Source organism: Cupressus sempervirens, chromosome 6 (assembly GCF_028749045.1).
Source record: "Cupressus sempervirens isolate cs-2001-9-10 chromosome 6, ASM2874904v1, whole genome shotgun sequence".
Lineage (NCBI taxonomy): Eukaryota > Viridiplantae > Streptophyta > Pinopsida > Cupressales > Cupressaceae > Cupressus > Cupressus sempervirens.
The window spans coordinates 6,517,246-6,585,000 of NC_143123.1; the positions used below are offsets into that span (position 1 = coordinate 6,517,246).

At 34.1% G+C, this 67,755-nt stretch overlaps 1 protein-coding gene across 1 annotated transcript; it reads right to left on the bottom strand.

The window, feature by feature from the left end:
- Positions 1-26,472: 26,472 nt before the first annotated feature.
- LOC149550717 (uncharacterized) lies at positions 26,473-53,865 on the bottom strand. The gene is made up of 2 exons (XM_089786280.1): positions 51,541-53,865; positions 26,473-26,737 (listed from the first exon to the last, which is right to left on the bottom strand). Exons 1-2 carry the CDS (start codon positions 53,791-53,793, stop codon positions 26,702-26,704), a joined length of 2,289 nt encoding a protein of 762 aa, XP_089642406.1. The 5' UTR covers positions 53,794-53,865; the 3' UTR covers positions 26,473-26,701.
- Positions 53,866-67,755: the final 13,890 nt, after the last annotated feature.

A 67,755-nucleotide genomic window follows, 5' to 3' on the forward strand; every position in this document is an offset into this window, starting at 1 on the left:
CATCAAGTACATAAATGACTTTAGTAATCAATAGTTTCTTGAAGGTAACCACCAAGAATTAGTTAAAGTATTAATATAATAAAAACTTAAAAATAATAAAAATATTAAGAAACTAATCCGCTACCATTTATTTCTTCTTGATCCTTTGTGTTTCATTTACATGGTTCATATCTACCAAATATTTTTGTATATTTATTCCTTGAGTTTGAGCCTCTTGTTCTCATACTTTCATTTGATGAAGCTTGTACTTAGAAAAACCTCAAGCAATATCCTAGATTGGGGTTTACCCTTTAATCTAACTTTTTGTTCTACCCCAATAATTTTGGGATGAATTCTTGTGCTTCTTTATTAAAGCTAAGAATATTATTTTCTAAGCGCCACACATTATCTATTGCATCATCACTTATCCTTTCTTTTGAAAGTATTTCATGTATCTTATCTTTAAGCTCATAGATTACTATAGAACTACTTCTCAATTTTACATCTCTCTCTTCAAATATTTCAATCATCTCTAATTATGTACAATGAGATACTAAAATTTGAGTGTATGTTGTAATTGATCTAAGGATAGCCTTGCATATTTCTCTAATTATTTGTGAAGGAAAGCTTTATATTTGAATGTGGTAATATATATCATGAACTTAGATTAAATAGGTATTCTTAGTATTCCTTACCCTACTATAGCTACAAGGGACATATTGATGATTCCCTAAAACTTAGATAAATGTATTGGTAGATGGACTTGCTCCCTTTTCAAGGCTTGTAGACCATTCCTCCTATTACCACGTATATTTTTCTCATGTCCTACGAAGGTTCAGTCATGAGTCTTTTCTTAATCATGAAGTCAAACTTGAAGTTTCAATTAACTTCAAGTTCAAATTTGAGCTCCCATCTATCTCCCATGTGTTGAACTCCACTTTCTTTCCTCGAGCTAGCCTTGGTAAAGTCTAAGTCAAAGTTGAAGCCTAATCAATTTCCAAACTTCAACTTTAGCTTCGATGTTGATTTTGTATACTAACACTATGTTTTCATGCAGGCTTTCAATCTTTGAGTTAAAAATTGAGATGGATCCCAACAAGACACTTCCCAAGGCATACAAGATAATAAATGAGAATTTTAAGGTGGCATGTGTTCTGATACAAAAAGATTTGGCAAAAACGCAAATTTTTCATTTCATGATGACATGGAGTATTAATAGGCGTGCGAATTTGATGGGCATTTATAGCAAATTACTCAGAGGGTCTTTTCCAATGCGCAACACATGAATTGTAATTATTACATTTACTTGCCAAATATGTACTGTAATTTCCTTTGTAATCCCTTACATGCATTCTTTTTGCCTTTTCATTATTCATATCAACATTTGCAAAAGAAATTCTAGTGCCATCTAGTAGAGAGAACAAATTGTAGGCCATAGCTCTATCAAACTATAAGTGTGTTTCCATAACCCTCTATAATTTTATTTTTGCTTGCTTTGTTTTGAAGTATTTCCATTTTATCTTTTCAACCCTGTTATTCCATAGTGAGCCATGATGTTATTTTGTCCCAAGACGCCCAAGTTTGAAAAGCCATGTTTGCTTAGCTCTTTGCCTGAAATTTGTGACAAATTTATGGTTAATAAAAATTTAACTGATGTCATTGAAAGATCCAAAAACACCTAGTCATGCCCCATTTATCAAAGGCTAGCTAATAGTGTGTTGCTTGAAGCCGCCACCTTTCCCACAGCAGTCACATGCCCAGAGCTAGTTATTGAGTGTGCAAACCATTATGACCCTAGCACAAGGTGTATCAAGAAAATTTTTGGGGAAGTAATAGTTAAGATTAATAGAACCAGTGTTTATTCAGCCCTTAGGATTCCTCACAAAGAACCCTATCAACCATGGACATTTGAGGAAGCAGAATGCATATATGTTGAAAGAAAAAGCAGTTGTGATAATACTGTAGCTCAGTCTTGGCTTCTAAAACCAGCTTCTTCATCCAAAAGATTGTTGAAGGGAATAAGTTCATTGATTGGGCTGACCTAATTGCTAAGAATGTGCACAAGGGTTTAGTAACTATCAACAACTTTTGTCCATTTTTCTTGTCCTCCTACTTGATTTATATCCTAGCAGCATCTAAAGAATGGGAAAACCTCCCACATTTACCTTGGACCGATGAAATGCCCATTTACGAGTATTACAGTGGTCTTCAGGAGGTTTCTTTGTGTAAGGAGTTCAGAAGGGTAAATGATGTCTTTTTGAGAAGGCTGGTCTTTGAACTTTAAGGTCATGAAAATGATAAGATGTCTGAAGAAGCTATGCAAACTATACAATTCTATGGCTACTTTTACATCCAATTTCCTAGGTTCACATATATCAAGATGGATGGTTTTTCTAGTGAACCATTGAAGTTACCTTGTTACTATTTAGACTCTATAGTTCTATCTAAAATGTGTAGACAATTTGTCTCTGTGGTAGAGTCTTTTGAGGTTTCTAAGAGGTCTTCTTTTGTGTTCTTTCCTATTGAAATTGGGCATTATAGATGTCCTAGCCTAAAGCAAGCTATGTTAACCAAAGAATCATTGACTCATCTATGCTTTAAACCCTTCTCGCCTCAGGAAGATTTTAATGATATAGGTTTTGTCAGTAATAATGTTAAGAATGCAGTCTCTCTTGTTCATACTCCACAATTAGAAGACTACTGGGCAAATTGTCCTAATGAATTTGAAGTGAGAAAAAGACTATGATCATGACTAACTATTAAACAAATCAATATGTTTAATGTGGATCTTGATACATGTAAGCTAAAAGAAGAGGATTCTGAAGAGGTGCTTGACCCATTTTACATTGACCAGATTGAGTGAATGCCTATTCTCAAAATTGATTGGGGAAGGAGATAAAAAAATGATGTATTCTCTTGTGCTAAGGATGTACTGGCTAGGACTGCAAGCTGGATAAAATTAAAAAAATTTGCCACACCTGACCCAACTGGGAAGTCTTCACTAATCAAGATATTCATGATCCTATTGCATGTCTAGTTGAAGTTGAAGCTGAAGTAGTTCTAGAACTAGTTCAACTTCAAGTTCAAGAAGGGACTCCTCAAACTAAAAGGGTGACCCGTTAAAGCACAAATAAGGCATCGACAACCAAAAGCAAGGGTACAGTAATAGTTGATCTTGAGGTTGCAAAAGAACTACATATGGTAGATAGTGTACCTGAACCTCAAAAGTTGCCAGTAAATACTAAAGGGCAAGAGAATAATCTCTCCTTGGCCAAATTCTCCCCTACCACTAATAAAGAGCTAGCCACACCTAAATGGTTAGAGACTTATGTTGAGAAGAAGCAGAGCATGGTTCCTCTTTCCATGTCAATTGATGATTTAATCAGTGAATGTCTGGGAAAAACACCTAAAGTGAAGAAAGCAAGGACTGAATCAAGGATCAAGTTTGATAAGAATTTAGGGCATTGGTTGGCTAAAATAACCATGCCACTATATGGGAGTTCACACGAATCCTTGGCTCCACAAGACTACCAGATAATAAAAGTTGATCTGGGAAAAGGTAACTGTGAGGTGGGTATGGAATTCTTCAAAGCCTCTAATAAGAAGATTACACACAGGGTATGGAAGGATGGATAGGACAAACAAGAGATAAAGGAGACAATTAAGAGTATGGCATAGTATATCAACACCATCCTTCATCCTGAGGCAAAACCAATCAATGAGATGTTAGCAATTGTTGATGTGTCCTCTACAACCAACCAGTAATCTCTTGAGAACCTACACAAATGCAAAGCAGTGTGAAGACGGTAGGGGAATGGGTGCAAGGCATCCTAGATGGCATCGTGAAACATATAGGTCTCCTAGATAAGGCTTCGAAAGAAATATCAACCATCACTAAAAAGGTGGAACTGAGTAATGAAGGATATGAGAAGGAGAGGAAAAATTGGGCGAAGGTAGTAATATGTTTGAAAGATATCCAAGAATTTGGATTACAAAAATTCCAGGCCAAATGTCCTGTAGCAGGTTTAGATAAAAAATCCTTGCACGTGATCAAAGACTGTATCGAATGGAGGAACGAAGCATTAATAAAAGGCATGACTAAAATCAAGGAAACACTACAAGAATTGAAGGTCATACACCAAAAAATTCAAGGAGACCTTAAGTGGTTTGTCAAGTAGTTTATAGGTAAAGAAGAGGACTCTGTTGCCTAATCTGAGGAAGTGATCAAGAAAGTTCAGAAGATGTTCTAGGAACTTCAAGACAAGAAAGCACCAACTAAGCAAGACTTTTCAAATGTAGCATACACTAAAGCCATGCTAATAATTAATTTGAAGCACTTGGAGATGCATGAAGAAAAGACATCGAAATTGAAGAAAGAAAAGGAAATCTAGAAGCAGTGGCTTGCCTACATTGGTCTGCCACATCAGTCTATTATTTCAGCATTCTCAACTGCCTACAAAGCGTGGAAAGCAGCAAGAAACATGGCCAGCGGGGATAGTGCTACCTGATTAAAAGAATTAGTTACACAAAGTTTCTTAGTTGTTCTTTTTTTTTTTTTTAACTTTTCTTGCATTTCGATTAGCACAATTATGTTAACCAAAAGACTATTTTACTCCTAGCAGGGTAATTTTGGCAATTGTCCAGCCCCATGCCTTATAATTATGTAATAACTAGTATGGTGTAGGCTTAATCTCCAGCAGACCGATAGACAAAACTATTTTTGTTTGTGGTTTAATCTTAAGTTTTAGAAGTAGCATTTCAGAACTCTGCAAATACAAAGAAAACTCTACAATTTGATTTTGTTAAGAGCTTTGTAAGTAGATACTACTATCTGCTTGTTTGAATCAGTACTTCTAAAGATACTATTTATATAAAAGCTCTTTGTTGTGTTTGTTATCGATTTTGAAGTTGTCAATTCAAAATTTGGGATGCTGTGAGAAGTAAGTTTTATTGAATCTGCCTGCTCGATTACTTAATTTTCAGTTAGGTGGATAATATTGATAATTAAAATCGAGTGGTTCTTCAACATAAAAATCTATTTTGTATTGATGAGATAGAATAAGTTGATTCAATATTGTTAGCAAATTTTATTTTAAAAAGATCTTTATGTTGAGTTAGAAGATCAAAAAATCTTTATTTGCAATAAAGGTAGTTGCGCCTATTTTATTGAAGAAACTTTAAGCAAAGAATTCCTTAGTCTTGTATAGGAATTCATTTGTTGGTATACATTTTTCTCTGTTTTGCATATAAAATAATTTGAGAAAAATTGTTTACTAACACCTCCATTTCTCAATTATCATCTAGTGCATGTTTGTGCCTTCTTGGATAAATAATATGAGATCCATCAGTTTTTTCCCACCCATTTATCCTTTTGCTAAAGTAGCACTCTAGGATCTTTTGATTTACTTCAAGTTACTAAAATCTACCCCATCAATGTAACTTAGCATGCTTCACTCAAACATCACATCTTCCTAGTTTAAAATAGATCAAATAAATATGTCTAGAGAGTTTACCTATATTAATAGCTCCAAGTTCTTATTTTCTTCCATTTCTACATTTTGAGACAACACTTCAATAAAAGTGGTGGCATGATTAATGTCTCCTTCTAAGGTGGGTAAATACATGTCAATGTTTCTCAAAATCTCTATCTAGGATGCTATATTCAATTTTTAAACCAATAAGATCTACAATCTTTAGGAAAACCTATTCGATCATTGGATCTACTACACTAGACATTTTTTTGGTAATTTTTGGTTTATAAGTCCCTTGCAATAGATTAGTAATAGGATCTACTAAAACCTCAATCATAGACACATGAACCTCTTTTTCTTTAACAACTTCCTTGACCCAAGATGAAGAGGTAGATGTTGTGGAATTAGGACCATTGATAATGACATTTCTTGGTGGGGGAGTACTAAACTAATTGAGGTGGGGGCCACCAAGAACATCATTATCAACATTATCAAAAATAGAATTGGAAATATCATCTCCACCAGTTTAGTGGAATGAGAGTATGGATTTATTAGACACCACTATTAGAATTGGGGAAAATAGTAAAGGAAGGCAAGGATGGAGAAAATAATTTTTCATAAGTACGTTACTTCAAGGAGGATGAGGTTCATTTTTCACATTTTGATTTCAATTTTACCTACCTCTCTAGTTCTTCACCATCATTGCCTAACTAGGAAGCACCTCCTAAGGGTGCAATTATGGGTAAAAGTACAACATTGTGTCACCTTTCAGGCTAACTTGTCAAAATGACTAAATTTGAGTATTTCTATCTAAAATTCAATTTTTTTAAGACATATGATCTAGATAAATTCATTCTAGCTAAGTTATATATGATATCACACTTTTCCAATTGAAAATGCTTATTAAATGCATGTTTTATACTAGTTTATATCCAATTACTAAATAAATAAAATTATTTCAGAAAAGTGGCGTTTCAATAACTCTTACTATTTTTTATGATATTTTTTTAATAACATATAAACACCATTTTATAGAGTTTAGAGTCAAGAATATTCTCGTGTAGATTTTACAGTGTTTTAATTAGATATAGTATATTGAAATTAAAAAATTCCACAACCACATATTTTAACACTCAAAAAGATATTGGTTTTGAAAAAGAAAAATATATTAAATCATATCAAAAAAAACTAAAAATTATATGACATTCTAGAGGAGAGAGTCCTCTTCTAGAATGTATAATTTTTCTCCTAGTTAGAATTGTTTTGTTTTGAAAAATGTGGTGGGAGATGAAAACTATCAATTTTAGGTGAGTTGAAATTTCAATCCTTATAAATGAGAAAATGTAGCTCTAAAGCTAATTTTTAATTTTGATTTTTCTAGATATATATGTTATCTATATCATAGTCTAAGATCAAAGGAAAATAAGTTTATTTGCATATAGTTTTGTGGTGGGAACTAGACCCTTAATTTTCAGCATTTTTCAGCACCTAAAAAATTATCTATAAAAATTAGAAAAATATATACATTCTTATTCCAAATAATTATTAAAAATTATAATCCTAAAATTCATCCATTTCTACATATTTCATTAGTTTACTTCATTTCCAAATTTAAAATGATAATATGAATTTTATGTCATTGAAGGTGAACAGTTATACTTTTATTAGCCTTTTCCTTTACAAAAGGGTGACACAGGTTTGTGCTTTTATAGTAGAGTGGTAGAAGTATTGGTAGGAGTGAGATTTTTTGATGAACTTTATTATCTCTTCTAGAACCCTTGTAAGCTGAAGATCTAGCACATTTTCTGGATTTCTTCTCAATTAATTTTCTTCTTCACATACATATCGTCTCTATTATGACAAGTTAGAAACTATGTGGTAGAGATGGGGAAAAAATTTCTACTATCATGTTCTATGAATCAAATATGAACCATTTTTGTTAGAGAAAATTAATAAATTCTTTGTATTTATTCATCATAGCATTGAATATATTTATACAATATATCAGTTATACAATTGGTTATAGCCACCAACTAATAGTTGGAAAGTTACCAAGGGTAATTGTAAGACTAAGACAATACAATATTGTATGTACAATTATGCAAATATTCTACCACCCTGCCCCACAATTATATAGATACTAAAAATTTAAAAAATACCTTACTTTAGAAACCCCACAAAGGCTCACATCAAAATACTTGTTTATTATAGAATATGAATACATATTTTGAGAAAATATTTTCCTCAAGATGCAAATCTCAAACCAAGGGCTCCACTAAGTTATCTCATGGCCCTTGAATAGATATAGGTTTGAGTTGTGTTCTTAAGATACCATTTCCAAAATCTCGAATTACAATCTTGAAATATTCAGAATGATCCAAATCTCTATCATTGTCCAATGACCATGCAAGGGTATAATTCTTGATCATAAAATTTGAATCTCACTAGACAATAATTCATATTGAGTGCATACCAAATCCCAAATTTTTCTATAAAATGACTTTTAACAAGACATGCATTCTTCAAATTTGTCAATATTAGAAAACAAAAGAAAAAACAAAAAATACCAAAAATTCTTCTAATATAAATACTATCTCAAAGTGAGTATATAACTTGAGATGATGAATGTCCCCCCATTCTTTGATTTTGGAAACTTCCAAAGGGGCCAGATAAAATCTATCCATTAGATGTTGTATGTGATTCTTTAAAGGCATTTTCATGTTTAACAAGATGAGCCCAAAAATGCAAGCATTATAGATTGATGATTTATTGGAAACATTGCTAAACAAATCTTCTTGACACCTTATGGAATTTCTACAAATAACTCAATTTTTATCTTCTCTCACATTGTAGCTCACCTCCAAAAGTAACACTTGAGGAAGTACTAGAATAGCCAAGAGCCTTGATCAGTCACATCATTAATGATCCCAAAGTTTAAATATTTCATTAGACATGTCATTATTTTTATCACTGCTCTCCACTAGATACTCTTCAAAATCCTAACCAAGGTAGTTAATATACATTTTTATGATAACTTAAATCACTAGATCACAATTCACCAATTCTACACAATCTCTATATTATGATATTAATTAATTTTTTTAAGATACTACACACAACTAGTAACCAAAACCTCTTCATAAATGATATGTAACAAATTTAATCAACTTTCCAATATTGAATCTCAACTTCAAACCTCTCACTAATCCAAATACTTACCAATTTTCTAAAGAGAAGAGTAAACATAATTTATGGGATGTATAACTTCCTTTTCTCAAATATGAAACTATAGTAATATTCCTTGGCTCTTTTACAGGTTGGTTTCTCTTTACAATTTCACTGTTGACTTTTAGATAATTGACACTAACTTAAAAAGGGAAAAAATAAAGATGAAGCATACCAACATGGAGGTGACCCGAAAAGGTGATTTTATGCAAAGTTTCTTCATTCCCTACTGCCCAAGTGATACAAGAGTTTTTAGTGACTTTTTTATGGAGGAGTTTTTAGTGGGTTTTTAAAGCTTTAAATGGATTCCTTAGGAATCTAGAAATATTATTTATTAATAACTTCAAAATCTTATTTCCAAAATCTTCTTTAGTATTGATCCAAATCCTCTTCTTCTAAAATGAGATAAAATACTAATTTAATTACAAATCTAAAAGTACCTTTTTCTTGCAATTTTTTCATAAAACGTTTTTTTGCTATTTTTGATGATTGTTATAATAAATTAGAAAAAATAAAACTTTTCTATGAAGCTTCCTCTAACTAAGATAAGATGAGCTGCCAATTAAAATTTGGAATTGAAAATAAGATTTTGAAGTTATTAATAAATAAAATTTCTAAAAAAACTAAGAAATCCATTAAAAACTTTTAAAAGTCACTAAAAACTCCTGCATCAAAAAGCCACTAAAATCTCTTGCATCACTGATTTTACACCAATTCCTTGTACTTATTTGACATCACATTTTCTTTTAGTATATATCTCTCATAGTTATTTAGATATTCTCTTTAATCTTATTTAAATGACATATATTAGTGAAAATATTTCATATATTGAAATTAAATAATATTAGTGGTTTTGTGTGGTTTTATTATCATAGTGATTTTCTTAGCTTGTAAATCTCCATCTTAATATGTTAAATCCATGCATTCCATGTTCTAAAACACTCTAGAGTATAATGCTCTATTTTGTATTATATAACAATTATCTTTCACTAGATAATGATTTTATTGAATGCAAAATTATACCCTTTATTTTAATTATTGTAATAGTCTCTAATATTCATGTTGTTATTCATAATTATTTTATATCTTTATTAGATGCTATTGGTAGGATCTTTTTCTTATGCATCTAAAATGAATCTATCATTGTCCATAGAGAATAAATAAAATATTATTCACATTTATATAATTTTATGTATATGTTTCATATAGTTGCATGTTGGCTACCTCTATACTTTTACAAATATGAGTGATGGTAAATTCACATGCAAAAAACGTGAAGGAGAAAAGTATGGTACTTTCATTTTTTTCCCTCTAGCTATAAGCTCCACTCTTTATCCCTAATTTAATATAGCTTAGTGTTAATTGGTGAATGATGAATAGAAAAATGCGTTGTTTTTATTTATTAATTTTATTTTTCACCTTTGTATCTTGTTATTTTCACCAATTGTTTTTTATATTAACAACAATAAAAAATGGTTGACTAGCCCAGTAGAAACAACCACAGTGAAAGAAACACTATTAGCGGACAAACAACTAACTGACCAGGATCATAAACAATATATATAATAGGTGCTCTGTAGTGCCTACCCTCGTTCACATCTTTTCTGGACATTGTTGTTGTTATTATCAAACTATGTTAGAATAGCTTTATGTTGATGGATTAGTGGTATTGTTTTAAGATTATCAGACATTATGTTATGGATTCAGTTGGTATATGACAAGATCATTTAGACTTTACATTTCATGTATGCATGATTATCATTACATTGCTTTCAGTTATTGTTGATGATTAGTTAGATGGTTTATTACCTCATGTGCTTTATTATGGATACTTACCCCATACTCGCATGTGTATGGTGTGCGTGTTTGCTCATATTGTATGGCATTTCTGATATGTTTAAGGAAGTGAGTCGTAGTCACCTACTTAGTTGGGATCTACACGATGCACCACTTCCTGCCATTGTCTGTTTAGCTTAGCTTTATATATATTGTATGTACATGCATGATTTTTCTGTAGGTTGCAGGTACTAGGTATCGACTTCCCTAAATTGCCAAGATGAGCGTACCCTATTATACTATCTAAATGATAAGAGAAGGGAGATAAATTCTCAAGTCCAAATCCCAAACCCTTAAACCATTTGTCCTAGTGAGGTAGGACAAGTATCTGGATATTTTACCCACCGAATGTGTTGGATGACATAATTCATGATTTTTAACCCTTTAGACTGATTTTGTGCACTCTATGATGGGTTGTCGTATTTTATCTTGGAGGTCTATGGTGAATTTTCTATTAATTAAGTCTTAATAAATAGATTTAATTAATAAATTAATTATTTGAGAAAAAAATTAATATTAAATATCATGATCTGTCATGCCCAAAATTTACTGTTAAAACACAACAATTTTTTTTTTTTTTCTTTGTGATTTTAAACAAATAAATTATTAATTAAGATAAACCAATAATTATATATATTTATACTCCAAATAAATTTAACCCCATATATAAATCAATTCTCCTAGCCACCCTCTAATCCCTTAGTACATGATTAAATATAGTTCAATAACCCGATGGAAGTTCCAACAATTAAAAAATATGAACTAATTATAAACTTTTTGTTGATTGCTCCACTCATCAAACTCATATTATGTCTTATTGAAAGTCGTATTGATTTGTTAGATAAGGTGATCATAGAGTTTTCCATAGAGAATTACACTACTAGCGTCAACTATGTCCAGGTACTCTCTTTTGGGAATTCAGGATTCATACCTTCTAATAAGAGGATAAAACATTATCTCTTTACTAATTCCTCATACAATCAAATGTTGGTTTGACGTAAAATAGTTAATCTAATCATGCTCATGTAAAAATGGGATTATATATATATATTAGTAATTTCAAAATTTCTTAAAGCATTTGCCAATATCTCCCTTAATAGTGTTAGTTGTCAGTTTACCAATCTCCCAAGTGAATCCTTTCATTTGTTTGGATTGTTTACACTTGTCCTAACATTGATTACAATTGTGTTATTTATCAACATTCGATTCTTATAGGTATAATTGATCCCTTAATGAATCTTTAATTGTTATAATTATCATTTTATTGAAATTTATATCTTTTATTTATTTATTTATTATTATTTTATTAAATTTATGAATTTACCTATAAACAATAATGTATATTAATTTAACTCATGTCCTTAAATCTAGGCTAACCCATCATACTAAGAGAAATTTAAATTCTAACATCTTTACCAATAATAAGCATCCTTTAATATTGATATTCTAACTTATATCTATAATTTGCCCTTAACCACTAGCTATCTACTCCAGCCTAAGATTCACACAATGATTTTACCCTCCTTAACTAAGTTTTCAACCAATTTATATTAATGATATTCTTCCCCATGTATTTACCACTAGGAAACGCCATCATGGCTCAAGGACCTAAGGTGGGTACCCACTATCCCATTCTCCAAGGCATGATGGCGATGTGAGGAAAAGGGGATGCATTTACTAGTTGTTTCCAAAGCAAACTAAAACAGATCTTATCATTTCCCAAGAGATGGCGTCTAAGAGGATAGTGGGGCCATGTTTTTGGCAAATACATTTGACTTCCTTACCTTCAAGGATAATAGGCACCAAACTTAGCCCTTGCAACATGGTATAAATGTTATGTTTTTTACTGTCAAGTTCTTGTAACATTGTTAGCCAAGGACACATCACCTATACATCTTGTTTTGGGCGCCAAGTAGTCTTAATTTCCTGTTTGAATGTTCCCCTTCTTACATTGGTGCCAAGAGTGGTTAAAGATTGCCTAGGGATTAGTCCCTGACATGGGGCAGTAACATGTCACTTTCAAATAGAAGCATGATTTCCCTCATTTATTTTAAATTTTATTAGCCTTCCCTTTACTCATCATCCAAGACTCTAGGAGAACACTTTTGTGTTAGCCCAAGGTGAGGCACTTGGGATTTGGGGCTATCTTTTATGTCAGTGATGTATATTTTTTTTTTTTTGGTATTTTATATTTGTGTGAGATTTTTCTTTCATAGGTCACCTCTTTGTTTAATTATTAGCTATGTGTCTAGACTTCTTATTATAGCCTGTAAATCATTATGTGTATTTTCTTTTGTCACATTTTCTTAAAGAATAACACAAGGGTCACGGGTATAATGAGAAACTCTCTTGAATTATTAAGAGCTAGCTAGTGTGGGGATTTCCCCTAAGTCAAGTTATTGATTTGAGCATATGATCTTAGGAATATTCTTTTTATTATAATATTGCTCTATATTTTTGGGAATGAGTTTCTTTCCTTTCCATACATTTTCCAGAGAACTAAAGTGCATCTATAGCTAACCTTTCTTGTAGAATTTTTAAGCTAAGTTCAAAAAGGAGGTATTTCCTTCTATGTCTTCGAGGTGATGAATCAATGAGTTTTCTATTATCTATGTAGACTAGGGTTTCATTGTTTTAGATTACTTAAATGCACCCAAAAGTCTATATTCCATTACTAATCTTCCAATGGATAAACACATTCTCAAGAGAGGTTAACTTTCTATTAAGCAAGATACATCTCCATCTAAGAATATATATAAACTATTCATAACTTGATACTTCCATTGCATCACAATTCGTAATAGAGAACCATTAATCGAATGCATTTTAAAACTAATATTCAAAATATAATAATGACTGGTTCTAAACAAGAAACTCTCTCATATATGACTGAGAAGATAATCAAGTATTCTAATTGAAACTAAGAACATAAAGATAGAGATTTATAATGCAAATAGTTATGAGAACCTTCAAATTATTTTCTTTTCTCCCATGAACTCATACCCCATAGTAGTACATACAAAATGGAGATTTGCTTTTATAGCTCAATACAAAACAAAAGAACAAAAACTATACTTTTACAAATACAATATTTGATGCCATGAAAGACAATATCTCCTTCCAGACAAATGACATATCCCTTCTTCTCTACTATGCAATTATTCATTGCAACCATATGAACAGTATGGAGAGTTCTTCATTACAGTTACAAGCAAATTGACAAGTTTTATCTTCATGAAACATCCATAAGATGATCATACCAAGCTTGTTTTCATTGCTCCCTTCAGCACAAAATCTGCATATGTAAAAAAAAGAAACGACAATGACCATGGGTGCTTTCCACCCAACCATAGGCCTCCAAAGAGACCACCCCCACGCTAGGGGAACAAGGCTCAAACCAGGTTACATACATCACAAAATTTTGCATGAAGACACAACACAAAACACAATCAACACCCTTCCATGGCTTGCACAATGATTCACCATTGGAATCATAAAATGTTGGGTGAAGGTGGGCTCTTCAAGGAGGAGAAATTCATAAATATCATATTGCCAATACATTTTGCCTCTCAAGGCCACCACAACATAAACAACATACTACCACTGCATTGCCTCTCAACGCCTTCAAAACAACCATCTTCTCCTCATCCACCAAACCTCTTTGTACCTCCCAAACAACAATATTCATGGCCATGAAGGAGCCCATGCTCCATAATAACAACCTCATCATGAGGTAAAAACAAAATTTTCTTTCTCACCTACAATGGCAAGCCCAACTTATGCCCTTCACCCAAGGCTTCTCTGCCCTCCCAAGGGTGAGTGAAGCCTTCACACCCATAATCACATTCAACACTCACATTCAAACAAGAACAATAGCAAAAAAAATGAAGAACAAAAAAACAAAACCAAGAAAGGATTCTCCAAAAGCACAAACACATTCACTTTCCATTCCAACAAAAACAAAACCAAGATGGTGAAGCAAGAAATTTACAAGAACATCACACATTCTCACATTGTCACAATACATAATCAATGCTCATAATGCAACAAGAACACCACACTTTCACACAATACCCAAAAATCCATATCACAAGATTTACAATGCAAATGCATACTCTATTAATGAACTCTCACACTTGCAGATTTGTTTAACCATGCTAAAAGCAAGAAATGAGAAAGAAACAAGTTTTGAGACACCAACCTTGGTCCAAGCTATGGTAAGGATAGTTGTAGTAGAGCTCCCTTAATCTCCCTCCAAAACCTAACAGTCTCTAAAATTAGAGAGTGGGTAGACGCCCCACTAGTTTGGCCAAGACCCTCTAATAAAGCCTTCTTACTAACTTATTTTAGAAAAAAACACTAAGCCACTACTTCTTACAAACTTTTCTCCTCTAACTTTTCTATTTTTGACTAAGTGGGAACATGGATATGACAACTCCAAATTCGAATTGATGGAAGAATGCATGGGTAAAGGGGCCCTCTAGGCTGTCTAGGCACTCACATGGTCAAAAATAGGTTCCTAACTTGATTTACTATCACATGGCTATCTTATTCTCACATAAAAGACACTTTGGAACCATCTAATGACCTCCAAAAACCTTAGCCAATGCCAAATTCGAATTTCCTTTGATTGAGACTCCTCATGGCATTTTTTTCTATGTGAGGTTAACTTGGGTACAACATTGGGGTTAGGTTTAGGTTAGGTTACTTCTTGCCAAACCCTAAATGACATGGCATCTCTACATGGACAAGACAAGTGTCAAATGACACACACAAAACAACACATTACATTAAAAGTGACTTAACTCCAATAACACATGAACTAAGCTATTATACACATATAAAATTCACATATATGAAATAAAACACATTACAATGAGGTTTGAATCTTTTCCACTGATTCAACCTTCGCTAAGTCATGTTTGTAGTAGTTTGAGCCTTAATTCCCCTTTAAACCCATGGTCAATTTCCTGCACACTAAACTCAAGCATCAATAGTCCAAGCAAATCATGTAAACAATAAGTACATAAGTGAAATAATCATTATCTCATTCAACATTAGACTTGCATATATTTCATCATCTCAAATTAACTTTCCATTTCTTAATCATTTCAAATATAACCTTCAAAATATTAAAATATCAAAACTTACATATCACATTCGACATTTGAGTTTCATACTTCATTCTTTTTAATTAAATTGATTTTTCCTAATAATTTCCATGTAAAATGCTCAAAATATTATAACATCAAACTTTACTTATCATAACATGGTCAATTCAATATTCTAAATAGCTTCATAGTCTATTTTTATCATTGTGACAAGATGCTAAATTTCACAACTGTTGAATCCCTAGGTATGTGGGTTAGGTCTCAATGCATAACAAAATTTATCTTTTAACTCTAATTTCAACTTTAAACATTACATTCTTACATTACAAGCATTTCTACCATTCAATTTCTATTAAGGCAATGTCAATAGCTTAAAATATGAATAGAATCATTAAATGCATCAATTAGGTCATAATATGCAGAGATAATTGCGGATCATCAAAATGCAAATATCTAAATGACATAACCCTACAGTCTCAAAAGTGTATAAATACATAGGATTAAAATCACTGTAATGCAATTATCTCATTGGTACTATGACGGATCGGGTGAGGCCTCACATGATCTTTGATATTTTGATTATAATTAATTAAATGAGAATTAATTGAAGAAAAAAGAATTAAATAAAAGAAAATTAGAAATTAAAATTAATAATAATTATAAATAATAATTAAAGTAATAAATAAATAATAATAATAAAAGTTATAAAAATTAAAATGAAAGTTATAAAAATTTAATAGAAATTATATAAAGAGTAAATTGGAGTTATAAGCTTGCCTAGGAGTTAACGCACCTTTTCTATTTCTCTTATGTCAACAACACAGGGGTTAGTGCATCAATTAAGCACATGGTGTCTACAACCTTATGATTCATCTAGAAGGTTGGAAAAGACACATGTTTAGTTGGTGACACCTTCTAGCTGTTTCTAGAGGCATTCTAGGTGTTTCCTGAGAGCTCTTTATATTCAGGCATTCCTAGAAGCTTAGACATAGCATTTGGAGAGCATTTGGAGCATTGGAGGACTCGAGAACTCTGAAGAAGGGAGGACCTTGCTCTACGGGTTTTTTGAGGAAGAGCGAATTAGCATCAGAATCTGGGTAGATTCTTGTGATTTTACTTATGCTATTTTTGCATCTTGCATTCCCTGTCTTCTTCATGTCTTCCATATGTCTTATGAGGATTTTCCTATTTTAATTGTATGCATTCCCAATATGGGTAGTTAAATTTATTTGAGAATCTTATATGCATGGATCTGAAAAGAACATGGGGCTAGGGTTTAAATTGTAGCCAAGCCATTAGATAAATTATTGGATAAATTTGAAATCAAAAGTTTATAGGAAAATTCTGAAAATTGGAATTTTTTATTTATTTTTGAATTTGCATACACATATACATATATATATATACAATTATATATATATATGTATACATGTTTATATGCTATGATATTTGAAAAAACTCTGCATGTATACACACACACACACACATACATATATACTTATATATATATATATATATATATATATATATATATATATATATATATATATATATATATATAAAATTAAAATTGAATGATATTGTACCATGATTGATTGAATATGTTTTAAAAATGTTATTCAAGAAAAACTTGATAAAAATCGAATTTGCATATATTAAATGGCGAATGAATTGCTTATGCGATTTTTAAAAATTATAATATGCAAAAGTGGGGGGGGGGGGGGGGGGGGGGGGACGAGACCCATGCCCCCATATCCACTACGGTCGCAGTGTACCTGTCGTCGTAGTACCCACTGATGTCGCAGGCCCTGCGACCGCAGGGTCCTGTGTACCGCCGGTGGTACATACTTATATATGTGTGTTGGTATAACAGTCATTTCATATGAAATCGATTTTCATTGTTATTAAATTTTCATATGTTATATTGTATCAATCAAAATTATTGTAATTCGATTTTATAAAATGTAATATTAATAATTATTTATATATTTATATATGTATGTGTGTGTGTGTGTATATATATATATATATATATATATATATATATATATGTAATATGTAAACATGTTATTAATAAATTTGAATAATTATTAAATAATTGATAAATGATTTATATCAAAGGTTCATAATGGTGAACTCTTTAATAATTTTCAACTATTAAGATTTAATTGTTTTAAATTATTAAATAAAGTATATGAAATTTTAATTGGTAGTTTGGTGGGGGGCGTTTTCAAACAAATATTATAATTGGAAAATGGATTTTAGACCTATTAAGGAAAACTTTTATCCATCCAAAACAATACATGTGTTAGGAAAAAACGTACAAAATGTTCCTCCATTCATTCTCCAAACTTGGAAACATAAACTGAGACCTCTACATTTAAATTCAAGTTTGTAAATTTAGCAAAACCAAAACATGTGTTTGCATTGTGTATTATTTATGCTATTGTTTTGGGTTTTGGGTTGACTAGTGTTGACCAATTATAGGACGTCTACCAAAGGCTTGAGGGTTATGTGATTGTGATGTCATGATGATATTTTAATCTCAATCTTTATTAACCCAACCATGGTTATGTGATGAAATGCTCTATGTAATGTTTGTAATTACTGATTGTTATAGTTGAGATTCTTATGTATTTGAGACACTTGATTTAACCATATTTTTGAGTCATCGATCAGTTATCCTTGGTTATTTTCTAGTCGTCATGATGGGATTGAAATGTGGATTTATTATTGATGATGTCATGTTGTGACATGCTTGACTCAACCATTTTGGAGTCTTCGATCAGTATGATTAAGATATATTTTGGTTATTGAGAACCAATGGATACTTTTGATTATCAGTGATACTTCAGTTGCCAATAGAGAGTTTTTGTGATGATGATTTTCTATGGATGCTTGCTCATGGAGATTTGATGCTTTTATGCATATTTGATGATTTTATTATGGATTATCTTTTGTGATTTTGAGATTTATGATTCCATGAGCTTAGGGTAGGATATCTGCATGTAGTGTCGGGAAGTGGCTTGCAATGGGGGTCGGGGCCCTAAGAGGCTACTAGGGTAACTCATTGTAAGTTGGATTAATAAGTGAAAACATTCACACCTAATACTAACTGAATGAACCTAAAAAGATAAGTGTTTTGGTTCTCGCCCATGCCTTGAGTGCTTGTACAGGCTAGGATGGGAGTAGAGAGACCGCATGGTTGCGACCTTGCATTCCATAGTATGCCTCGTCAATATGAGAGGATACTAGTGGCTACATGAGATCAGTATGGACCCGTGGAGTTTAGCTAACTGCCAGGGTAACTTGTACATGATATATGCGATGACACTTTTTCGCTTGCATAGTAGTTTCCTACATGTCTTTGTGTGCCTCTGGGAATTAGATGTCATTTTTGTGCTTGGAACCTTTGAGTTAGTATACTTTTAGGATTCCTGGACTTATAGAGATTTATGCTATGTGATTTTGATAGCATGTTTGGGACTTGAGATTATCTCCTCAACATGGTGGGAGTGGACCACTTAGGTACCACGCAGTCGGGTGGTAGTGTTTTTCCACTCTTATCATTTGAGATTCATTGAGACATCATGGCTGATGCGTCCTTCATGATGGTGGATATGTATCCTTTCATTAATGATTAGCATATGTTAGATGATGTTATCTTATGCTTTTATTTGCATGTTAGATTACTTTTTGCATATGATATAGTATATGTTAGGAGTGACATTCCTACTATGTTAATATTGATGATCTCTTCGGTGATTCTGGAATGTTATGCACAGAGGGATGGCTAGGGCCCACGATAATCTAATGATGCTATTTACGGTTGGGAGGAACCATGCACTTAGTTTATTATGTTTGATCTTTATGATGGATGTATATCTTCTATGATGATGTATCATGTATATCATGTGATTATCTTTACTTTTATGTATCATGGATTAGAATAGGATGGTGTACCTTATTCTACATATGTATATTCTTTTAAGCTTTTCATACCCTGTGACATGTATAGTGGATGATTGAGCATTTAGAAATGTAATGTATAAACATTGGACTTATCATTATTATCTCATGTTGTTGTTATATTTGATGGATTGAATAATGTTAGTTGATTTTAGATGTAATTCTATGTTAAGGGATCCTTAAAGAATGTAATTTGTTATGTATGTTATGTTTACTTTCAAATGGACATTGCTATTGCTTATGTTATTGTGCATAAGTTATATGTGGTATTTGCTTTCATATTTTTTTTTAAAAAAATGCTACCAAACTTAGTGAAATTCTAGGTTAATTCTTTGATCCCTTGGCGAGGCATTACATGCCCATTAACACACAAAAAATAAGTACCTACGAAAGTTTTCTAAACTATTATAAAAACCATTATAGTTGATAGTGACATACTAGTAGCCAACAAGAACAACATATTAAAAAAACTAACAATATTTTAGTCCATTAAATAAGTTTTTATAGTGGCCACACAGTGCCAGAGCTTAGCTTTCATAAAAATAACAAAACATCAACATAGAACAAGGCCAAGCCATCATTTTTTCTCCTCATTAGGGGCAATTGGTTTCTCTAGTAGTACATCTAGCTAGTTATCTAAAAGGAACCTATAGAGTCTCTTGGAACTCTCATCCTCCTCCTCTGCCTTACCTTGCATCTTCTCCTGGTGAAGAATCTAGAGAGTGGTTGCTACAGAATGCATGACCTTTAAAGATTTGAATCATATAAAAGTACAAAGTTGTGTCACCTTTTAGGCTGACTTATCAGAACGACTAAATTTGAGTATTTCTATCCAAAAATCATTTTTTCTCAAACATATGATCTAGATAAATTAATTCTAGCTAAGTTATATATGGCCTCACACTTTTCCAATTGGAAATGTCTATTAAATGCATGTTTTATACTAGTTTGTATCGAATTACTAAAGAAATAAAAATATTTCAGAAAATTAGCATTTCAATAATCTTACTATTTTTTATGATATTTTTTTTGTAAAATAAACACCATTTTATAGTTCTCAAAGTCAAGAATATTTTCATATAGAGTTTAGAGTGTTTTAATTAGATATAAAATATTGTAATAAAAAAATTCTACAAGGACATATTTTAACACTCGAAAAGATGTTGATTTTGAGAAATAAAAAAATATTAAATCATATCAAAAAAAAATTATATGATGTTCTAGAGGAGAGAGTCCTCTTTTTGAATGCATATTTTTTCTTCTTGTTAGAATAGATTTTTTTTGAAAAATGTGGTGGGAGATGAAAACTATCGATTTCAGGTGAGTTGAAATTTGAATAACTATAAAAGAGAAAATATACCTCTAAAGTCAATTTTTATTTTTGATTGTTCTATCTATATGTGTTATCTATAACATAGTATGAGTTCAAATGAAAATAAGTTTATTTCCATATAGTTTTGTGGTGGGAACTAAACCCCTAATTTTCAGTGTTTTTCAACAATTAAAAAATTGTCTATAAAAATTAGGAAAATATGTCATTTCTTATTCCAAATAATTATTAAAAATTATAATCTTAAACTTCAACCATTTCTACATATTTCATTAGTTTACTTCATTTTCAAATTCTAAATAATACTACCATTTTTATGTTATTGAAGATAAATAGTTATACTTTTGTTAGCCTTTTCCTTTACAAAAGGGTGACATAGGTAAATCAAAAATTGTTGAAGGAACTTTAATATTTAGTAATTTGTGAAAGGAAGAGAAGGTTCTTAAAAATACCAAATATTATAACAATGATAATTATTTTGTGACCAAAATGGTAGGGGATGGTTAGGGAGGGATTGCAATTATTGAAGACACATGGACTATAAAAGACTAATGTAGTGGTATTATTATAAATCTAGTATGAAACATATATTTTTTTGTTGCAATGGTTTGCAACCTTTAATTGAGTTTGCAAATAAGTTACTTTAAGTGCCTGAGTGGTTTTTTGTCCTTGTAATGGTCTATGATCTATCTAAAGCTGACACTTAGGGGAAAATTGAGGAAAACAATACAAGAACTTATGAAAGATTGGTTAAGCCAATCTAATAGGGTCAAAATTATAATTTCACCTTAATTCTTAGGTATATTTTTGTCCCAACAATTTGGTGTAGTTTTTAAGGAAAGGTGTTTAAGGCTTGAAATTGTAGCAAGTTAACTTAAAACTAGTGCACTAAGGTGAAAGTGCACACAACCATCAACCTTTCTTAAGTGATTAACCTTCATTTGTGTTATTATAGAGCATATAGATACATGAATCATAATAGGGATAGAAAGTGAAGATTTGTACAAAAGGACGTAACAAAAGAAAAAGTTAAGCTTGATTTGAAAAAATGTGTCATAGAACCTACCAACTTGTTGAATCTCCACTAGGTACATCCCATTTACTACCCAAGTTTCTACAAGAATATTCCACCTCCACTTCTCATGAATTTACCTAGCAATTTATAGGTCCACTTTTGAGTTATGTTGGGGTAAGCATAAATTGAAAGAATATTTTTGGTTCATTAGACTTCTTGGATGCTTAAAGATATGATGACAGTTGAAAATAACATAGATGACAATAGAGGTAGCATCAAAAATGGCCATAAAAATGATGGCCATGGGTGTGATTGTGCATTAGTACATAATAATCCTATTACATTTTAATTTCCTAGTTCTCATCCCAAAGAATATGCCCAAATGAAAAATATTCCTCACTCTTTCTTGCCTATTTTCAAGTCCACTTTCTCTAGAAGATCCTGCTATATTTTTGTTTAAGTTTGACATTTTATGCAACAATTATTGATATCAAATAGATGCACACAAGCTCAAACATTTTCTAGTGACATTGAAAGATGCAACATTATGGGTCTTGCTTAATGTGGATTTGAGCAGCAAGGATAAAAAAACAACATGAGGAGGGTGTTGAGGGTCCAGAAAAAGGATGAGGAGTAGAGAAAATATTCAGAAGGAGACCTTCACATGGAAGAACACTAAAGGGGATCTTGAGGTTACAAAGATCCAAGTAGCTAAGGCTCTTATGGAGCTGGTTTAGTTTCTGTGTCTTTGTCTCATCTTAGTATATTTTGATTTGTTGTGTCTAGTTCTGGTCATTGGTCTTTTGATTTGTCATTGGTTCTTTTTTGGTTGGTTTGCTTGATATTATGAAGGTTCATATGTTTAACAATATATATTTTCTTTTGGGCTTCATTGATATAATTATGTAATCTACTATTTATTGAGTTTTGGATCCCTATAAAACCCACTTTAACCTTATTCCAAAAAATATTAAAAATCTTGCTCCATACTACTATCACCGTGTGAATTGATAGAAAGGAGAAAATTTTGATGAAATGTCAAGATTATTACAAGATGGAGGGTTGAAATGATATTTTATGTACAACAAAAAAGGAAGATGAGCCTTTGCAAGAACTCCTTGAAGGCTTTGTGTTCAATTTGCAAAGATAAAGACAAATGGAGATCACTATATTATCATTATAATGCTATTTCATAGAGGAATAAGGAATGAGAGATTGATTCTAAATCTATCTAGTGGAAGTGATGTTTATGAATTAAATTTTGATGAAATTTATGACTCTTGCAGGAGTTATTCAAGTTCATTGTGATCATTAAGAAGTTATGCAAGTTATCATACCACTCTAGGAAGCCCCTCAACTATTTTATAGCACAAATTTGGCATGTTACTTATGACGATTTCAAAGATAATCTATTAAGTCAAATGGGACAACTAAATAAATATTGTAGACTCATAGAAAGAAAGAAGCAGATTAAAAAGCCTTATCATAATAATAGTGATGATTGCCTCTAGAATAAAACTAAAATCTCTTCCTAAGAAGAAGCTAGTAGGAGCATCATTATACAGTCTCTTGGTATGGAAGTCCAACTAAATTCCTCTATCATTTATCCCTAGATGTCTATACCTCACATTTTCTTATTACATTAATTAGGTTAGGTTAGTTTATAATAAGTGAGAATGTTAGATTGTTGAATTAATGTAATAAGGGGGGAATGCTAGATTTATTACATTAATTAGGTTAGTTTCTATGTTTAGATTAGATAAATGAAATTAGTTCAATATATAGTTGTGGGGAGTTATTCCTGTAAGTAGTTGTTGTAAGGGAAAATAATTGTTGTAAGGGAAAATAAGACTATATAAAGATGCTCAAACATCAATGTAAATATTCATATCATTCTAGTATAATATTCAGTATCATTTCAATATCATTGTTAGTTTCAATTCTGTATGTTTCTGAATGTATTCAGAAAATTTGAATCAATAGTTTTAGCATTTTATATTTTTGCTCTTTCATTTTATATTTTTAGTTTTACATTCTTTGGGCCTATTACAGTGGTATCAGAGAAGGTTAATCAATGGGGAGAAGAGTTCTTTTAATAGATTTTGGATGACCAGGCCCTATTTGTTGTGAATAAAATAGGAGGCTAAAGGAAATGAAGGTTGGAGGATTCTTATCATCTCTAGCTAGCTTCTCGCTCAGAGATGATTATTGCATGGGAAGCACCTATTTGTGTCCCTATAAAGTTGGGGCTTGGAAAATTCATCCCTAAAGATAAGAGGGGACTTGATGGATTTGTGTCCCTGAAAAAAAGAGGGGGCTTGGCTACATGATTGTCCTTCTATTGAGTGAGGGGGGGAAAGATTTCAAAATGGGCATTAGAGACACTCGGAGGAGATGTCATCTTTCAGAGGAAAGACATCCATATGTGGACTTTCAGAGGAAAGGCATCTCATGTGCAGCACACAGGAGGCATCAGGCACACTCCATGGAGATGTAAAATTGTGGAGGAACTATGTCTCGTTGTGTAAGGGAGGTTGAAACAATGTTATTGTGAGGTCAACTTTAGGATTTATAGTCTAAATTTGGGATATTGGGATAGGAGGGCAACTTCAGGATTAGAATTTGCAATCTAAAGTTGCAAAGAGGGAGACTACTTTCAAAGATTGGTGAAGGAGCCCAACTTCAGGATTAGGATTTGCAATCTGAAGTTGTAGAATACTTTCAAAGATTGGTGAAGGAGCTCAACTTCAGGATTAGGATTTGCAATCTGAAGTTGTAGACTACTTTCAAAGATTGGTGAAGGAGCTTCATCAAAGTTTCCAGAGGAATAGTACTGGTGAAGGCTTTTCACTTTTATTGGATTAATGTAATAAGGAGGGAATGTTGGACTTATTACATTAATTAGGTTAGGTTAGTTTATAATAAGTGAGAATGTTAGATTGTTGAATTAATATAATAAGGGGGGAATGTTAGATTTATTACATTAATTAGGTTAGTTTCTATGTTTAGATTAGATAAATAAAATTAGTTCAATATATAGTTATGGAAAGTTATTCCCGTAAGTAGTTGTTGTAAGGGAAAATAATTGTTGTAAGGGAAAATAAGACTATATAAAGATGCTCAAACATCAATGTAAATATTCATATCATTCTAGTATAATATTCAGTATCATTTCAATATCATTGTTAGTTTCAATTCTATATGTTTCCGAATGTATTCAAAAAATCTGAATCAATAGTTTCAACATTTTATATTTTTGCTCTTTCATTTTATATTTTTAGTTTCACATTCTTTGGGCCTATTACATTTCCCACCAGCTTATGTAAACTTCCATATTTTGCACAAATGTTTGTGTGGGCATTTGCAACTGTAATATTACACGGTAGTCCGCTTTCTACCAAGCTCTAATACTCCCATTTGCTGCTTATAAAATATTTATTTAGGGCAATCAACATATACTCTCATTTACCTATTTGAATCTAAATGGCATAAGTTATAGTTAGCGGACCCCTCCTCATGAATTTTGATAGAAACTCAATATTTGTTGAAGTCTTTGCTTTCCTTCAATGTCCACTCGCCTCACTTTGATTCAGAGCTAAGGTCACATAAAGGTGACCTCATCCTCAAATGGAATTTGAATCATGATGGTGAGAATAACAAGATGACGATTTATCATCATAATATAATTATAATTATTATGTGTTGTGATTAATTTTTATTTTTATTTTTTTAATTTAATTTGAGTAGATTTGGAATCAAGACCTCTCAAATAAGAGTCTTACAATTTACCATTGTATTGCAGGCTCTTGCCTTTAGTTCCTAATTGTATTGACACTATCTAGAAAACACAAGCTGAGAACTTTCTAGCACACAACACAAGACTCAAAAAATCCATCTAGTGGTATCATTATTGTATTGATATTTTAGGAAACATGACTACTTTCTGTCCTTTAGAATTCATTGACTCAATATTTACATAACTTGACACAAAACTAAGTATTTGTGCCATGCACAATTGAAAAAGAACAAAATCTAGCAATTTTTTTTTGGAGATAAACTAAATATTCATGACAAGAAAAAAGAAAAAGCATGCAAATAAATGTAGGTTAAGTGCTTGAAAAAGAATCACATTTACAGATTTGTTGAAATTCAATAATGAGGCTTAACTTATTTATGAGGAAATGATATTCATAGAAAAATTAAAATCTTACAAATTTTGACAAATAGACATATGGTCTAAAATGATTAGAAATCACTTTAGAATAGTAGTTACGTTCCCAACTTATCACACTGAACAATGATGTTAATAAGATTTAACTAATTTATCATTAAAATTTGTATTTAACATTATTTTCATTTACAACTCATTTCATTTTACGACAATATAGCTTTTATATGAACAATAGTATGAATGAACCTTTCATATAATAAATAATGGATACACATTTTGTATATTTTTATTTGTTTTAAACTTGAAAGAAAACAAAAATGAACTTTTTTGTTTCAAATTACACATGCATAATTATTATAATATGATTTATACAATGCAAATATACATTTTCTTTCAAATTCCATATTTCATGATCATACATATTATGTCTTGAGAGAATAGATAGACCTTTTTATCTTACATTAAGAAAACATTTTCTATATACTTTACTTAAAATGGAATGCTAATTAAGTCTTTTTATTATTTATCACTTTGTAACAATTAAGATTAGATATTTGATAATGTACCATTTGCGTAAATTCAATCCTAATTATTTCAACAAGTTGTTATCTCCACGCTGGTGGCATCAACCTAAAAAATATTTAACAATAATTAGAAATAAATAATTATATAAATCATATTTATGCATAACATAAACATAAATTATCTCTATTATATACAAAATATATTTCTACCATACCATACATGCATTATGTAAATCAACCTTGAAAAACAATCAACCTTGAAAGACAACACATCTTCCACTAACATTATCATTTTATTTTTATGATATATATATATATATATATATATATATATATATATATATATATATATATATATATATATATATATATATATATATATATATATATATAATTAAAATTTACATATGATATGACCTATATAATATATGCCCTTTCAGCTTTATATCTTTTATGGTTTAATATTTCATTATTTCATAAAATAAAGTGATTCAACTATGGTCGAAGTATATACAAGCTACTATACATGTAATATTAGTCTTGAGTTTTATTAGATATCTAAAAGTAAAAAGTTATGATGGACACTCAAAAATCTATTATATTTTTGAATTCAACCTATTTATCCTTGATCAATTGTTATTAATGTATTATTACCATTAATAGACTTACAATCTATTAGAGCAAATGATAGTGTGTACAAATAATTAGAACTTTCACCTAAGTAGGTTCAAGGGATAAGTCAATGAGAAATTCCAAGTAGAATTTAAATTTTAAATAAAAAAGTAAAATTTCTATATAAAAATATATTTATTTAGTTAAAATATTAATGAAAAATATCAATCAAAATAAAGTATTAATATAGTATATATGTACCTTTGAATGAGCTCTAACAATCCCGCCCATGGTGTGCGCTTCTAATGAGGGTCCCCCTCCTCCCCTACCCATGGATCAAACACTGCTTTGTATGGATTTGAGTCATGTCCTTTCTACACAATATGCAACTATTGATCCCCCTCACAATGCCAAGTTGTTGGTGTCATTGATTGGGTCCCCCTACCTATAGGGTGATTTGACTTTTCTTGGTGGTTCTACTCCCTAGGAACCTCTAAAGAATGCTGACTTGGGTAAGGTGGAGATCCCTAAACTAGGTTGGAAAAGTTTACTTTTTGGACACAAAGTTGATGTGTCTTTAGATGTGACACCTAAGATTGCTCACGGTAAGGATGGCCCATAGATCTACTTATCAGACTCAGTGATCGAGAACATTTCACTCAGGTTTTCCCAAGCTTTAGTGGGTCATTCTTTTGCTTTTTGTATGACCATTGAGATGGTAAGGAAGTAGTGCTCTATGAAATTGAGACTTAAGGGACTAGATTCAGTGTCTTTTCTTTATTGGGTGAACTTTTCTTATCCGATTTTGGTTCCGAGGAAGACAAGTGCACCATTTTTGCAAGATCTTGGAGATTTGGAAAAGATCTATTGACTTTGGCCAAATCAAAACCTAGGTCTAACCTAGCTATGGATCCTCTCTATAATTCTAGATAAGGATTCATGGTCCTCCCCTGCATTTATGGGATAAAAAGATATTAGAATGGATTGGTGACTAATTTGGACATTTTATTAGAACAAATAATGTTACCTCAAGAAAATTTAGACTGGTTTATGAAATAGTTTGCATGAATGTGGCTATCAAAAAAACTCTACCTAGTATACTGGTTTTGAAATCAAAATGGAAAGTTTGGACACAACCTATCACTTATGAGAATGCTTCTTTATTTTGTCAATATTGCAATGTGTATGGCCATATTATTACTGATTGTCCCATGACTCAGGATCTAGGGAAGGGGTAGAAGGGTAAGGAGAAGGTGATAATGGAGGATCCACTACCGAGGGAGAGTACTCTATCACTCTCCCTTTAAACCAAGTGTTGGAAAAAGTAAATATGGAGGGGGAGACTTATGTTATTGGGGAAGAGAAAATGGTGATGGAGGACTATACTTTCTCTAAGGACTTGATTAAACTAGTCTCCTCTCTGAAAAATCAGGAGGGGAAGTAACCTAAGGAATGTCTTGAAGAAAAAGAAATCCCTAAAGATGGGTTTGAGAGAGTGGAAAAGACTCCCTGAATGAATTCTCAGACTCAAACTCCTCTGATGAACCAAGACACAAGGAAGGACGATGCAGAAGTAGTTTCTTGAGGGTGATAAATAGGTGTGACTTGTGAGGTATGACTCCTATGAAGACTGTAAGAGATACAAAGGATGGCTTGGGATATTTTGTGAATTTGGCTAGTAAGAAGGAGGCTAGAGGGATGATGTGTGGAGAGTGTTCTTCACTCATAATGATGCAAGAGTATCTTGGGTCTTTCAGCAATCTTGCATTAACCAAAAATATATCTTGATTTATGTACCAATTTTTTGTTCATGAAGTATTTGTTTTTGTTGTTGATGTTGTATTTTGTGCACTTGAAAAGTTGATGAGGACCTATCCTTGATCCTCCTCCTAAGAGAGAAAGCCTTTATTTTTTGTATTTATTGAGTTGTGAATAGTTCTTTGTAGTCTCTATTTTGATGTTTTTCCTTCTAGCAAGGTGTGTTGTTTCCGTTGGTGTGGTTTTTGATGTTAACATGGCATGTCACAAAGTTAGCAGCTAGCTCCTAAGACACGTGTGGATCTATCTTCAAGTACGCAATGCCTTATGTTTTAGTTAGCATCAGTTTTGATTTACTCTCCCTAGGTTGGACCTATAATGTAATTAAATTCTTGACTAGCCAAGTTATGGCTTAGCTGGCTATATAAGAACCTTGGTTAGAGGTAGTTAGTATGGTAGGAGAGAAAAGGATGATATGGGATAATTGAGAAATAGGATAGGATGCAAATTTGGATTCTAACTTCATAATTTCATTGTATATGGCTGAAACCCAAAAGGCCTCACAATCGGGCATGTTGACAAACTTCTCTAAATTATTACATCAATGTCACTACCAATTGTTGAGGCTTTGTGTTAAAATTTATTTCTTATTAATTAGATTCGAGTAAAATTCTAGAATCTCTCCTTATCAACATTGTTTTATATGTTGCTTTTGTGTGTAACTCTAAGCAGGGTTGTTTATAAGCTAAAGTTGAGTTGATTATGCTTAAGTTTCCTATATCCCTATGTCATATAAGCTACCTATGTCCCTTTCAATTTGTCAAGAATTTCTTTTCCTATCTATTCAGAGATTGGATTATCTATCAATTCCCACCCAACCCATGGCTGACCCAAATGAGGAATGGAATACAATGAAGAGAAAAACTAGGGAACCATTAATAATAATGTGGGCTATAATTCTAAGGTTGGAAGACCTCCATAGAAATTCATCAAGTTAAAGGAAACTACAAGGGACATTTCTCAAGGTACTCAACTTACCTTGGAAGTCAATCAGAGATGTAGGAAATGAAGATTGTCTCTTGGAATGCTAGGGGGCTCAATAGCCCTAGGAAGTAGTATATAATTAAGAAGAACATTATAAAACACAAAGTGGATATAACTCTTATTCAAGAGGTTAAAATGTCAATAAATAATTTTGAAAACTTGGTGGCTTATATATGGCCTGGTGCAAGTTTTTCTTACAGTGAGGCAACTGGTGCATTTGGAGGCATTGTAACTAGATGGGGACCCCAATAGGATTCAAGTAGAGAAAGTTTTTTCAAATCCTCATTTCTTGGTGGTTGATTTTATGGAGAAGGCTCTTAGTTATCTTTTATTTTACTTCTATGCTTCTAATACTTAGGCAAAAATCCTGTAAGTTTTGGAGGAGGCCTCTAAGTGTTACTGATTTGCTTCAAGCTACCAATGAGATATGTGTTGATGTTTTCAACACACCTCTTTATCCCTCCAAAAATTTGGGAGGATTAGAGGATTACTTGGATATCATGTATGATTTGAATAACTTTCTTAGATGCAATGACCTCCTAGATATTGACCTCCAAGGCTCCCCCTTCACCTAGTCTAATAATAGAATGGGTAGCAACCTCATCCAAGTGAGGTCGGATAGGGTGCTGATTTTTTTTGGTTGGGATTCCTCCCTCTTTCTTGCCTATAGGATTTTCCTAGGATGGTTTATGATCACTCCATGATCTTGTTTAGCTAGGTTAAATGCAACCCTCAAGGTTACAAACCTTTTAGATATGAGATTATGTGGCACTCGCACCCACAATATGGGAACTATATCAAGAAGTGGTAGGGCATTAGAGTGGAAGGAATGACCATGTTTAGGATTGAAAAGAAGTTGGAAATAATTAAGCATGAAATTAGTAGATGGAAAAAAATAACATTTGTAGATATTTTCAAGCAGAAAAAGGACATTAAAAAGAAGCTCGAGGATTGCCAAAATGTTCTTTCCATTGGGGAGGTTTCAAAGGATTCTATCAATGAGGAAAGAGAGCCAAGAGGTAAATGGAAGGAGGTAGTAAGGAAGGAGGAGATCTTCTAGAAGCAAAGATCTCATATCCAATGGCTTATGAAGGGGAATAGGAATTATACCTTCTTTCAAAATTTTACCTCTAAGCACAAGAAAAGGAAAACTATAATTAAATTGTTGGATGACCAGAATTGGGTACTTACAGAGGAGAATGACATCAAAAATTGGGCTTCTAATTATTTCCACAACATCTACAATCAACCTATGCTTCCTCGGGATCACAATAAAAGTGAGGAATTACTTATAATAATCACCCAAGTGGTAGACAAAGAAATGAATAATGACTTGGTAAGGAAGATGGAATTTGAGGAGGTCAAGGCAGTTGTTTGCTCTAAAGCACTAGGCTCTAATGGCTTCTCACCTACTTTCTTCTAGGAGCTTTGGGAAATCATCAAATATGACCTACCTATGCTATAAGAGATGTCATAAAGAAAGGGAGATTCCTCAATGAGTTTAATCAGACTTACATTGTCCTAGACCTGAAAGTTGGTGAACCCACTAGGATGGAGGATTTTAGACCCATCAACCTTTGCAACATGGTGTACAAAATCCTATCCAATATCCTGGTGAACTGACTAAAATCCCTTATGTATAATTTTATTAGTCCATCTCACAATGGCTTTGTCCAAAGCCGACAAATCTTGGATGTGGCTATTACCTCCCATGAAGTTATGCATTCTATGGAGAAGAGAAAGAATCCAAGTATGGCTATGAAAGTTAATATTTCAAAAGCCTATGAAATTTAAACATGAATTCCTTTTTTAATATCTTGACTAGGTTGGGTTTGGGGATAGATTTATTTTCATGATTAAGGAGGTTGTCAGTTTTGTTCAATTTTTTGTTCTCTATACTGAAATCCCATGGAAATTCTTTAAGTCTGCTAGGAGATTGAGACAAAGGGGGGCCCCTCTCCCCCTATTTGTTCATCATTATGGTGGAGGTACTTGGAAGAAACTTCTTGGTCTTGATGAAGCAGGGTCACATAAAAGGTATCAAGCTGGCCACTACTCTCACCTCAAAGGTCATCTAGCAATTTGTGGATGACACCTCCTATTTGGGATATCTTCTTTTAGAGAACCTAGATGCTAGAAGAAGCTTCTAGGTGACTATGCTAATATTTTAGGTCAATCTATTAACTATCATAAGAGAAAAACCTATTTTTTCAACACTGACAAATACTTGCAAGATATAATTACAAGGGAATTGTAGCATCAATGGGCTAACCTCCCAAACACAAACCTTGAATTATCCCTTACCATTAAGGAGGTTACTTCCTAGTTTTGAACTTGACTGTGGAGTGTATGCAACATAAGCTGGCTGGGTGGAAGAGGAAATTTCTAAGTAGTGCTAGTAAGTTGTAATTCTTTGCAGCCTTTTTACAAGGAATCCCAATTTATTTCTTATCTCTATTCAAAATATATGGAAAAGTTAAGACGCTCTATTGAGAAATCCAATGCAATTTTCTATGGTCTGGAATGAAGGAGAAGTCCAAAATGAGTCAAGTGTAGCCTAGGAAAAGGTTTACAAACCTAAATCTCAGGGGGTCTAAATATGAGGGGATTTATAGCTAACCTTAATAGGGTTCTTTTGGAAAATATTGGTTGGAGATTATTCAAGGATGAGACCGAATGGTGCAATTTAATGAAGGCAAAATATTTGAGAGGAGATGTGTTTTAGTACAACCTTGGTAACATTGACCTCGAATTGGGCTCAAGAATTTGAACTAATATTGTTTATAGTTAGAAACTCTTGAGGAAGGGTATCAAATGGGTGAATGGGGATGGAAATACGATCAAATTTTGGGAGGATAATTGGATTGGGTGCACTCTTGTCCAATTGTTGTTGTTCATAAAATTAAAAAATATAGAGTTTCATCCTTCCCTTCTAAAGATGTTGTTGTGTGGAATTCTAATGCCTCAGGGGAGTTCAATGTTAAATCTACTTATAATATCGCTATTGGTCATGAGGAGTGTAGCAACTAGAAATATGTTTGGAATTCAGGAATAATCTCGAAGGTGAATTTCTTCTAGTTGGAAATTTGTATTGAAGCATACTTACAATCGATAACCTTAAGAGAAGAGGGTTTCAATTTGTTAGCAGGTGTACATTGTGTCAAATGGGGGAGGATATTTTCACCCATCTTTTGATCCATTGCACCTATGCCAAGGAAGTGTGGTTGGACATTATGTACATAGATTCAAAGTCTAATGGGTTTTCAATGGTGACCTTCCACAATTTATTCTAGGTTGGAAGCCTCTTGCCATTGACCCTCTCATTAGAATGTTATGGAAGGTTCTACTTTCGTATGTGTTCTAGAAAATGTGGAAGGATAGAAACAATCACATTTTTTAGGTATAGATCATCTCCCCCTAGTCACCATCCAAATGATTGTTAACCTATTACGAGAATGCATCGCCCACCCCCCCACCCACCCCACCCCAATCCCCCAACACCCCAAGAATTTATTATTGATGATAGCTAGAGAATAATGGATTTTATTTATAAATTTGACAATTCCAAACTTTTTGCTAGACAACAAGTGAGATGGGAACCACCATGCTCCCCCTAATTCAAACTTAACTTTGATGAGTTTGTAAAGGAAGGCTATGCAACTTCAAGTGGCAATATTAGGAATGACAAAGGTAATCTAGTGATGGGCTATGTTGGCAACTATGGTGAACATAGTCGAAACTTTTTTCAAGCTATGGGTCTGTTTTGGGGGGTCAAGCATGCTAGTTTAATTGGTATTCAAAACTTGGAGGTGGAGGGAGATTCACAAGTTATTATCAAAGTAATTAAAGGGAAAAGTAAAGTTAGATGGAATATTTCCCAAGTCATTAAGGATGCCCATAACCTCACCTTGAGATTTTATGAAGTAGCTATTTAGCACATATACCACAAAGGAAACAAGGTTGTGGATGCACTGGCTTCAATTGGGGACACAACAACTGACACGTGTAGCTAGGAGAGTTTTGATGGGATATTAAACAATTTTATGGAGTTGAATATTTTTCCAAGTAAAGTTACATGTTGTTTAGTAATCATTATTTCAAGTGTCTTTCCAAAAGGTGGCCATAATATCATTAATTATGTGAGGATTTTGATTGGTTTGCTAAGTGGTGTTCAATTTGGGAGAGATTTTTTTAATTGGAACATCAACTTTTACAAGATTTGGTGCAATTTTGTTAGGATTTAAAGGATAATTGTTGTAATTAATGAAGGTACTTGTATTGATGGTGAAAGAATTTATGGTTGACATCAAAAGGAAAGTACTAAGGCTCGTTATGATGCAAGGTAGAGTGTGTCCATAATGGGTAGTTATTACTTGGAGTCTTTTCATTTGGGTATTGACCATTTCAATTGCTTCATTCTCAAGATTTTCAAGTGTTGGGCTTACTAGTTTTTTTAGTCTACATTTCAAGCTGGCTAAGGTAATGTCAGATATTTTTGAGGATTCATTGAGGATTTGGGGGAGAGAAGAGAAATGGGTGGAAACCCTATTCACATCAAGTCAATCTCCATTGAGAAATATAATGAGTCCGCCTAGACTTATCTCAAGGAGGGTGGTTTGGTGTCATTTATGCATTGTATTAAGGGTTATGATGAGTTTGTCTCTATGCAATTTGTTAATACTTGAAACAAAAAGTGTGTGGTGGTGAATGAGATCTCATTTCAAATCAATAAGGAAGTCATTGCTAAAGTTGTTGGTTTCTCCTTGGATGTCCAAAAATGGTAAAAAAAACCTATGTTGCAGATGAAGCCAACCTCAACCTATTCTTCTGCCCAAGTGAAAGTCCAAATTGTGAGTGTGGAGGTTTTCTTAGAATAGCATTTTTAGATCTGTGGAAAGAGGTATTTTATGCTATCATGTACTATGTCACCTTAGAGGGTACATTCTATAATTTTTTAATTCTACCATTTCCCCATTTTAAACCATTTTTGGAATCATGATCTCATCTTGTTTCCCTACCTCATACTTCACTCCATGGAAGATAATAATCTCAAGCTTAGGGAGAAGATGAAAAAAGATAAACCTTATAACATCCTTCACCAGGAATTTATGTTCAAACTATTCAATTTCAACAAAAAATTTCCCTACCCCACCTATGTTGGCATTAAGTCAAGTTTGTTATTAGTGACAACACTTATTCATATTATGTATGGTTACTAAGCTCTTCGATCAATCTCCAATGTTTACCATGTAATTCAATGGTTACCAAGCTTCACAGTTTCTACCAAGCATTCCAGTGGTTACCAAGTGAATTCAAGCAGTGTGAAGTCCAGCAATTCTTACCGAGCAGTTCGATGGTTACCAAGCTTCATAGTGTCTACTAAGTCATCAATTCTTGTGAAGCAAAGTTAGTGTTAACCGAGTGATAAGATGATTAGTGTTTATCAAGTGCAAGCATGGTAAACATGGAATTCAATTTCTACCAAGTGACACTGTATCTACTGAGTCACCAGTGTATACCAAGTTCGAAACTATGTTGAAGTGATTAGTATGGACTGAGCCTCTACTTCTGTGAAGTGCATGACAATTCTAAGTAATGATAGTGGACACCATGTATTAGAAATTCACCAAGTTGGTTTTTCAAAACTTGAGTTTTGACATTTGGACCGACACAGCAATATTGGTGTTAACTTGTGTATTGGCCTGCCTTGTAATTATGAGAATTGAGTTGGTATATATGTAATGTATTGTATCATACCCAAGTGTAATGTATGTATGAAAATGTAATCAAAAGCATGTGAATGTGAATCTGCAATAGAATAGAGTGTATTACAAGGTCATATCATGAGCATCCAAGTTACATCTATCACATAGAGGTGATCAATACTTCAAGGATCTTAATCAGCAATTCAGTTGTAAGTCAAATCTACTATTTCATCCTAACAGGTGAATCAGCTTCAAATCCTTTAATAGGGTAGACTTAACAGTCTTTTCTTTAAATCTCTTTACCAAGTGCATACTTCATTGCATGTTTGTAAAACCTCCAACAAGGTGGACATAGCAGTCCTAATTGCTCCCAATAGGGCAGATCATCAGAAGTGATCATTGTAAGCCTTAATAGGCCAACTTTATATTGCAGTATTGAAGTTTAGTGGGTATCATCCCCACCCCAATTTTACTTTCTATTTGGAAGGTTTTTAGGTCACCAAATATTGTGTTTACAATGTTATATGCTTTCAGTTTCTCATGCATGCAGTAGATTAGATCTATTGATGATAATTGGATTATGTTATTAAGTACTAAAATTGTTAAAAGTTTTTAAGGTTATTGATTCACCCCTCCCCTCTTAGTAACCTAGCTACTCTTGAATATTTCCAACAATTGGTATTAGAGCATTGTGGTTCTCAGGATAAATTTTGACAGCTTGAGAAAAGATCAAGGACAATGGAGATATTTAGACTTGACAAAGTTATTGACAATGAAAAGCTAGATCTGGAGATGGCCATAGCTCAACTCAAGAAACAAAAAGAGCATCTTTCTGAATCCCTAAAAGGAAGGAAGGAACTTGCAAAATAGATGAATGACCACTAGTATGTTGAAGAGAATATTGAAGAATTTCTCCCCTCAAGCAGTTCAGATGAATCAAATGATGCAATCAAAGAACTCCTAGAAAATAATGGCTCACTGCAAGAAGAAGTAAGAAAATTGAAAAGAGAACAAGAAATTCAGTCAATAAGATTGTGTGAAATCTTAGAACATAGAAATAAGGAAAAAGAATACTTGGAGGTAAGGAACAATGAAATTCAAAATCAATCCCTTCAGCAAGAAAGTCTTATCAATCAACTCTCTAATGCAAATGAAGAAATCATGAGTCTGAGATCTGAAAATGAAAGGTTAAGGAATGATTTAAATACTAAAAAGAAAATCAATGAAAGGATGAAAGTTGATCTAAATTCTAAAAAGAAACTCAATGAAAGAATAATGAAATCCCAAGTAGACATGGATCAATTGAATCAGAAAAATGAGCAGAATCTTGATAGGCAAAAGGGCAAAGTAGGACTTGGATACAAAGAAGAAGGTGAATTCTCCAAACAAACTATTCAAAGGAATAAAAGAACCTACTTGCAATTACTGTGGTAAGATAGGTCATACATCAAATAAATGTTAGAATAATGGAAAGGCAAAATTTAATGGAAAATGCTACAATTGCAGTATGCATGGTCATAAAGCTAATGAATGCAAAGAAAAACCAAAGTTTGAGGGCAAGTATCACAAATGCAAGAAACAAGGTCACAAGGCATCTAAATGAAGATCCAAACCATTAATCCATCTGAACAATTTGTGAAGACAATATTTGGTTGGGACTACAATACTTGGTGTAGATGTCATTACGTGGAGAATATGGACACATTGGCATAAATTGTGTTAGACATCACATGAGAAGAAAGGATACTACCATAAGATGTTACACATCTACTAAACTTGGTCATATAGCTAAGAATTGCATGAATATAGGTAGAGTTGAAGATGAAAAGAAAGCAAAAGTTGATAGCATCAGAAAGCAAATGAGATAGCAATGGATTCCTAAATCTATCAAGCAAGCTAGTTCAAGTGATGGTAGTCAAGTCACTCAAGAAGTGGGTGACTCCACCATTTCCAATTAAGTTCTTAAGGAAGAACTGGAACTATATTTTCAAGGTCACATCTTAAAATAGTTCCAATTAAAAGGAAGAAAATATCCAAATTAGTATTCCAAATACAAAGGGATCACAAAAATTCAGTATTAGTAATCATTGAGTAAGGTTGGGTCATACCGAGCGAAGTTGGGAGTAACAAGGTTATGTTTGGTTGCTGAGTTACAAGCCTCTACCAATCAATCTATATAGATAGTGGATGACAAGCTATCACGCACTATGTCATTATGGCTCTCATCGTACTGAGCATTAATGGGAAGTTTTTATCAAAAGGCAAGAAATTAACTTCATTTCCATTGTGAATTTAGCATATAGCGATTTGTAGAGCATACCAGCTATCTTGAGAAAAATTCCCAGCAAAATTTTTTCAAAGAATTTTCTCAATTTACTGAGTAATCATGGCATGCAATAGTAGCAGCAACAGCAAGGAAAAGAAAGGATATGAAATGTTGGTGCGAGGTGTTGACTAGAAAGCTCCAAATTTCAAATTGGTGCCAACAATCGCAGAAACCCTCGACCGGAATGGAGCTCAGTCATAGATACCACCCAAGGTACTTCTCATTAATGACATTAGAACTCATTTCAAATGTGCAGTTCAGGAGATAGGAACCCTAGAAATGGACAATGTCCTAAGTAAACTCTGTGTGGATGGAATTCTTAAACCCGAGCATAAACACTTGGAAGAAAAAGGCTTAACCCATATTCCTCACCTGCCATGAAAATTTCAAATCAAATGGATTAGGTATATTTTAAGCCGAGTTCATAATGGTCAATTATGATTAGAGCAGCCAGTTCTGATTACAAAGAAAATGATTCATCGCATTATTGGTCTCCCTATGCTTACCAAAGCCAAAGTCACAAAAACCCTGGGCCAGGATGAGCTACAGAAGAAAACCCTAGCCAAGTGGGATAGCAGAGGAATGAAAATTAGTAGTATATCTAACATAGAACTCAAATTTGGCATTCATGTGATAGCACATAAGATTTATAGTTCAAGTCAACTCAATAGTGTGTAGTGTGAAGCAGTTGACCTAGCTTATAAGGTTGTTAAGAAGAATTTGGCATATGACCTAGCAGACTTGAAGCAGCTAAACAAGAATATGGAAAGCATTAGGACCTCTAAGAATAACCCATGCAAGTTTGGTTCACTATTGACATGCTTGTTTTTCTAGGTTCAAAAGTTTTTCCCCTCTAAAGGCACAATTGTATAGAGAAAAGATAGACCAGTCTTATACTAGATCAATGAGTTTATAGATGAAATAAGTGAAATATTTGATAGCATCATGGATAATTATTTTGAATCCTTCAAAGAAAAGATGAATAACAGGTTCAGGATACCACAGAAGTTGGTTGAAGATTATAAGGATGATGTTTGTTTTATGGTTGATAGTGACAGAGTATACATCCAAGTAGTAAGGCCTAGAATAGTGTGGGTAAAACCTCTTCCTTACGAGGTTAATATTGATGAGGCAAAAGAGATAATTGAAGCCCTAGTTAATGAGCCTGTAGATCCAAAGGCACCTCTCTTTGGAACCTATGATGAGGCCAAAGCAAGAATTAAACTTGAGATCAAGCTTCCACAGGCTATGAACAAGGGAAAGAGGAGGATAGAAAAATTGAAAATAGCAAGTGCCCCTCTTATGATTACCCAAGGAAAAGGTGAAGATGAGGAGGAATCTAAAAATGAAGAGGAAACTAAGAAGGAAGAAGAGATTGCAAGAAAGAAAGGCAACGTGATTATCACCAAGCCACCCAAGCCTTCATTTGCAATATTCGCAAGGAGATCCAAGAAGAAAGCAGATAGTGATGTTATCTTCAACTGACCTCTTCCCCACATTTTAGGAAAGACTAAAATAATTAAGAGAAGGTGCTAGAATAAACAACTTCAAAGCACTCAAATATGAGACCAGGACTCCAGCAGAATAGAAAGAAGTTGAAGATGTGATCAGGGACAAGTTAGGCAGATGGAAATTCTCTCCTGATCAGTTTGCATCACAAGTCCCTGCAATTTTGTTGGATAAGGTCAAGATTAGATGGGAGAACACCATATAGACTATCAAGGACATTTTTGCTCAAACACTAAAATAGTTGGTGCCCAACTTGATATATGCAAAGGTGGATAAAGCATTAAAAGACAATGAGAGCAAAATGACTTTAAAGTTCAACACTTGTCTTGTTTTAATGAAAGATGTTGAGTATGTTGTGAAGAATGCTACAAACTTATGGGAAAATGTGTTCCATCTTCACAAATATAGTGAGAATCTAGTTGAAATCAAAGATGATGACAGTGACAAGGATGAAGAAAATGAGGAAGACAACACTCCTTTTGTCACTATTGTTGCTGAAGAATACTAGGAATTGATGAAGGATGATGAAGAAGAAAAAGAGGATGAAGCTAAAGAGGAAGCTAGGCAAGATGAAGAAGAGAGTGATCTAGTTAAGATAGTTGCAATTGTCATAGCCTCCCTTCCTCACTCTCCAGCAAAAATAGCAACATCATCAAGCGTGGAGACAGCTTTAGCAACTTTGATTGTGACAACCATCGACACATCAAATGTCCAATCAGTTCCTGCTACCTATCAACTTTGCACATCATTAATGGAAGTGTCTACCACTTCATCTACTAAGCTAGAGAATCCTTCAGCTATTGAGTTAGTCTCTACAATGGATAAAGAGTGTTCCACAATTTTGAGTCCTGTACTAGTAAGTATAGTTTTAGATACTTTAGTTTTGGCTACTTCAGTTGTGAATACTTCTGTCAATACTTCACCTATAAATACTTCAATTTTGGGAAGTTTGGTAAATACATCAGTTTTGGATTCTTTAAGTACTCCACCAGTAGGCACTATACAAGTTTTTACTGCTAGCCCTACTATTTCCACTATTGTTTGTGTTCCAAAATCTAAAGCATTAATTTCAAAAGTTGAACCAAAGATTCAACCAAGATTTTTGATCAATGGAAAGGAAATAGAGGAAGATCTAGATTTGGATAAGGATATTGAAATTCTCAAATTATATTTTGGCAATGCTACTATAGATTAGATGAGATTAGTCAGTCAGCTTGTTGAAAAGAAAGCCAAGCAGAAGCAATTAATGTTAGGATAAACCACGGACAAAAATAAAAATACATGCAAATATAACCAATAACAGAAAATAATAGAACACACAGAAATGAACACAGGGCACCAAGATTTAACGTGGTTCACCCAATCCCTGGGCTACGTCCACCAAACAGCAAGTTCGATCTTATTACAATCCAGTGATTACAACCTGATTACAATCCGTAATCCCTTACAGCTCAATACCGCCGCAAGAACCAATTTCGTATCACCACACATCAAAAATACCCAACCCTAAGCCCTTTTTATACAAGTATTAAACCGCTTTAGGGTTATAACATGTCGGCCATATTATGTCGGCTACCATGTCGATGTCGGCTACTTCCAAAAAAAAAATTTTCCCACTATTTATGAAGTATGTACAGTAATTTCCTGATCAGTCACCACAATCTAACAATCTCCCACTTGGGGACTGATCAGGCTCCACACTAAACAACAATCTCCCACTTGGAGACTGATCCTGTAGCAATACAACTACCGCATGGGGCTCCCACTGGATCAAACCACCCTGGACTCTGCTGTTCTTTTATTCACATTTAGTCTAAAAGACCAACTGAAGCTGAAGAGGAGTTCAACTTCTCCCTTGTGACAACCTTTGTCAACATATCTGCTGGATTTTCATTGGTATGTATCTTCTCCAGCTTTAACTGTCCATCCTCCAAAACTAACCGAATGAAATGGTACCGCAACTGTATGTGTTTGGTCTTAGAATGCAGAGCTGAATTCTTAGCAAGATGAATGGCACTTTGACTATCTGTGAACAAAAAATTATCCTTCTGAGGATGTCCCAATTCTTCCAAGAAGAACTGAAGCCATATCATCTCTTTGGCAGCCTCTGTAGCAGCAACATACTCTGCCTCTGTAGTGGAAAGAGCATTAATCTTCTGTAGCTTAGAAACCCAGCTCACGGCTGCCCCACCAACAGTAAAGACATAACCTGTAGTACTCCGCCTGGTATCAATATCCCCAGCCAAATCTGAGTCAACATAGCCCTGTAAATCAGTAGTAGAGCCCCCAAAGTGTAAACACTTATTGGATGTTCCTCTCAAATATCTGAGAATCCACTTGACAGCATTCCAATGCTCAAAACCTGGATGACTCATATACCTGCTAACGACTCCCACTGCATGTGCAATATCTGGCCTAGTGCATACCATAGCATACATCAAACTTCCTACAGCTGAAGCATAGGGTACCTTGGACATCTTATCCTCCTCTGCCTGTGTCTTGGGACACATCTCCTTAGTCAATTTCAAATGACCAGGTAAAGGTGTGCTGACAGCTTTAGCATTCTCCATAGAGAAACGTTGCAACACCTTCTCAACATAAGCAGCTTGAGATAGCGTCAATGTTTTGTTCTTCCTATCTCTGCAAATCTTCATACCAAGGATTTGTTTTGCTGCCCCCAAATCCTTCATAGCAAATGCATGTGCTAATTGGCGTTTCAGCCCCTTAATATGATCCATGTTAGACCCAGCTATAAGCATATCATCAACATATAAACATAAAATAATGTAGCTATCATCATCCAACCTCTTAAAATAAACACAGTAATCTGAATGACACCTATTATATCCATGCTCATGCATAAAACTGTCAAATTTCAGATACCATTGCCGAGGTGCTTGCTTCAGGCCATATAAACTTTTCTTCAATTGGCACACTAAGTTCTCCTTACCTTTGACCTCAAAACCCTGTGGCTGAGCCATATATATTTCTTCATCCAAATTACCATGAAGAAAGGCTGTTTTAACATCCATCTGCTCTAAATGCAAATCTTCAGTAGCCACAAGACTTAAAACAGTACGAATAGAAGTCATTTTAACAACAGGAGAAAATATTTCATCAAAATCAATTCCTTTTTTCTGTGCAAATCCTTTTACAACTAACCTAGCCTTAAATCTTTTCTTACCTCCTTCCTCTTCTTTCAACCTGTAAACCCATTTATTCTGTAAAACCTTTTTACCTGCAGGCAACTTGCACAAATCCCATGTCTTATTTTTCAGCAAAGAGTCCATTTCATCTTTCATTGCAGACTCCCACTGAATCTTAGTATCCACCTGCACAGCTTCATCATAACTTTCAGGTTCACCAGCATCAGTAAGTAAAATAGAATACAAAGAGGGAGAAAACCTTTGTGGAGGTCTAATTGGCCTTGTTGACCGTCTAACATTCACTGGTGTATGTGGTATTTGTTGTTGCGGTTGTTGCACATCATGAGGAATGGCTGGAACATCAGCTTTTGGAGTATCATCCAGCACTACATAATCATCTTCTTTCTTCTCATGTTGCTGCAACAGATCTTTGTACAACACTTTTTCATTGAATATGACATCCCGGCTTCTTATAATTTTATGATTTTCAAAATCCCAAAGCCTATAACCAAATTCATTAATGCCATATCCAACAAAGACACATTTCTTTGATTTAGCTTCTAGCTTGGTTCTATTTTCAGAGTCTATATGAGCAAAAGCTTCACAACCGAAGGTCTTGAGAAAAGAATAACTCACCTTCTTACTAGTCCATGCTTCCTCTGGAATACCACAGCCCAAAGGAGTAGAGGGACCTCTATTAATCAAATATACTACAGTATTGACAGCCTCCGCCCACATGTGTAAGGGCAACCCAGCATGCAACCTCATGCTCCTTGCGCGCTCCATTATAGTCCTGTTCATGCGTTCAGCCACTCCATTTTCCTGTGGAGTCCTTGGAACAGTTTTTTGTCTACGAATACCATTAGTGGAGCAATAATCTTCAAATTCATGACTGCAATACTCACCACCATTATCAGATCTGAGACATTTTAATTTCTTACCAGTCTCATTTTCAACCAAGCATTTCCATTTCTTAAAAGTTTGAAATACATCGGATTTCTGTTTAAGGAAATAAACCCATACTTTTCTAGTTGCGTCATCAATAAATGTAACATAATAATGAGAGCCACCAAGGGAAGATACCTGAGCCGGTCCCCATACATCTGTATGCACAAGTTCTAATTTCTCCTTTTTGTTTTCCTTCCCTGTCTTTACAAAACTCACTCTCTTTTGTTTTCCATACACACAACTTTCACAGAAATCCATATTCACACATTTTAGACCTGGTAAAACTTTCCTTGAATGAAGTACTTTCATACCTTTCTCACTCATGTGCCCAAGTCTATTGTGCCACAGCGCTGTATCAGAATCCACAGCAGCTATTTGTTCTCCCTGCTCATCTGCAGTAATTGTTCCTGAATATTCATTTTTCTCTGAAACAATCAAAGTAGAAGGAACAATATGACCTGTACAAAGATATAAGGTGCCTACTTTCACACCTTTTGCTACTACAAGGGAACCTTTTGAAACCTTCCAATTTTTATCATTAAAAGTAACTACACAACCCTCATCACCGAGTTGCCCTACTGAAATTAAATTTCTACTTAGTTTTGGAACATGTCTTATCTCATGTAGTAGCCAATGATTCCCATTCTGCAACTTAATCTTAATTTTTCCCTTTCCAACAATCTGACAAGGTTCATTATCCCCCAAATAAACAAGCCCAAAATCCCCTTGGACATAATCAATGAAATATCCTCTATGAGGTGTAGCATGAAAAGAAGCACCAGAATCTAAAACCCATGAATCATCAACACTCTCTAAAGATAGAAGCAAAGCATCCTCTTCGGATTTGTTACTTACCACATTTGCCTCTTTGTCTCCATCTGATTTATCTCCTTCATTTTTCTTTCGAGTCCAGCAATCTTTCTTTTTGTGCCCTGGTTTCCCACAGTACCAGCAATCATTTGGTCCTCTCGATTGAGACCTCCTCCCCTTTGACTTTCCTCTTGATTTCCCACGATTTCCAGAGTTACTTCCTCTTTCAGTCGTTCTGCCCCTGCTTTGTGCATTTAAAGCACTTCCTGATGTTGATCCACCTGAGGATTTTCTACGAGTTTCCTCACTTAAAATAACACCGATCACATCATCATATTTTAGGGTACTAGATCCAAGAACAGAATTACTAACCGCCATTACCAAGCCATTCCAGCTTTCAGGCAAAGAACACAAAATCAAGAGAGCCCTAATTTCTTCATCAAAATTGATACCCACAGAAGATAATTGACTAGTAATAGTATTAAACTCATTTAAATGATCTGCAACAGATCCACCTTCTGTCATTTTCATATTAAATAAACGCTTCATGAGAAATACCTTATTTGAAGCGGAGGGCTTTTCATACAGTGTCGCTAGGGTTTTCATCAAATCTTCTGTCGTCTTTGCTTTTGTAATATTAAATGCCACCGATGGTGCCAAGCATAACCGAATGCTTCCAAGTGCCTTTCTGTCCAAAAGATCCCATTCAGCCTCTGACATAGTTCCCTGATTCTTGGCTTTTCCTTCCAACGGCTTCCACAAATCCTTCTGATATAAATAGTCTTCCATTTGCATCTTCCATAACTGGAAGTTCTGCCCATTAAACCTATCAACCCTCAGCTTACCATCATCTGCCATTGCTCCCACTCAACCGTGAGACTCCCACTTAACCGTGAGACTTTCCTGCAAAAGATAACTGAGAAACAACTAGGCTCTGATACCACTTGTTAGGATAAACCACGGACAAAAATAAAAATACATGCAAATATAACCAATAACAGAAAATAATAGAACACACAGAAATGAACACAGGGCACCAAGATTTAACGTGGTTCACCCAATCCCTGGGCTACGTCCACCAAACAGCAAGTCCGATCTTATTACAATCCAGTGATTACAACCTGATTACAATCCGTAATCCCTTACAGCTCAATACCGCCGCAAGAACCAATTTCGTATCACCACACATCAAAAATACCCAACCCTAAGCCCTTTTTATACAAGTATTAAACCGCTTTAGGGTTATAACATGTCGGCCATATTATGTCGGCTACCATGTCGATGTCGGCTACTTCCAAAAAAAAAATTTTTCGGGGCGATGCCCCGAACCCCACTATTTATGAAGTATGTACAGTACTTTCCTGATCAGTCACCACAATCTAACAATTAAGAGAAGAGAGAGACAGAGAATTCAAGATTATAGAAAGTGCTAAAAATATTTTGACAGAGGCTATAGGTGTTGATCTTGATTCTTCTCAACACATTTTGTTGCAATTAGAAGAGGCAGTTAGCAAATTCAATGAGGATTCTAGTGGCCAAGATAAGCTAATAGAGAAAGTAAAGAAGAAGTTTGATAATAAAGTGCTTGAGAACATTGCTTGGCAAATAGCTATTTAGCAGGTAGAACTTTCTTCAATTTTGGCAAATCTAGAAACCTCCTACACTAATGTAACATCTCTTTTTGCAAATTTATGTGATGTCACCGAGCATACAAAAGAAATAAAGAGAAAATTGAATAAGATTGATGAAGATATGAAGGCTACTACACAGAAGTTGCAACTTGACCCTAGTTCAAGCTCTGCACACCATATACAGATCAGATTCTTATCAGATATGCAGGCAAAATTATTGAGAGATGAAGCAAGGATTTGGTCTACACTCATAGACATCAAAAACATGATCCTTCCTATCATGGATACAATGCAGAAGCATATTGCTTATTCTAAAACTTTGATCCATGATAACAATTTTTCAATTGCAGATCATATGATTGAGCTCTCTGCAGAAGTCCAAGTTGCACTTCAAACCTACAAAATTTTGCAAGAAAACTGGGACAGGACCTTAACTCTTATTCTTAAGGTACATTCAAATTTCTCTCACATTTTGGTGTCTCTATATAAGTATGTTGTGTATAAATCTTTGGCATTATTGTCAAAAAGGAGGAGAGACATGTATATATTTAAGGAGGAAAGATATTTGTGTATATCATGAGAGAAAGATACCATACCAGAAGATATACTTAGTATGACACAATATGTATATTGTATGGAGGAGATATATGCAAAGGGAATGTGTATATATCAAAGTTACAAAGACAAATTTTGAAAAATCAAAAAAAAAAATCATCATGCCATACCAAGCCAATATCACACTATGTTGTACATAAGTTTTGGCTGATAAGTGTTTTTGTCACTAATACCAAAGGGGGAGATTGTTGGCATTAAGTCAAGTTTGTTATTAGTGACAACACTAATTTAGATTATGTATGGTTACTGAGCTCTTCGATCAGTCTCCAGTGTTTTCCATGTAATTCAGTGATTACCAAGCTTCACAGTTTCTATCGAGCATTCTAGTGGTTACCAAGAGAATTTAGGCAGTGTGAAGTCCAATAGTTCTTACTGAGCAATTCAGTGGTTACCAAGATTTGTGGTGTTTATCGAGTCATCAGTTCTTGTGAAGCAAAGTTAGTGTTAACCAAGTGATGAGATGATTAGTGTTTACCGAGTGCAGGCATGGTAAACATGGAATTCAGTTTCTACTGAGTGACACTACATCTATCGAGCCACCAGTGTATACCGAGTTTAAAACTATGTTGAAGTGATTAGTATGGACTGAGCCTCTACTTCTACTGAGTGCATGACGATGTTGAGTAATGACAGTGGATGTCATGTATCAAAAATTCACCAAGTCAATTTTTTAGAACCTGAGTTTCTACATTTGGGCCGACTCAGCAATATTGGTGTTAATTTGTGTATTGGCTGACCTTGTAATTATGAGAATTGAGTTGGTATATATGTAATGTATTGTATCATACCCAAGTGTAATGTATGTATGAAAATGTAATGAAAAGCATGTGAATGTGAATCTACAGCAGAACAAAGTGTATTGCAAGGTCATACCTGGAGTAGCCAAGTTACATCTATCACATAGAGGTGATCAGTACTTCAAGGATCTTAATCAGCAATTCAGTTGTAAGTCAAATCTATTGTTTCATCCTAATAGGTGAATCAACTTCAAATCCTTTAACAGGGTAGACTTAATAGTCTTTTCTTTAAATCTCTTTCCCGAGTGCATACTTCATTGTATGTTTGTAAAACCTCTAACAAGGTGGACCTAGCAGTCCTAATTGTTCCTCACAAGGCAGATCATTAGAAGTGATCATTGTAAGCCTTAACAGGCCAACTTTATACTGCAGTATTGAAGTTTTGTGGGTATCATCCCCACCCTAGTTTTACTTTCTATTTGGAAGGTTTCTAGGTCACCAAATATTGTGTTCACAGTGTTATATGCTTTCAGTTTCTCACGCATGCAGTAGATTAGATCTATTGATGATAATTGGATTATGTTATTAAGTACTAAAATTGTTAAAAGTTTTTAAGGTTACTGATTCACCCCTCCCCTCTCAGTAATCTAGATAGTCTTTAATATTTCCAATAGCCTATTAGTGTTTAGGTTGTCCTCCCTAACTAACTATTTCTACCTCGACCCCCCAAATCTTGACTGAGCTGATGTCTACTTTTGATACCAAAAGTTTTGATTCCTCTCCACACCACATCCTTAAACAAATTAAGATATAGAAGGAGATCCCTTATAAATAAGAAAAAATGTGTGAATGTGGAACTCAAGCCTAAACCTGAGAGCCCTCCTAGCTTGGACTCCACTAGTAGTGGAAAACGTAAACCTGCCCCCCCACCCCCATAAAAGGGAAAAAAGTAAAGCCTCCTGAAAGAAATACATTGTGGATGAGGATGAGGACATTGATGAGAGCCAATTACAACCTATTTAATAGCATATTTCATTTAGTTTCATACTCATTTCCATATTCCATTTCCATCCCATTTCGACCCATTTTACTATTTTACGTTGCATATATATATATATATATATATATATATATATATATATATATATATATATATATATATATATATATATATATATATATATATATATATATATATATATATATATATATAGTATTTAATGAAGTTTTGGGATTAAAATATGGAAAATGCATTATTGATTTGTTTTACTAATTGTTATAAGTACAACATGTTGATTTATAAGTGTAGATGTTCCTGTCACCTATTTTACAAGCTCCTCGTGTTGCACTTTGGAGAATGAACCAATGATCATTTCTATTTACCATATTATCTTGGTGCTACTAATACATTTATTAATGCATCACCAAAATCATCTACATAGCTACATTTATCAGCTTTGTTACTATTAAAAGATGATTTTACCATCTTATGTTTATGGCTAGGAAATTTGCATAGTATTCCTATTATGAGATTTAAGGGAGTTGTTTTATCTTTCAAATTATTAAACTCTTCTTATACCTAATTCAAGGAGGAGAATCAAATTAGATATTGTTGTAAAGTGGAGAAGGTAAAACTGATTTTATGTCTAAATCTACTATTTCATACATCCAGCCAAAACCATCAAGTATTTCAGTTTCATACTTATGGTTTCAATTTGCATAGTTTGTTGGCCTCTGGCCAAAAATAGACCATGCTTTCCTATATGCACTTTGTACATGATATCTATATAAAGAAATATGATATAGAGATGTAAAAAAAATTATGTACTATTTCTCTGAGAAATAAAAGACTGTCTATTGTGTTGATCAACCCTATGCTCAATGTGTTCTATCTCACCACCTGACGGACTGAGGAGAGGGCCCACTTCTTGGGACGTCTGGTGTGTTTTCTACTTTTTATTTTAGTGTGGTATGTTTGTATTTCATTAATATCAAGTTTTGTTTGAATTAGTAATTGATTTGATTGTTGTCTCTATATTAGTTAGTAATCTGATTTGTATTAATATGATATGCTTGTTGTTCCTATAGTAGTTTGTAATCCGATTTGCATTGGTATAATATGATTATTGTTTCCTTATAATTTGAATTACTAATGTTTTATCATAGTTTTGATTTAGTGAATAGAAATAATTATATTGTTATTGTTGGTAGAAAGACATTTTCATTTTTTATTTTTTTATTGTCCAAATCATTTCAATAGGTTTTAGTCAAGTTCCTGTCGCTGTTTGATTTTAGTTTTTCATAGATTCATTTGTCGTAGTTTTTTTTTAGTTTTCCATAGGTTCACTTTCATGTGTTTTAGTTGCATCCGTAATCGCTCAAATCTCAACTAGCATCCCTTGATAGCATATTGCTCGGACACCTTTCACAAGCTTACGCTCTTGGACTGACATGTATAGACCAACCGAACTTCATCTTAAATTGTTAATTCTTTCATAATATTTGCCCCAATGTTGCCCTATCAGACATGGCTACTGAGGTAAAAGTAGAAGAAAGCAGTCATAAAGCAAAATATTGTAGAGGGGTTGGGAGACATGAAAAGGAGCTTCAAGAAGCTTGAGGAGAGGCATGCGATTTTGGAGCAAAGATTTAATAGTGTTACTAGGTTTGCAATCAGGGTGATGCACTTGGGTGCATTGATTATGAGAAAATATTATTAAGGGTATGTAAAAGTGTGTGTATAATTAAAGTATTCACAATCTATTAGAGAATGTAGTCTAGTGTGTTTATAATTAAATACATCTATTAAGGATTATCAATAATTACTAATATGTAAGTATATTGAGATAAACTAAAGATGTCACTTCCATTTTTGACCACCAGAGTTTCTTCAAATTCATCCTAGAATGGTGATGCACATTGCAAAAATTACTACCTATGAGATCAACTAGCATGAAGGCTTGTTAGAGACCCAATTTCACACTTGGAGTCCTATGATTCTTGGCTTCCCAAACACTCACCTTATGCAAATATGTATAAGAGGAGTTTTTAGATTTTTAACATAGGAGAAACCTCCTCTATGTGGTGGAAGGTTTAGTTTTCATATTGTTGCACAAACTAGTGATGACATCATAGATTGAAGAAGGCTAGGCTACTTGACAAAAAGGGAGGACAAAAGAAAAATGGGATACTAGTCTATGTATGTAAGATGCTTTTGTAGACTACTTAGGGAAAAACAAAATTGAAGGGACTAAAAAATATCAGAAAGGACACACATATGAGATAGAGGAGATGTAAGAGGTTTCTCAACAAGTCAATAGTCAAGGTTTGATGTTAGGGCTGAAAGCATGATAAAGAGAAGCTTGGGCAATTGAGGTTTTTTTGGGCCAAAGTAGCGAGATTAGGGTTGTGAATAGACCTACTAATTTTGAAGGAGCAGAGATTACTATGAAAATTTTATAAAATGATAAAATTTAAACTGATACAGGATTATTTGGGTAATTTAAAGAATTTTGGTCAAGTTTTGACAAACAACACTAGTGAATTTTGGAAGTTTAATGCTTCATTTTGGAAAGAACCGTTTAGATTTACCTTGGATCTCAAAGAATTTTTATGTTAGATTTTGAGAGTGAATGAGATAGTAATGAAATCCTTTGTTATTATCTATAGAAATGAGAGGATATACACAACCTTATATTGAAACCACATTAATGTCTGATATTCAACCCTACCATAGAATCTTTCGACCAATCTCTACTTAGGTAATTCTTCCTAATCTATCATTATTTTTGGGGTAGATAAGGGTTCCCTAGAATACTTTCATAGTACATATGCATGAATTCTAGTAGAAATGGATTTGATGAAAGGCGTTCTTGAGGAATTTCCTTTTGAAATTTGCAAGAGCAGATTGAATACACCATACTAAATATGAAGGCACTATTTTTAGATGTATGTTCAAATGATCTCAAACAAGGCATTTGATCAAGAGATGCTCTAAGGTAAAACTAAACAAACAAGAAAGTGGTGTACATATTTTCTAAGAAAACAGGAAGGAAATGAGTGAAATACCGTTTGGATTTTATTGGATGTACTGCTGAGAAACTTTCGCTCTAGAATTTTGTCTTTGTCTTCAACGTTCCACCCTTGCATCACTCCAGTAGCCTTTCCTGCTAGGCAGATGGCATCCCAAATCTTCTCCTCTTCAAACTTAATTGCCCACTCTCTGCATGTTGTTACCATCACATTATGCAATTTCAATAAGCAATACCCAAGAACGTCTGCCAGGGAATCATACAAGTCTTCCATCTTGATTTCATCTTCACGAATAAGACCTTCTCTGAGAATCAGATTACACACTCTATATATGCTGTAACTTGCTACTGTTGCACTCCAATCGCTTGAATCATTTTGTCCTTCGTTGACAGTTTGTTCTTTTCCAGTGGTTTGCTTCACACTTCCAATTTGCTCCTTTTTGTTTATAATTTTCAGTCGCTTCTCAGCATCATTCAGCAGCTCATTTATGGCTTTCAAGGCCAAATAATGAGCCTCTGTAGGAGCTGAGGATTTCTTTAAGGAACTAATTTTATCCTTCTGCAGTTTTAACAACCTGTGGAATTCATTGTGGACAGCAACACTCACTCTATCAGCTTCAATGTCGATAACTTTGAGCACATCCAAAGTGGCTGGATTTTGAGGATCAGAGTAATCGACAAAAGACATGAGGTCCAAAGCCTGTTTGTAAGCTTCAACTGCTTCATTCACCTTACCCTCATCCCCGTGTAAAGGCAAGAGCTCGATGATTACATTCAGCAATGAAACTGCTGTCATCCTCATGCAATTCTCATCCAGATTAGGAAAATGGTCTGCAACAATCTTAAGCCGAGATACAAATCTTTCATCATCATCGATTTCCAGATGAAAGCGAGGCTTGATGAAGTTGATTAGATCTTTGCACTCGCTACCAGCTTTTCCTTTTTTTTCCTTGAACAGATCCTTCGCTTGCTTCAAAGATTTCTTATTGGCCATCCATAGTCTTTGAGGGTTTTCCCCAGGCATACACACTTTCTCCAATATTTCTTTGTATTGTTCAAATTCCCCCAGGGACTGGGATGACAAACAGAACCACACAAACTTGAAGCTGAACAGAAGCTCAGATATAAACAAACAGACTTTGCTAAAGTAGATGAGTGAAACCTGGAGAGGCAAGAGCAAATAGAACAAGTAATGCATCTTCAGTGTTGTAGCTAGCCGAAGAACCAGCCCTTTTGATTGCACTTGCAAATCATATATTTGAACCAGCTCTAAGATACTTCTTGTCCAAAAATCCTCTACAAAAGGTCTTCTGCACATGCTCAGCTTCATATTTGTAACAAAAAACCTTGGAAAGTAGACTACTGCCATGAACCATCTACAGAAGATGATGGTCCCTCCTATTATAATGAAGGCCAATTCAAGTGTCCATGCGACGATGATAATATCATATGCACCCCACCAGTTATCAAAATCATAGGTGTAAACATAAACTTTTGGAATGATGGAGAATAGGATGCAGATTGTGACTATCAGTCCTACAGCTGAACTCAAGACTGACCTTGCTATGACATATTGAGGGTGACAAACTCGAGATAAAAACCATGATTCAACTATCTCACCTTCAAATTTCTGCCATGGTCCCTCTTCACTTCTCTTCCTCTTATCGCACTGAATTACACTAATCCTTTGCGCTAGTGTACCACGAATTGTTTTACCCGCTAAAATTGCACAGATTGAAAATAAAACCACCAATATAATTGATATCATTGTAACTATATTGATTACTGAAGGGGCTATAAGAAATTCATGGCCATGTGAGAGTTCACCGGCGACTGGTCGAGGATTGTAGAACAAAGTTGTCAAATAGTAAAACTCAAAGGTGAATAAACTGAGCCCCAAGGCTGCAAGTGCGCGCCAATCAGTTGCAGATCCAGCAAGAGCCATTCCTGGCAACAAATACCCAATCAACACACATGTGACAACTCTGCCTGACTCACCCACCAGCTGATTCTGTCGAATGTCTTGTCTAACTTTAAAGTAGACTCCCATGCTATTAGTTGTGTCATCTGAGAATTTGATTATCTTAACTTTCAGAAACGAAAGGAGCTGGATGGTCAAAGCATTGATAAGCAGAGACTTCCCAGGATTCCAAATCCTAGCTGGTTTACCCCAGATTGCTACAAATGCATCAAAGAGCATTAGACAAACAAAATAAACAAGGCCTAATAGCATTGCCAACTGCTTGAGTACATCCTCAACTGAGTAACTATAATCTCCTTGCACATCCATAGCAAAATCTAAGTAGAGAAACACACACTGATCGTTTTAATGAGCGATGACTCTCTCAACAGATCTTTATGATCAATTGAATATATACTTGGTGAAAGACTATTAATACTGTGAGAAAGAGTAGAAAATACTGGCGTGGACAAGTCTCATCCAATTGACACGTTATAAATACTAAATAGTGGTTAAATAGATGATCTATCTTTAAAAATGGATTATCCTGTAGATTTTACCATCACATTAAAAGTACGTGTTGGTGGTAGAGAGGGCTCATGGGGGTATAGTTGCTATGCCAGCACCCTTCACACAATAGAGCCAGATACAACCATTTATCATGTGAGAGCAGTGGAGAGGGCTCGTCAAGGATATAGTTGCTGTGCTAGCACACCCCACACAATACAGCCCAATACAACCATTTATCATGTGGGATTTGCACCCACTACATACCATGTTGATAAGCCAAGCCTACGTGGGCGAAGGGATTATCCTGTAGATTTTGCAATCACATTAAAAACACCTGTTGGTGGTGGAGAGGGCTCATCAAGGATATAGTTGTATGCCAGCACCCCCCACATGATAGAGCCAAATACAACCATTTATCACGTGGGATTTGCACCCACTACATACCATGTTGATAAGCCAAGACTATGTAGGCGAAGGGATTATTTTGTAGATTTTTCCATCACACTAAAAGCATGTGTGGTGGTGGAGAGGGCTCATCGGGGATATAGTCACTATGCCAGCACCCCCACATGATAGAGCTAGATACAACCATTTATCATGTGGGATTTGCACCCACTACATACCATGATAAGCTAAGCCTACGCAGGCGAAGGGATTATCCTGTAGATTTTGTCATCACACTAAAAGCATGTGTTTGTGATGGAGAGGGCTCATCGGAGATATGGTCGCTATACCTGCACCCCCCATATGATAGAGTTGGATACAACCATTTATCATGTGAGATTTGCACCCACTACATACCATGTTGATAAGCCAAGCCTATGTAGATAGAGGGATTATCCTATAGATTTTTCCATCACACTAAAAGCACATGTTGGTGGTGGAGAGGGCTCATCGGGGATATAGTTGCTATGCCAACACCCCCACAAGATAGAGTCAAATACAACCATTTATCATGTGAGATTTGCACCCACTACATACCATGTTGATAAGTCAAGCCTATGCAAGCAGTGGAGAGAGCTCATTAGGGATATAGTTGTTATGCTAGTAACACCCACACGATAGAGCCGGATACAACCATTTATTATGTGGGATTTGCACCCACTACATACAATGTTGATAAGCCAACCCTACACGGGTGAAGGGATTATCCTGTAGATTTTACCATCACTCTAAAAGCATGTGTTGGTGGTGGAGAGGGCTCATCAGGGATATAGAACTTACTACACCAGCACCCCCCACATGATAGAGTCGGATACAACCATTTATCATGTGGGATTTGCACCCACTACATACCATGTTGATAAGCCAAACCTATGCGGGCAAAGGGATTATCCTATAGATTTTTCCATCACTAGTCGCTACATTAGCATGCCCCACACAATAGAGCCGAAATAACCATTTATCATGTGGGACTTGCACCCACTACATACCATGTTGATAAGCCAAGCCTACACAGGCGAATGGATTGTTGAGAATATAAACATTGCTCTAATACCAAATGTTGAAAAAGCAATATAGCATAATAGAGAAACCCAAAATGGGCTCTGCCATGTCTATTCCCAATACATTCAATTTATAGATTACAACATTACTATAATATTATGTTTGGATGGCTTTGTGCGGCTATTTGTCTGCTAATGTTGACTATGGACGGTTGTAGTTGATGGTGTTGGACGACGCACTATCTATTGCTTTTGACAAGTTCTCTGTTACTAAGGATGACGAGGTAGGTTGGAGAAATTACTTGGCCACCAAACATCACAATGGTTTCAAATTACCACAAACTCACATGATGTGGAAACATCACAAATGGTTTCAGATTACCAAAAACTCACATGATGGGAAAACTATCATCACTTTAGCTTTTTTCCTTCTTAACCTACATCAAACTGATTATTGAGTCCATATAAAAAGAAATCCATCTACCGAGATACATGGGCACCTAGCCACTATACTCGCCAGTTCTAAAGGAATTCTTTTCAGATACATGGCTCATCAATACGTTAAACCAAAATCTAGGGTGTTGGATACAACCAATAATGCAACCCTTACAACAACTTAGGTACAATACAATGTTTAAATTTGCCGTTGACAAACGCAACTCACACGCAACAAATTTGTCCAAAATACATATCCCTTGAGGATAGAAAAGTATCACAATTACAATCTACTGCCAACTTTGATCTTCGTCATACACATCTTCTTGCATCTACACAAAACACCTTCTTTGACCAAATACACCAGCACAACTAGCGTTATATATCTTCCAAACAAACTTCAGCCTCAACTCCATTCTCTAAGTTCACAATTGCACTCCTTTGAAAAACTCAATTAACAACAAGCAATACTAACCTTCACACATTTCATTAACACATAAAATAGAAACTTCAATATTCATAAAACACTTCAAACACACACACACACACACATATAACACACCACTTCTTATATTAGTAAAATAAACTTCCATCTTTAACTTTATCCTCTCACTTTTTATGGCTTCTCTTTTTCCTCTGTTGGTAGTGATCTATCTTCACATACTTGAGATCCTCCCTGCAATGACTAGCATGAATCTCTTTTGTGATTTCTCTCTTTCCATCTTTTGCCTTTGAAAATCTAATGACACAAAGGGCAGCTTCAAATTTTATTTCCTAAAAACAAGGAAGTGTTCCTTGTTGGGCTACGATGCCTCAGCCTTAACAATAAAATTACTTAATAGCTAGCACTTCTCATTCCACACAATCTAGCCAAAACACTTTCAAGATTGTTTTGTCATTGGCTCTGATACCATGTTGAGAATATAAACATTGTTGTAATACCAATTTGAAGACAGCAATGAAAGACAAATACACAAGAAAGAAACTAATTATATTGTCTTACTGCCTTATTAAATACATTACAATAAGCCTCTATTTATAGAGGTCTGAGAACTGTCTAGAATTCTACCACACTTATTATATAGCATATAAAATATTAATATTATGCATTCATTATGGGCGGCTAAGTCAAGCGGCTGAAATGGCTGGGACGGCGGATTGACTGCTACTGACAATGGTGGGAGGTGAGCAGTTATTGCGGACAGCTGGTGGGCAGTTGGTGCAATTAATACCGCCAAAAAGGATTATTCTGTAAATTTTGCCATCACATTAAAATAGATTTTGCCATCACACCAAAAATACGTACTTGTGATGAAGAGGGCTCATCAAAATATAGTCGCTATGCCAACATATCCATTATTTCAATAAATTAGATTCCTATCTGACTATCCACATCGACAAAGGGCAAAGGCCAATTCAAAAATATCTTGACTAAATTGTGTGGTAGAGATGGTTATCTGGCTGTCTCAGCAAAAGCTACTGTTACGTTAAAACATCCATCTCCCTTGATATGACTACCATTGAGAACTCAATTATTTGTATGCTATGGACCACCCTTCACACTATTTGGTCAAGAAGTTTTAGAATTTTCATTCCAATTGTTATACAATTCCAAAATCTTTTGACCAAATTGTATGGTACAAATCTACTTTAAAGACAGAAATGATAATCTACCTGTCTCAGCGAAAGCTGTTGCTATATTAAAACATCCCTCTCACTGATGGACTCAATTATCAATATGACGACTATTGTGGACTAAATTATTTATATGATATGAACCGCACTATCTAGTCAAGAAGTTTTGGAATTCTCAGATCAACCTGTTTCTAAATTCTAAGACCTTTTGACCAAATTGCAGTGATGATTATCTTCTACTGATGGACGATACAACTGCTCGTGTTACTCTTAGAAAAGTGGGATTCCATTATTTGTATGATAAATAATACTTTCTAACTGGTTGGTCCCATTAGCTTTTACATTGTTACCCGTAATCATCAACTTGTTGTCAAAAAGTTGAGGGAAAACATTGTGCAAACTTGGTCCACATGCTTTGAACTGTGTAGTCCCTCAACCTATGCTTTATAGACTTCATTAATGACAGATTCGATTTGAAATTTATAGATTTTTAAATGGTAATATGAGAATTTGATTTTTTCCCAACATGTTTTTAAAAAGTTGATGTGTGCGTTTTTTAATGGTGATGGGATAATAAAGTTTTTTTTTCTCTTTAGAAAGTTGATATGACAGCAAAGAGATTAGCCTTTTTTGTTTAATGATTTCAGATTATATCTTTTAAAATGGTGACGGGATATTTATTTATTTTAAGGGTAGCAAATGATTTAGTTTTTGTTTATTACCTTGTAGGCATTTCCTATATGAAGTGCATGAGCTAACTTTAGCATCTGACCGTTCAAATTATGGGAGACGAATGGAAGACCATTAAAGTAATCTCCACTTTAATTGTTTTGATTATTAACACTAGATGAAAAGTTTGACATAGACATTTACAATTCGATGACTTGTGATGTAATTTTGCAGTGGCACACCTCATAGGGACAGGCTAATCTCCAGACAAAATGCACTAAAGACAAAACAATCAAATTGTTTCTTTTCCAAATTCACGAAAATGTAGTGATTTTTTTCCAAATTTTTTGTTGTTTCGATTACAAACTATGCAGATCATGAAGATCACATGCTGAAATTTTTGGAAAAATCCATGATGTTTTCGATTTTTTGAAAATTGGTCAACTGTACAATTTGTAGGGAGGATAGCCGCGTCCCACCTCACACAAGCTTTGTTTGATTGATAGATTTTGTATTTCCAAAAATAATAATAACAATTCATTGATACGAACCGCACATATGAATCCCCCTGATTAATTTCTCTACACTTCCCACCCGACCTCTTTCTTCTCACTTGTGAGAATCTATGCAACTAGGCTCTATTGCTCTCGTCAGCACCGCCAAAGCCATGTTGCGTGCCGCCTACTGTGTTGAAATATTTCATGCATAGGTAGTTGCCCCTTGAGCCAAATGCCCACCTACCACCCTAACGGCCTGCACAACAATTAGAAACATTGAATGCAGGTAGGTAAGTTCAAATTCGAAATGAGAGGAAAAACATTTTTTCCAAGAGACAAAAGGAATGAATCTATTTTTCATTCAGTAGAATGCAAAGCAGGGCAGAAGAGTTGGATCAGTTGTGGACCAGAGAGAGAAGAGAAGTGCAAAGAAGAGAAGTAGATCAGAAGATCAGAGCAGAGGAAGAAAGCACAAAAAGTTTAAAAGATAGAAGGAAGCTTCAATACATGTTGAACCCTTTTGTTATTCTATAAGTTTTCCAGACAAAATGCACTAAAGACAAAACAATCAAATTGTTTCTTTTCCAAATTCACGAAAATGTAGTGATTTTTTTCCAAATTTTTTGTTGTTTCGATTACAAACTATGCAGATCATGAAGATCACATGCTAAAATTTTTGGAAAAATCCATGATGTTTTCGATTTTTTGAAAATTGGTCAACTGTACAATTTGTAGGGAGGATAGCCGCGTCCCACCTCACACAAGCTTTGTTTGATTGATAGATTTTGTATTTCCAAAAATAATAATAACAATTCATTGATACGAACCGCACATATGAATCCCCCTGATTAATTTCTCTACACTTCCCACCCGGCCTCTTTCTTCTCACTTGTGAGAATCTATGCAACTAGGCTCTATTGCTCTCGTCAACACCACCAAAGCCATGTTGCGTGCCGCCTACTGTGTTGAAATATTTCATGCATAGGTAGTTGCCCCTTGAGCCAAATGCCCACCTACCACCCTAACGGCCTACACAACAATTAGAAACATTGAATGCAGGTAGGTAAGTTCAAATTCGAAATGAGAGGAAAAACATTTTTTCCAAGAGACAAAAGGAATGAATCTATTTTTCATTCAGTAGAATGCAGAGCAGGGCAAAAGAGTTGGATCAGTTGTGGACCAGAGAGAGAAGAGAAGTGCAAAGAAGAGAAGTAGATCAGAAGATCAGAGCAGAGGAAGAAAGCACAAAAAGTTTAAAAGATAGAAGGAAGCTTCAACACATGTTGAACCCTTTTGTTATTCTATAAGTTTATATTGATTTAGCTTGTGAAGCAGTGATTGCTCCAGGCTTTGTTGTATGCAGCCATTAGTGTTGTAAGTTTGAAGTTTAAGTTTTATCAGTTTGAAGTTTTTAAGGTTTTTCTGGTTGAAGCTGAATGCTGCTAGATTTTGTAATAGTTTTGTTTAATAGAATATAAGCAAGCAAGCAAGAAGGCATACTTTGCTAACTGTTGTCTCCCTTCTATTTAACATTACATATTTTGCATTTAAGATATCCATACTTGCAAGTTTTGAAGTTATCACCCCTAAGTTTTAATGGTGGAAATGTCCAGACTATAAGTCTGCTGAATAGCTCACTTGGCTTAGTCTTTGGCTGAATTCACTCTCTATTGCTATTTTCGAGCTCACTCGGCATCCTCTATTATTGAGCATCACCTTGCAACAGTGACTGAGCTCACTCGACATCTTCATTGCCGAGCTCACTTGGCATTCACTGTGTCGAGTTGCCCTTAGTGCCGAGTCACTCGGCATCCTCTTGTGCCAAGCTTACTCGACACCCTTTTGTGCTAAGCAAGTCTTTCACTTGGCATTGCTTTGTGCTAAGCAAAATTTTAATAGGTTGTGATTTATGTTTTCACATTGTGGTTACCACTACATATTCTCTCCATTTAATCCTTACTCCCTAATGACTACTTTAGTGTCGCAGATCATCTCTTATTTTGTAGAAAATTCAACTTCTTTGATTTGACAGATTTGTTCTATATATTATTGTTTAGTTTTTAGAGGCAAAATAGAAAGTAAATTGGAAATTTGGTGTTGAGCATTTGGGCAAACTAGGTCACCTTGTTCTAGTTTGTTTTGGAATTAAGCATAGATATTGAAGAATAGTCAGGATTTGATTTCTCCTTGTGTTGAAGAATAATAAGGATTTTGATTTCTACATAGGTTTCTTACCCTGTCTTTGATTAATGGAGGACTATCTTTTACTATTTATCTAATGGGAATGAATGGGTCATGTAGAAGTGGCTTAACGTGTCTTGATATAAATCATCTCAAATGTGGCATTGAAAGATTTCTAAGGTGGATACAGATCTCAATCAACTTGAAATTTTTTCATACCATTTGCTTGTTCTCATGAAAATGTCAATGGGACCATGTATTTTTATCTGTGTTTAAAAGAATGTGTGAGAATTTACTCCAATGTATTAAATTGGGATATTTATTGATTGACTTGAGTAAACCGTTTTTCTCATGTTAACATAGGTTAATCTCAGTATAAAATTTCTAGGCTTAAGTCTCTACTTGATTTAATTACAATGCAGTAGAATTATGTTGAAAGAATGATTAATTACATTGAGGGAAATGGTTGAAAGTGTAGAAAAAGGAAGGATGAACATTCAATAGATCTCTTCCATCTATTTATTTAGGAAATGGCTAAAACCTATGTAAATCTTACCAAGGCAACACCAATACCTTTGATTTGTCCATCCTATTACATAAATGCTCACCTATGTATCATCGAAAGCATGTGTGTCCATCCTATTGAAATCCTACATGCTCACTATAAATGCTAACCCATATAGTGGGCCACCCATAAATATCACACATTAAGAAGAAAATTCAGCTTGGAAAAAACAAGGCAACTTTGACAATTTAACACTCTAAGTCTTAGAATGAAGCTTAGTGTGTCATGTTTAAGTCCTCCGCACATAGTTTTTTTACCATGTTTCTTGATTCATAATTCTCTAATGCATTTATAAATTTGCATAATGTTACATGTAGCTTTTTCCTATTTATTTGTTACTTTATTAATATAACAAATTATGCAGGGAGGAACATGAAAAGCTAGGGTCAGAGGCACACCTAAAAATCCAACCACCTCGTTGAATAAACACAATGGAAGCAAACACATAGAGAACAACACCAAGGAGAGAATAACCATCAACTACTTTATTAATTCATTAAATTTTTTGCATACATGTTTGACTATGAGATCTTCTAGGTTATAGCCAACAAGATTTATGAAATTCTAGACTTACAATTTTCACAGATCATTAATTTAGACTTCTAGCTCTCTCAACTTCTCTCGTTGCCTAACCTAAGCCTAAAAACCCCTATTTATACTTGTCAATACGGCTTACACAAGATTCTACATCATTACATACTAGAAGGCCGACCTCTCAATGGTCTGCACACATCCCAAGACAAGATCCATACATTATATTCACAATCCAAATTAATTACACAAGTCGGCTCAAACTAAGAACTAATCACATACAAACTTGGTCAAAGAAGGAACCAAGTATCAACAAACATCGGGTTCACTCGACACATGAAGGAACACTCGGCCAACACTGGACAATTCAGCTAACACTAAACAACTCGGCAGCAACTTCAACTCAGCAGTCTGACTATGAGGTCTTCTAGGTTACGGCCAACAAGATTTACGGAAATCTAGACTCACAATTATCATAGATCCTTAATTTAGACTTCTAGCTCTCTCAACTTCTCTCGCTGCCTAACCTAAACCTAAACACCCCTATTTATACTTGTCAATATAGCTTACACAAGATTCTAAATCATTATATAATAGAAGGTTGACCTCTAAATGTTTTGCACACATCCCAAGACAAGATCCATACATTATATTCACAATCCAAATTAATTACACAAGTCAGCTCAAACTAAGAACTAATCAAATACAAACTTGGTCAAAGAAGGAACTAAGTATCAACAAACATTAGATTCACTTGGCACATGAAGGAACACTCAGCCAACACTAGATAAGTTGGCTAACACTAAATAACTTAGCAACAATTGCAACTCGACAGTCTGACTATGAGGTCTTCTGGGTTATGGCCAACAAGATTTATGAAATTCTAGACTTACAATTTTCATAGATCCTTAATTTAGACTTCCAACTCTCTCAACTTCTCTCATTGCCTAAACTAAACCTAAACACCCCTATTTATACTTGTCAATATGGCTTACACAAGATTCTAGATCATTGTGTAATAGAAGGTTGACCTCTAAATGGTCTGCACATATCCCAAGACAAGATCCATACATAATTTTCACGATCCAAATTAATTACACAAGTCGACTCAAACTGAGAACAAATCACATACAAACTTGGTCAAAGAAGGAACCAAGTATCAACAAACATCGAGTTCACTCGGCACATGAAGGAACACTCGGCCAACACTGGACAAGTTGACTAACACTAAACAACTCGGTAGAAACTGCAACTCAGCAACCACTAGAACTCGACACTAACAGGTAGAATAAACAAAGATGAGCAAGATAGCAAGGCAACCCAGGATGCTCCTGCATCAACAAATCAAAAGAATATATATATATATATATATAAAACATGAAAATATCATGCCAACAATTATGCCTTACAATAACATTAATAATTTTATACCTTCTAATCTTGTGTTGTTTTGAGATTTAATGTCTAAGAGTTTTCCTTTAAAAAAATTAATTGGTCTCTTGATCAAATATTTGTTATTTGGTTATATATTTAGCTTATAAATTTTATATTATACATTATAATTTATTTTAATATTGAAAAAGTATAATCATATTTTCTATAGTATGAATATTAAATATAATTTTCACATAATATATTTTATTAGATTGTAAGTTATTTATTATCATTATAAACAATAATATTTAAGATTATAAATAATTAATTAATTATTACATTTTGTATAGGTAAAACAAATTATCTTCCTCTCTATCTTTCTTCGTATTATATGTGCATTGGATATCTTATTAGAATACCTCACACGAAACATAAGTTGCATGTGATTTGATATGTGTTTATTCTTACTATCACTCTTCATATATTATGATGTAATAGTGACATGCACAACAAATGCATATATTTTTTACATAAGGATATGAATGGATATGAAAGATAGTGATATGGAGAGAAGAAAAGAGTGATAAAGAGAGAGAAGGGTTACATACAGATGGTAGAGAGATAGAAAGATCAAGATAGATATAGGAAGTGATATATAAAGAGTGATAGACAAGGAGGGCTATAGGGAACAAAAAAGATGCGCATGCACACGCGCGCGCGCGTGTGTGTGTGTGTGTGTGAGAGAGAGAGAGAGAGAGAGAGAGAGGTGTTCGAAAGAGTGGATGGATAGAAAGAGGGAGATTTGTCTATATACAAAGGGGTGAGAAGAAGGTAGAGGTAAAGATGAATATAGAGTGTGAGGATGGGAGAAAAAGAGATAGAGAGATAGATATAGATTAAGAGGTAAATATGGACTGAGATCTGGGGAGATATAGAGGATGACATAGAGAAGGAGAGATAAATAGGAAGAGATATAAATGGTAAGATATATTAATAGAGAGATTAGGAGATATGGAGAGGATGAGAAGAAGAGACGTGCAAAGGAAAAAATGCTTTTAAATGATCTTCCATACCTCTACAGCATACCTATTGCACACTAAGGTGCAATTGCTATTTGTAAAAATGTAAAGATGGACAAATATGAACTTCTATCTTACAATTATATGTTGAAATTTAATTAATTTTTTGCCTATGTTGAAATTGATGTAGGAGCATCCTGGGTGTAAGAGAAATCTTGCATCACCCAAAAAAATATTTTTTGTTTTCACCCTTTTCTGTTTTAATAAGGACTAGTAGACACGAGGGTTGCTATTTTTGGGAACTTGCTATTTTTAGTAAGTTTGTCATATGAGCTCAAAATGTTCTCATTTTCTACATGAAGGTTCATTTTAGAGTTATAAGTCTACCATAAAAATCTCATTGCTCTAGCTTAAGTATCGGAGAAGTTATTGCAGATTTTTGGTGGAAAATTTAGGAGAAAAATCTTCAAGCTCACCGTTGGAGGCCTTAGAGTGCTCAGATGAGGTTCGAAAACTTAATGAAAGGGTGATTGCACAGCTACAATCTTGTAGATAATGAGTTGGCATTTCTGGAAAGTGGTTATAATAGCCAATCAGAGCAATGGTTTGAGAGTTATGGCCTTCCAAAGTTAGGCTACCCAAAATATCTAAAATAATTGTCAAAGATGCATTACTCTATATGTATTGTTAGGGTCTGTCAGCTCTACGCATTAAGTTTGAATGTCTATAACGTTCTTGAGTGGCATAAAATTGCCTAGTTAAGAAAGGCCCAAACATTGTCTAGGACAGCTTTGGTTGGTAGTTCGCAACTTAGTCTTGAAGATTACTATAATCAAGGGGCCCATGTGGGTTAGCATATTGTACTTGTGAATTCTATAATTCTGCATTTGTGGCAATAATAAGAAGTCCATATTTTGTTCTTGCATTTGTTGTTGTTTCTTCATTTCTGTTATGGGTTTATGGTATTAAGTGGAGCACCCTTCATCGAGTGGTATTAGAGCTAGAGTTCTTGAGTGTAGTTCTTGAGTGTGTGGACAGATCATTGACTGTGAGGTATTTTGCACCAAGACTGTGGTTTGGGCTAAGAATGTAGACAGATTGTCGATTGTGAAGCAGTTTGCACTAGGGTTTTAGCAGAAGCATGAAAATGCCTCCATGAAGAGAGCGTGGCAGAAGAGTTGTAGGTGTTACACCTGAGGATTTTAGAGTGCTGAAAAGACAAATGCAAGCATTGGAAGAACAAATGTGTAGAGGAATAAATGTTCTGATGAAATATGAAAGCAAGGATGAGGATAAAGTAGAAGAAAATGTTGAAGCAGAGGTAGTTCTAAACCCAGAGGAAGAGAGGCTTTTTAAGGCCATTTTCAAGATTGGAAAAAGACCTGAGTTTGAGGTTCCCACATTTTCGAGAAACCTTAACCCAGAGGAGCTGATTGATTAGATCAATGAATTGGAGAAGTACTTTGAGTATGAAGATATTGAGGATCCTGATAGGGTCAAGTTTGCAAAGGCGAAAGTGAAGGGACATGCAAAGATCTAGTGGCAGAAGGTTCAGTTGGAGCTAAATAGAAAGGGAAAGGACAAAATCACTAGATCGGATCAGATGATAGCTAAACTGAAGCAACAATTCAATCTCGTGGATTATGAGCTTGATCTATTGAATAAAATGCAAGGGTTGAAGCAAGCGGGAAAATCTGTTCAAGAATATACCGAAGAATTCTACCGAGGTCTCATTAGAACTAGCCATGTAGAAGCTGATAAAGAGAAAGTGGTCTATTATGTTGTATATATATCCTATTACTTTGTTTTGTATACAAATTCTATATGCACTCCTAATATTTTAGTGAGCATTTATATCCTATGTTTCTATTAATCTTAGGTATCATTTTTAGTTTACAATAATATTTATAAGTGAAGTTAATAGTGACAATCTTCTAATGTGTATTGATAATTTTTGGAACAAAGATATCACAATAACTCCTTTGTTATTAAAACTCTTATTATGGTTCGGTTTGGGGTTCAATGAGCTTCAAAATATTTTCATGGGTTTGATATTATTAAGGTTCCAGGTTATTCTTTGCATATAAATTATACAAAAGTAATTATTGGATCAAGAACAAAGTAGACTTCATAATTACGTTGATTGAAAAATATTTTTGATTAATTAAACAAGGATAAGGGTGAGGTAGTTCCCTACATGAAACCAAAGACAAAAGACAAAATTTGGTCACTTAAAAATTAAAAAATTAAAAGATAGAAAGAACACTAATAGCTATAACAAAGATCCATTTCTGCACAAAAGGCCACCAAATTGGACAATGCAACAAAAATAAATGTACAAAATACAAAACTTGAATAAATGCCAATAGGAAAAAGGAGAAAGATACACCCCATTATGTGCAATAAGGACTCTCCAATCCTTAGTACCTTCACTTTATCTTCCAATGAAAGAGTTGAAATGTCTACCTACTATCCTTTTTAATCAAAGAATAGCTATATATTGTACATATTTACATTTTGTGAAGCTCTATGTGAAAAAGTACAATGATAGTGGAAACATATCACATCATACCATCTTTAACATTCACAATCTCATTGTGATATTACTATCAAGATTGAACTCTATAATTTTTGAGTTGAATGCATTGACATGTTTGTTTCATGAGTAGTATTTCATAAGAACCCATCTATCATGAGAACAAATGGATAATTTAGCACCCATTGCATCTAAGTGATTCTCATAGAAGCGACTGGCAATATCATTCAAACCTATTCAATTCTCTATTACTTGTCCCTCCTTCCATCTCTATCAAATTTCTATCAAAAATCTCAAAGTTGTGAATCTTTTCATTTGTATCTTCAAAATATCTCATCATTTTGTGTTTTTGGGTTGAGTTTGGTGGCATAAATGAAATAATATAAATGGTTAACAAATGTTACCACCAAGGTTTTAGTGCCTAATGTTCCATTCTTCTCTATTTAGATCTCATCCTAGAATATTTGTCCATTGGAATTCAATTTGTGTCTTAGACTAGTAGAGGTCAAAGCTACATGATCAAGTATAGTTATGTGATCATGCCTGATATTTATATTGATGAATTTTTTTTATTTTAATTATTTATTCCTAGAGCCATTATGAGTGAAAAAATGGAGGTTTTCAACTCATTCATTATTGTAAAGAAGAGAAAATGAGTATACATATTCGAAGATATTGCATTTAGAGCTATGTTGGTAAGTGTTAAGCCTATTTTTTTTGGAGGTCTTTTTTATTTCTAGTTTATGATTATTGTAATAGGCATTAGTATTTAGATCTATGTAGTTAGTCTATGCACTTGGATTTTTATGTTCGAGTATTTATTGTGCTGGGAACATTTGTATTTCCTATTTTTGTTCCTCGTCATTAATCATTGATCTTTATTAGAGGAAGCAAG

Excerpts from the sequence above, each read along its gene's own strand:
- LOC149550717 (XM_089786280.1), bottom strand. The coding sequence starts at position 53,793 with ATGGATGTGCAAGGAGATTATAGTTACTCAGTTGAGGATGTACTCAAG. Across the intron at positions 26,738-51,540 it reads CATCCAATAAAATCCAAACG|GTTGATGCCACCAGCGTGGA; the intron begins GTATTTCACTCA and ends AATATTTTTTAG.